Genomic DNA, 72089 nt, shown 5'->3' with positions numbered 1-72089 from the left:
CCAGATTTCACGTAATGATAAAATATTAAATTTGCAAATTTTCTAATTTTATGAATTTTTTAATTTAATTGATAAGGTATATTAATTTTAGAACTATTTCTTCAACTATTCATCTTTACTTCAATGAAAATAATTTAAACTGAGTCATGTTGTAATTGAAAAAAAAAAAAAAAAAGAATTGAGTCTATAATTTTGTCCACCACTGAATTGAAAGTCAATACTATTTATAAACCACCCAAAAGTATGCATCCACCTAATCTTTTAGCACATCCAGGACTTTGTTTGACTGATCAGCTCAGTTAGCGCCAAACATTGCGAGATATAGCCAGGATGTCTCTTAAACCATCGCCAAGTGCCAAGCAGCCACTGAAGGCTACCGGAGCTCACTTGTGGAACGGTTTAGTTCGGGAAGGAAGGAAGGGTGAAGATGTTCGAATCCCCTTAAGTTACAAATGAATGTTCTTTCTCTATCGGTGTCTTAGCAAAATGTATGAAATTAAATAAAAAACAAATGATCGATTTTTTTTCAATAGGATTCCATTAAACCTGATCCTGTCGTGGATGATGTAGGCAACTCTCCAGCAGATCCTGGTTCCTTGTTTAGACTTGAATTGAGAAAAAAATTGATGGACTTATCAAACAGTTTTGAGTATGATGCTGATCTCTCATTAGAAGAACGCCTTCATTTGAAAAATCTCAGAATTGATGGTCAATCTGATTCAGATGTTGAGAGGCAAATAAGTCCATTGGTGAGCGACGAAGAATTGGTCTAGTGATAAACATTCGAAACAGCTGCTTTATTTTGTTGTGAGTGCTTGACACGATCAAAATTACACATCAGTTACGAATCATTTTGAATTATTTTCCACAATCGTTGCACATATATTTAGTCAGTGTATTACCTTTTAAGCTTTTTTTTTTCTTTTTATAAATTTAAAAAGTAGTTTACTTTTCCTTTGTTTTTAAATGCATTTTTAAATTATTGATGAAAGCGAATTGGTCTGTTTATTCATTTAAAAAATTTCACATTTCATATACGTTGTCCTGTGCTTTTAGTTACTATTTAAGCTATGGTTCATTGCTATATCGGCAAAATATGTGAGTTGAAATGGACTTGCTACGGCTGTAAAACCAACAAAGAAATTTTATCTGCTCCAAAGGATGTGTCATTTCGCGATCAACAATTTGCGGATCTCCAGGGGAAAATAATTTTTTATAATGGATTAAAAAGGTTCAATTAAAAAAGCGATTTGGCTAGGGCAGAAATGGATGCAATATACTGACAGTCCGGTTACCCCATCCAGAAACTGTATAGTTTCGTCCTTGTTCGGTCTCATCATTCTGGAATAAGGAATAACCGAGCAGGGGGTAGATGTCATCACGCTGAAGCTGAGAGTGCCAACAAACTGGTGGATAAAGTAAGTTTATCCCACCCAGCGAGAATTTGCAGGCAACTCGGTTCAACTCGTAAATTGAAGGCAAAGCTTGGACATCCAGATACCAGACTGATCCAAACAAGGACGAAACTGAGCAGTTTCAGGGTGAGATAACCCAGCTGTCGGTATATTGCATGCATGAACTACAAACGGTTTTTGAAGGGGGGGAGGGAGAGGGGGAGACACTTTCAAAAAATGCTAATTAGTCAGCTTGGTTTCTGGAGCATTCAAATCCCACATTTCGCAATGTGGAGAATCATATAGGGACCTAAAACAAACAAAATTAATGCGGATAGGTTGGTTAATGAAAACTTTGTCACTTGGGGAATTCGAAAATGATTAACGGAGTTTTTAATATTTTTTAAAATTATTATTTTACATTTTAAATCAAGTTTTAACTTAACTGAGTGGCCTCTTTTATTACTTGATGGTTTATTTTCGAAGCCCAGTGGATCAGTGGTAGTGCTTCGCACTCCCACGACGCATGCCCGAGTTCTATTCCTGTGGGCATGATCGACTCAGCCGTTCATCCCTTCAGTGGCTCGATAAAATGTATACCAAGCGTGCTTGGGAACGAAACCCTGGGGTTTCCGCGTACGGCTGACCACTTAATCGGAATATCTGCCTAGCACCCCAGAGTTCTTGGCCAGGAAGACTGAGATGGACACAGTAATATAAGCCTTAGCCCCCATGCGCTGTTGTGTCACTGAGTTCGGTGCGGTTCGGTTAATTTCCAATTTTCGTATAACTTTTCGAGAAATTCTCTTATCTTTGGAATATGCTAAATGGGAGATAAAATTACTATATCACTTTTCATGAAGTTAGGCTTAGTACAAAGAAGAAAAAAAAAGTCCTGCCTTTTGGTAGCATGTATAGAAAAAAAGTTTCGGAAACCAGCCAATGTTCCCACGTTGATAATTAATCCGAAATTTTAAAAGGTTTTTTACTGCCTATAGTTGGAGCTAGAGCCGCTATATATACAGGCCGACGCATCAGCTTAAGTATAGCCATTTTGGATTGGATTTTACATTGTTGCGGAGCAGAGGTTACCAGAGCAAAGTTTCGGGTTTTGCCAAATTGTCCAAAAATAATATTTTTTTTAATAAACAATTCACGTGCCGCTAACAATTACTCGCAATGAGAAATTACCAAACGCGATAACTTTCCAGAAAAGACAACCACTCAAACACGCGCTCCGATCCAAAATGGCTGAACTTAAGCTGATACGTCGGCTCGTATTAATAGAGGCCTTAGTTGGAGCAAACCTAGCCTGGCAGTGACATAATGCTCCAATTAGGATCTGCGTAGCCTTCACAATGCTTCCAAGTTAGGCTTGCTTCAACTACACTTTACCTTATTTATTTAGCGGATTTCTTTACATTTTTATGGATTTTCACTTTAAAAGACCTAGCTTCAAAGTATGCTTCTTACTCTTAATCACAAGCTTTTTTCCTTGAAAAGTTTTTCCCCACATGTATATAAATTAATTGAAACGTGACCTTTTTACGTAAAAACCCAGCTATCCAAAATTTTGATTACCTGAGTGAGGTTTGCTCTCAATTGATTCGGATAATCGGACGTATACTGCAACTTCTATTGTTGTGAAATATAAATTATTTAGGAAAGCTGAACTAAAATGGTTCCAATCAAATTACCCCACAAATAAATCACAGAGAAGGGTTAGTGTTTAGTGCCAATCGCTTAAAATTTTAGAAGCGTTTATAATTTTTCTTTTTCTTGTCTTTTGAAATTTCGAGCATTTAAATGAGCAAATAAGGTGAAGTTTCATGATCGTAATATCAACTATTATTTCTGAATTACATTTACACTGAAAAAAATAAAAGAAAAATATTTTTGAAAAAGAAAATAAAAATGAACTGACTTCAAAAATTCATACGTAACTAGGGATTGCAATACCGGACCAAAAATTCAATACAGGTATTCGGTACTTTTAAAACGTGATACCAGTATTAATACCGGTATATGAAAATTCTCAAAAGATGCTTTAAAACATATTGTTTCGTTGCCACATTTCATAATTTTCTACAAAAATTGTATTATTTATGAAAACGTATTGTAAACAAATATAAAATGAAGGAAAAAATTTCATAATAAAAAATCAATAATACAAGAATTGTCTCTAATTCTGGAACTCCTCTTAGTGCTCAACTTTCCTGCAGTTGAATATGCTCTTTCTGATTTAATTGTCTAGAAATCCTACATTATCAAGTAATTCGGTCTCTTGCGTGTTATTTTTGGATAACTCCTTTTGTGTGTGTGTGTGTTTCTTTTGTATTGTGTATATTATTATTATTATTATTATTATTATTATTTAATTTATAGCTACGTAGTTGTTATTTCTTTCCAAGATGCAAAACTTTTCCAATATTAACTTAATTTTCTCTTGAACAGGAGATGATTGTGTTTGCTTTTTATTAGCCCTTTGGTTTCAAATTTACGATAAACTTGACTATATTTGATCTTGTTAGTTTCTCTTATTCGTTATAGCTTTCTTTTCAAAATGCTTTACAATTATAATTATGTAGATAACTGAAAATATATTTCAATTGATTATGCTTTACCTCTATGAAAATGTTCAAGGCACTACACAGTTTTTAAATATAACAAATCCGTACTTGTCAAAGTTTTATACAGTTAAGACAAATATTTAAAAAGAATCATATAGTTTTTCTGCAATGGGGTCGTTTCCAAAATTTTTAAAAGTATTTTTTTCTGAAAGAGCATGCTTAAAAACATAGGATCTGACCATTTTTTAAATAATTTGACTAAGTTTAATATTAAAAAAAAATATTTATATTTTAATCGGGGCATTTTCATTGTTTACGCTTCTGCCGATGACAGCACAAATGATGAAATGCCATTCACTGTTGCCATTCAAAAGAGCACAATATTTAATTCGCCTCTTTGCTCACGTGTACTGGCAACGATATAGTTGATAGCAAGAGTACAGCGCAATCATGGAGATGTTTAATTCGCTTCTTGAGTATCATAACGTGGAAACGTGATAGAAAGATGCGCCTAAGTGCATCGTTTGTGACGTCATCAAGACCACGCCCTATTTGAAAAATCAGACATTAAAAAAAAAAAAAAAAAAATAATAATAACTAAAAATAACTGTTGGGAAAATGAAAGTATTTTCTGGGTCCATGTTATTTTATTTATTTATTTATTATTATTATTATTATTTTTTTGCTTATTCTATCAATTTCTGTGACTAAAAGTAGTACTTTTGACTGAAGGGAAACAACCCCATTGTGGGCCAGAATAAATTGTTCATAGGAAAAATGCATTCAAAATTACACTTGAAATTAACTTTCACTAATGGGAAAGTGAATGTGGGAATGGAAAAAATAAATACATGGTGCACAAAAGTGCACGAAAATGCGATTCATCTCGCCATCTGGTAATGACAATAACAGTTTGTAATTTTTCTGTTATTTGTAATCTATACACCTAAATGGCTACTTCTGTATGTAAGGATGTCCGGGGTAATCTTCAAAACTACTGGACCGATTTTAACCATTTTTTCACCACAGATAGCTACATTATCAGGAAGCAACATAGGCTATAATTTATTTCTAAAAAACTTAGTTTAAAAAAGTTATGACGGAAAACAGTGAATTTCATGTAATTTCCCCATTGAATGATTAAATATAAAACCCATTGTTACCGAAATTCGTTGTCTTACAACAGCAATATGAATAGTAATCACTAGCAAAAATACCGGGCGTTGCCTGGGTTAGCAATAATTATCAGAAACAATCGTTACTTGCATTTGTTTTCTGTTTTAAGTGAAAGAACTTAAAACACACCTTTTTGACGTGACTAAAATTTAGCTTCTTCCTTACTCATAAAACTAAAGTAGCAGAAAGTAAAAAGAGCAAAATAGTATTCATTTAGAAACGAAAACACGAAGTTTAAGCGTATACAAATTTGAAGAATTTCCGAAATATGAAATTAAACTTCACATGTTTAAAAAGATTTATCAGTTAATACTTATTTTTTTTTTACATTGAGTCTTACCTTCTCTGTATGTCTATTGAAGAACGAACTGTTTAAAAAAATGTTGCCGCGCCCCCGTGATCCCCTTAAACTTGCTTTAGTTATTTTGGAAAGTCTTAATTATTGTGGATTCTAGGTGCGATTTAAAATATTACCGAATTTGCGGGAATCGTTTTGGGATACCTTGGATAATTCTCGCCCTCCTTACTTTGTAAAAAGGTATGTTACTAATTTTTGTTAAAGAGATATTGCGCCATATGCTAAGATACTTTTGGGCACCATAGAATGGCGCTAAACAATTTCATCCGTAATATTTCCAAAATAAGTAGTAAAATTTGGCGATGGTTTGAATTTGTGCACAAAGTCACAATGATGGAAGTTTTTGTGCTGTTTATGGATTTGCCTAATTTAGTTGCTGGATTATTTTACAGTAAAAAAAGTTTTTAAAGATTCTTTGATTGACGATATTTTGTTTACATGGTGAAAGATGACAAACATTATTACGTAGTCTTTGACTTCAAAAACCGTGACAGTTGAAAAAACTGCCAAATGCATCCGCTACTAAAATCTTTCTGCATAAATTTTGGCGAGGTTTCTGCTGTTAGATTGGATAATGATTAAAAAAATCCAATCAGCACAAATAATAAAAAAAAAACCCCATTAATTACACCAAAGTTCCGTTTAAATGGAAAATAATCAACCAAATCTATAGTTATTATTAGCCAATCTTGGGGAAAAAACGTTTCTTTAAGATTTGACTTGTGAAAAGCCTCAAACAGTCAGACGAAACACAAAAACATTCAACAATTCTAACAATGAAATGGGAGTTGAGATGATACACTAAATAATGAATTGGGTTGAGGAAAGCCTTCGAACATGGAACAAAAAAAGCCCATAACTCGTTTTCCATACAACTTAGAATTTTCTAACAGATGCCATCTTCAGCAGAAAAATAAGCGCTTTCGATGGACACATAATTTTAATATGTGCACGTATTTTTTAACCGTCATATTGGGGCATTTATGCGAAATTTTGGACAAATTAGAATAAAAAGGGAACTATCAATCGGATTTTTTTCGAACTGGTCTACAAACCTCCCCAGTACCAAAAAGAACAAACGGTGAAAGTTTCAGCCAAATCTGCCGGGTAGTTTCTGAGAGCTTAGGGAATAAATTTACCAAAGTCCATTTTTATATATATAGATAGATAATGAAAATTTTGAATCAAGGATTCTCAGGAGCAAACATAAATTTAAAGTTATTTAAATATTTGGAAACTCTATTTTTTGCACTCTTTGAGAAACATACTAGATACTTTTTTTTTTGTGTCTGTGTGTGTGTGTGTGTGTACTGTTTGATTAAATAAATAAAGCGCACGATTTTTTAGCGATCCTTGTTTTCGTTAGTTCATATTTTGGAAATTCTTCCAATTTTTATATACTCAAATGTCGTGCTTTCGTTTCTAACTGAATACTATTTCACTCTTTATACTTACTGCTATATGACTTTTATGGGTAAGGAAGAAGCTCGATTTTTAATCTCGTCAAAGTGGTGTATTTTGATTTCTTTCAGTTTAAACAGAAAATGAATGAAAGTAGCGATTGTTTCTTACTATTATTTCTGACCAAGGCAACGCCGGATATTTTTGTTAGTTTAATGATATTCTATTAGTTCGTGCTTTTGAAGTCAAATTTTTATATCAATAGATTGATTTTGGTTCCGTATCATGGCAAAAAAAAAAAAAAAAATGTACATTTAAAATATAAGTAGATATTTGGTAAGTTAAATTGAAAATCCTTTAATTGAAACTATTTGTGGTGTTCAGCTAATACCGAAACTACCGGAATTTTACCACAGCAAATACCGGTATTACGAAATTGCACGAAATACCGGTATTCGTTATACCGGTACTGCAGTCACATTATGTAACCAAAATTCAATTGCAAATATAAATTTTTATGTGGACCCAGATTCTTCTATAGCATTCACATGCATTAGATTGATGGCAACATATTTGTGTAACGTTACAAATGTTTTACTCTTAATTTTGTGCGTTTTTTCTGAAAAATGTTAACAAAACATTGTTACACGTCATGTTGTTTATCGGTTTTGCGCCGACTTAAGAAATTATGTTCAAGAGTAGTATGCATGGGTTTCAAAAAATAAAATTATTTTTTACTTTTTGGAGCAGTTTTGAAATTAGTTTTATTTCTCTATTTTTTTTCCTCAAAAATATTTCTTTTAACAGAGATTACTGATGGTAGTATTTATTTTTTATAGAAGCAGTACGCACGCAAGCCTTTTTAAATCTTACATTAGCAAAATATATTCATCAATATCGTCAACATGTACGTTTATTAACTAATTAGTTTTTAATTAATTAATTAATTACTGCTTCAGTAATTACAGTCAGATCCCGATTTAACGAATTCACCGGGACCAAAACTTTTTCACGTTAAATCGAGGTTATTCGTAACATCGGGGTGTGAAAAAAAATTAAAAAAAGAAGTACTTACCTTATCTACAATCCCAACTAAGCAACTCCGCAAAAATATCCATAACTAGAAAGTTTAAACTTTTTATTTAGCATTCCACGACTTATTACAACCTAGTTAGTTTGAAATTTTGAACTACTGAGTAATAGATGTTTGGACAATTTCCTTGTACTTGATTCGAAATAGTTCTCTTTCGACTTTATGGAGAGAACAAAATACTGTGTCTTTTGCAGCCTGCTGCATGAGATATGTTTTTAGTTTCCAGGTCATGTGAAGCATTTTGAAAAAAGTAACAGTTTTAAAGGGAGTTTCGCTATCGCTTTTAGCATCAGAATCACTATTCGTTGGTTGGCCTCTCGCACTCGCCCGGCAAAAATTGCTGATTGTAAGAAAAGTCTTTTTCTGCTTCTGGCAATATGGATGTAACATTTGGACAACAATCCAATATTTCCTAACTCAATTTAACAAAAAAAAAAAAAATTGTTTGGCTGTTAAAACTAAGTCATTATTTCTGGGTTTATTATTCGGTAACTAGGGGTTTTGTCTTCATTTTAGTCGAGGAAAAAGTAAAAATCGCTAAATCACCAAATTTGTCAAATAGAGGTTCGTTGAATCGGGGTCCGACTGTGTTTTATTTTCTTTACCATTCAAGTTAAGGTATTAATAGATATATTTTTAGCCCCCTGATTACTTTTCGAAACTCATTTTCTAAAAAAATTAAAGCTCATGTAGCTCGTTAAACGGCTGCTATCTTTTGCAGCACTTCTGATCTTATCTTCATTTTTTTCAGTTTTTGCAAAGAAATGCTTATCAGTAAGTACATTTTGTTGCTATTAATGTTAAAAATCCAACCGAGAACTAACAAAATTATCACTTAGTTGACATGACAATACAGTCATAGTCTACAAAGATTGTGGTGATTGTCAGAGAAAATTCGACTTCCCCTTCGTTTCGTTTTAAACTTAGCGAAACATGCTGTTTTCTGCTAATTTCGTTTTGAAGAACTTAACCTATATGGCGAGCGTTTTTCGGCGTCTGCATCAAAACTGGGAAATTTTTTTTGAAGGATACTAAGTTATTATGAGTGTTTTTTTTCCCTCTTTTTTGAAAAAGTTTCATCCAGTTTTCATCAGTAGCTTTAAAAGTATGGCTGCAGAGTCGGAGAGAAAAGGACCGACTTCGGTTCCGACTCCAACTCCAGAAATTTTTGAGCATTTGGCCCCGACTCTGACTCTTTTACCCCAAATCTGTTCGACTCCGACTCTGACTTCGACCCCGCAAGCACTGGCAGAGTTGCGGGCTTTGAGGGAAATTGTACCGACTCCGACTACCACTCTTGGATTTTTTAATCTTCGACTCCGGTCTCCGATTTCCTTTCCTCCAAATCAGCCCGACTTGGACGATGCAACCCTGTTTAAAAGTACTGGAGGAAAAGAGTAACTCTTTTTTCCAGAGGCAATTCTTTTTATACATTTCTTCTATACACAATTGGTAAGTTCCGTTTCATTTATAAATGCAAACATATGTTTCTTACTCTAATAGGTGTTAGTTTTCAGAAATTTCCAAAAAATTTCGTCAATTCAGCCTTACCAGATTATAAAATTCTTTTATTTATTCTATAAAGAAGGAAGAAGAGAGAGAGAGAGAGAGAAAACTTTTAAAAAGTGCAGACCTCAAAGTCAATTCTTTTTTCCTCTATTATTATTATTTGTTTGTCTCTCTTGTATTAGTATTAAAATGGAAAATATTTTGTCTCTTTTCTCGCCGTTTTCAGTTAAGAGGTTTCAACTTTTCATTTTTTATTTTTTTCTACTTCGTTTACTACTCCTATATATTGTCATGCACAATTTTTTTGCATTTTTAAGAATTGAAATTTTTGCCATCAAAGCGTTTAGCAATGTCCCTAAAAGGCTTAACAACTGTTTAGTGATGTTATTTATACTTAAATTTCAATATTGAATTTGACTATTGAAAACCAAATTTTACACTAAATATCAAATTGAAGAAAATTTCAATAGCATCCATTAACACAGCAGTCTAACGCTTGAGACTTACTCTATAATCCTTTTCATACGCATTTACTTGCTACTAATTTGTTACCCAACGTTGCCTGATGTTTTTTACAACCACATTTCTCCCAGAAAAGAAAAATAACAGAATTTTTTGAAAAATACTAAGCACTTTTCATAATGCACTCAAAAGGACAAAATAACTTTCCTGGGTCAGAAAGGGCAATATTTAAGCATTCCTGTAGTTTTCAATTATTCCTAGAAAAGGCTTCACAAACGAAGAAAAGTGCGGCTCAAGTCATATGGAGAATGTTTTATCGTTATCTAGCTTTCAATCATAAATTTGAGCGTTGAAACAGGTATATTTTTCTGGGAAAGTTTGGTTTGAAATGACTTGAGCGCACTTTTCTTCGTTTGTGAATACTTTTTCTTGGAATAATTGAGAACTACAGGAATACTTAAATTGTCCTTTCTGATCCAGAAAAGTTATTTTATCCTTTTGAGTGCATTATGATAAGTGCTTGGTATTTTTTAAAAAAATCTGTTATTTCAAAGTTTTCGTTTTCAAAGGGAAAAAAAATATTTTAGATTTTTTTTTTTTTTTTAAGCCTTAAGTTGTACCTTAAGATTAAACAAAACATTTAGTGAAATCCAGAAGTCTCTAAGTGATCTAGTTGCTGAAATGTAAGCAAAAGCAGGCCTCAGATTACTCCGTGACAATCGAGCCAAATATCATAAAAATGCTTAGTTAAAAAAAAAAAAAAAAAAAAAAAAAAAAAAAAAATGCGATAGGATCCTACTCGTTGGATTTCTTGTTTCTACTAATGGCTTTTTTTTTGCAATCATAATGGAGTTGTTTCCATCAGTCATAAGTACTACTTTTAGTCTCTTAAGTTGATAGAATGAACAAAATAAATAAATAAATTAAAAAATATCACGAGCGAGGAAAATCTTTAACTTTCAAAACGTTTAATTTTTAAATTAATTTTTTTAAATGTCCGAGGTTTCAAACAAGGCGTGTTCTTTATGACGTCAGAAGTGATGTACTTTGGCGCATCTCCACTGGTGTGCTAAATGCTTACGCTTCCTGTCTACCGCGTTTCCAGTTTATGATGATTCAGAAGCGAATTAAATATTGCACTCTACGCTTGCTATCAACCATAATATTGCCACTACATATGAGTAAAAAAACGAATTAAATATTGCGCTATGCGCTAATGGCATCAGTGTTGGCATTTCATCACTTGTGATGTCATGTGTAAAAAATAAAATTGAATCTGCGCACCGATTAAAATAATTTTTTGAAAAAAATTATACTTTGTCAAATTATTTAAAAAATGGTCGCATCCTATGTTTTTAAGCATGCTCTTTCAGAAAAAAAAATACTTTTGAAATTTCGGAAACGACCCGATTTGAACTCAAGGCGTCAAAATTCAAATGAATGCCAGTCATTTACCGTGATTGCTCAAAAAAAAAAAAAACAAAAAAAAAAAAAAACATACAGCACACACGGCACAGTCCCTGGCATACATTTGAATTACTGAAGTCTCAAATTCAAATTCTGTTTTCCGAAATTACGAATTGAGATGGTTCCCTACTAGTTGGATTTTTTGTTTCTACAATTCTACAAATGGAATGGAATGGAAATGGAGAAGAAGTTTGCTCCTGTCATATTATGACTGGCGATTTTTTAGATGAGAAAATACGAGGCATATCCATGGAAAAAAGAAATGGCTTTGAACGCAGAAGGCCAATAGTAGTCTATGGGCCGAGAGCAAATATCGTTCAGGTTCGTTTACCAATCTTAGGAACTACGTGAACTTGCTTGAAATCTATTATAAACGATGAACACAATAGAAAAATGCAATGTTCACAAGCTGGAACTGTCTCATTAAGTTTTAATATGTAATTGAAATAGGAACTATATTCCGTGGACTGTTAGCACTTACACAAATAAATTTGTCTCCAGATGGCGCTATTAGACGCAATATTTATAATCAAAAAATTAATTAAACAGTTTTTCAACCGTATATTTGCTTTTTTACTTGTTTTTTTGTTGCAAAATATATTAATACGTTTTAAATTATTTACTATATTTGTTTTGTGATTAAATACAAAAAGGAAACCGAAAATTGTATCCATCCGCAAGTCTGCGTGCTCTTCATCTCGGGGTTTCGGTTATTACTCTAGCGCAAGCATAGAAAAACATTGCAAAGTACAAAAACGTTACTGCACAAAAAACATATTTGTTGATCGCCGAATAGCAGAAACCGACGTACAAAATCTTTAGAATATAAACAACTCTAATCGATGCCAAGACATGTTTAGGAAATATAAAATTAAACATTAGCAGACGATAAAATTAAAAATTAAAAAGCATATTTCATTTTCTTATCAATTTGTTTTATACCTTTCTTTTCTAACAATATTGCTTTTTAGCAACAGACGATATTTCAATGTCATTTTTATGACTGTTTTACAAGTTCGCATACAATTCTATTTGACATTAACACCAAATACAATTCAATGGTTTTAGTTTACACCACTTTTGGTTGGATTTTAGCTTTTTGTTTCATTGGATTACAATCATGGATGATGAATTACCTTTATTTTGTTGTATTCATGTCACGGAAGACACAAATGAAGGTATGATTCTTATTTCAAAAAAAAAGTTTTGAGAAAATAAGAGAGTACATGCAGAAATGGATAGGTCTAAGTGAATGCAAAGAGAAAGATGCAGCAGAGCAGTTGAAGGAGTTGGAAGGATTTCGTGGAGATGCATGCTATGAAAAATGTTATGAAAATCGCTACTCTTACCACCGAAAATGTTACATGCGATTTACAGATAAAACTAGAATAAAAAGATTCGAAAAGAAAACCTGTGAAGGTGAAGTTCAACCACCAAAAATACCGGATCGTCCAAAACGGCTAAGAGTTAAGACTGCTGACCGAAGAGACATTTTCCCCGATAAATGCCTGATCTGCAGTAAAGAACAATATTTCTCTGAGAAATGTTCTGAGAAAAAATGCAAGGAAAAACTAAGTATGTGCCAGACATTCATTGCAAGTAAGTCTTTACTGGAAAATGCTTTGAAGAAAAATGATCAACGACTTCTTATTCAAATTCAAGATACTGATTTAATTGCAAAAGGAGCAAAATATCATAAGAGTTGCTATAGATCTTACACTAATGTGAGCGTTCAGACCACTTCTAAAATTGACCAGCCAGCAGCATATTCTGCTTTCTGTGACATAGTAGAGAAAAGAATCGTAAGAAATTCTGAAATTCTTTCTATAAACAAACTATCACAGATATATTTAAGCACTGCAGAAAGTTTAAATACAGAAGAGCAAAATATAAGTAACAGGCAGCTGAAAAGATGGTTACAGAGGGACTTTCCTCAACTAGTGTTTGTGAAGCCAAAGCAACGAAATCTTCCTGAATTAGTTTTGTGCAATAAATATGAGCAACCTGTACTAATTGAAAAAAGTTCATTCTCCAATGACTCAACAGATACCGATGAAGATATAATTGAACCATCAAATGATTTAACAAATGGTAACAGTACAGAAATTAATATTCTGTATAAAGCAGCATTAATTCTACATAATATAATAAAGAACTCACCGGCTCTTCAATGCACATGGCCTCCTACTGCCGAAGATTTAAATGAAGCTTCTGTTGAACGCATGATTCATCCAGTGTTACTTAATTTCTTAGCATGGTGTGTTGGTGAAAGCGAAGATTTGGAAATTATCGAATTTATTAGTGTATCAGAAAAGGTTAAACGTAAACTTTTTTCTATTTCTCAAGATTTGATATATGTTACATCAGCAGGAAGAAAACAGACTCCGAAGCACATATCACTGGCAATGGCAATGAGGCATATAACTGGATCAGCACGTGTAATCAACATTTTAAATGGGTTGGGCCACTGCATTTCACATTCAGCTGTACTTGAGTATGATACTCAACTAGCAGAAATGCAGTTAAACACAACAAATAGTCTTCCCATAGGTATTGTTCCAAAAATGTTTGCAACTCTGGTTTGGGATAATATTGACTTTTACGAAGAAACAGTAACTGGACACGGCACTACTTATAGCACTAATGGTATAATTGTACAAACAGAAGCACAAGATTCCTCCGAAAGTTCACAAATGTATATTAAAACTGGGAAAAAATCGAAGAAAAGGAAAATTGATCCACCTGTAATACATATATCTAACTATTCCATTGGACAACGTTGTTCTCCTCAAATCTCTCAAACCCTCTCTTGCAACAATAAAAGAGTAAAATTAGATAATGCAAGACTTGCAGATGCTGCTTACATTTTTTCGAAACTTCCTATGAAAGATAAGGAAATTTTACCGGCTTGGACTGGTTACAATTGCACATTGAATAAAGAAAATATACCTTCTCAATCAACAATACGATATCTCCCTGTGTTAGAAGCAAACCCAACAGAATTTTCTACAGTTAATGCAATTCTGGAAAAAAGCGCGTATTTGTGCCAAAAACTGGAATTACAATTGTTCTAGTATTTGATCAGGCAATTTATTCTAAGGCACAACAAATACGTTGGAAGGAGAAAAAGTTCAAACATTTAGTAATACGTCTTGGTGAATTTCATACTTCACTGTCCTTTCTCTCTGTGATAGGCAAACGCTTCAAGAATGGAGGACTTTGCAATATTATGATTGAGTCTGGAATCATTGCTGAAGGATCAATAAATGGTGTTCTGAGTGGTAAGCACTACAATCGTAGCATACGCTGCTACAAAATAATCTTTGAAGCATTAAGTAGACTTCTGTGGTCTGAATTTCTAAATTCATTACCAGTCAAAGAGCAACTTGATTGTTTGAAGATATATTTTCATCTCTATCAAAGTTTTAAACTGAAAATTTTAAAAGAAAATCAGTTTCCTGAAGATTTCCTTCTGACTATGAAGAAGTTTAATGAGTTTGTTGTTGAAAACTGTGAAAACAACATGACATTTGCATTTTGGATATCATACTTGGACATGGTTGGCTGTCTGTTGAGATTTTTACGAGCAACAAGAAACGCCGACTGGGATTTACATCTTGTTACTGTTGAAGAATTAATACCTTGGTTTTTCAGTTATGATCATATCAACTATGCTCGTTATTTACCTGTTTATTTACATGAGATGCTGAATTTGCCTGAGACACATCCATGTGCACACAATGAGCTAAGTGCTGGTAAATTTGTGGCTCAAAGACAAACAAGCTATGGATTTTGTGGCATAGCCATGGATCAAGTAATAGAGCAAACAGCTAACCGAGACTCAAAAACAAAAGGTGGGTTGACAGGATTTACCAGAAATCCAGCTGCTGTGCATCGTTGGATGCTATCGCACCATTTGAGGGCTGTCTCTTCATCTTGTGAGCAACTCGCTGGGAGAACAATAAAGGAGTTCATGAAAAAAGATTTGCAACCCACACAAATTCAAAAACATGAGGCGATGGTAAATAGTGCTATGAATACTATAACTTCGATGATAAATCCCTTTACGTGGAGCGAAGAAGCATTAGTGAATATTTCAAGTGGAGCATATGCATCTAACTCTGTACAATCTGATCTCACTAAAGCAAAGCTTATAGGAAAAGAAGCTTATGAAAAATACTGCAAAGAACGTCTTTTTGAAGAACGTGATCAGTCATATACTCTCCAATCAAGCTGCAAAAGCTGTTGACATTTTCAGATTCGAAAAAAAAAAAACATACATTAAAAGAGCAGTCTGAGAAGAAGTTTCTTAAAAGTTCCACAGATCTTTTAGCTCGCATAATTGTAATGGGACAATCCTCAGAGTTCGACATGAGAAGTATCATGAAGTATAACTTAACTCCACACCCACCTGCAATTGCAAATATTGACGGATGCCTTGTTAAAACAAACAAGGCATCCTTGGTCCAAACGGTACTGGATCTGGCTGACAGTAATGCCGACCTAAGTCAAATTCCAAGAAATGGAGTAATAATATTGGATGGGATGGCAGTGCTGCAGCAAATGAAAGATATACCAAATACAATGGGAGAAATAACAGTCACTCTTATCGAATATGTCCTCAATATAAGCATAAAATATAATTGTACAGCTGCACATTTTGTAACAGATACATACCCTCCAATTAGTATTAAAGCAAGTGAAAGAGAGAGAAGAAATTTTGGTAGCGAAATTTTTATTAACATCAGAAACCCTAATCAAAAAACATCGAAACAGTTTAAGAAGTTCCTTGCACATGGTCATAACAAAGAAGCCCTAGTGAATTTCCTTTTCAACCAATGGACATCCTACGATTCTGCTGTCCTTAAAGGCGTGTCCATTTTTCTTTCACATGGACAGGAATGTCACCGTCTAACTCCTACAGAAAGCAAACTAGATGTGGGAGAAGTTACAGAATTAAGGTCTGACCATGAAGAGGCTGACACCAGACTTCTTTTGCACGCTTTTTATGCATCGAAAAGCTCTGCTGCTACTGTTTTGATAAAGAGTTCAGACACAGATGTTTTCATTCTTTCCTTAGCAATGAATCAGTATTTTGCAACTGATACCTATTTACTAATGGGCACTTCATGCAGTTTAAAATTAAAGAACATCTCCGTCATTGCTAAGATGTTAGGTAACGATCTTTGCACAGCATTAATCGGGTTACATGTATTTACTGGCTGCGACACATGTAGTGCTTTCAAAGGCAAAGGCAAAAGCAAACCTTTTTCCTTAATGCAGTCTAAACTGAATAGCCTAAAAATGTTTCAAGAACTGGGTTCTTCATGGGAAGTGAATGAGTCGTTGGTTAAAGATCTTCAAGAATTTGTTTGTGCACTGTACGGATATCCTCATTTGAAGCACATTGATGAAGTTCGTTACCTGATATTTAAGTTAAAACTTAGACTAGATGTATCATTACCTCCAAATTTTGATTCTCTTCTGTTACACATCAAGAGAAGTAACTATCAAGCAAATATTCATCGCCGATGCTTGCAAAATTTAATTAATGCTCCTAGTCCATCAGAACATGGTTGGAGTGTAAATGCTGGCAACATCGAAATACAATGGAACACTATTCCAATTGCACCAGATATTATACAAAAACAAATCTCCTGCGCATGCCAGAAAACAAAGTGCTCCTCGAAGAGATGTACATGCAAAATGAAAAATTGTTCATGCACAGAGTTTTGCTCTTGTGACAGCAGCTGTGTTAACTCCCAAGAAGAAATCAGTTCTATGCATGAAGACTGGATGGATGAAATAAGTGATTCTGACGATGATACTCCAGAATAAAGGACGAAATTTTCTAGATATGATAATCCATTTAGAATTAGTTTTTGATAAATCTAGTATGTATAAAAAGTAGATTTAAATTATAAAATATATGCCTTTTTTGGTCAACTTGCTGGACTATTGGTTTGTTGCTCTCCTGCTGTATGTTCTAAAAGAAATTGTGAAAAATTAAATTTTTACTGAGGACGAGGGCAGGGGTGCCCACCCTAAAAGCAAGGGCATAACCCCTCCCCTTAAGTTTCACAAAGACCCCCGAAGAGCAAGAGCCCCCCCCCCCCAAGGAGAAAAATACCCCTTAAAACAACCCGCCTCCTAAAAATTTCAATGGCGCAGTCTGCGCCATGACCCCTCCCCTAGGTCCCTAGGTTGACACCCCTGATGAAGGAAATGTTTGGTTCTTGAAAAAAAAATATTTTAAATGTTGTACAAGCATAGTATTTTTATTGTAGTTGCATAATATTTTTGATGTATTTAAAATTTTCTCGCCTTTTTTCATTTTCACTCATTTTGTCTTGTATTTCTAATGGTCTGTAAAAAAATTATGAGACACTATTTTTTTGTGAACATTGGGTTTTTTTCATCTGTAGACACTAAGGATTCAGAAAAATATCACTTTTTGTAGTTCCCGAAGTTGGCAATCGAAACCATGTTTTTAAGCATCTTTTATGCTTTCGTCCCACAGCCTAATAGGTGGTACTTTTTTTCGCAAATCTGAACAAAGAGACCGGAAGCATCTATTATCATAGGGTTACTATAAATCAGCAGGCTTACCAAAATAAAATTATTTACGCCAAAAATGAGACGAACGCGCCAGATTCCCAAATCAAACTGAATAAATTAAAACAAAAAAGTAAAATATAAAACACACAAATGCCAGAAATAAACAATTTTTGCGGATCATAATCATCACGCCTCGTGTAAATCAAATCAGGTGTAAATAAATCCGTGATCAGTACTCGAAATAACGATTACCAGAGGTTGGCATAAATGCGGCGACGAGTTCGTTTTGGCGACTCTTTTGGCATGTTTCCTGTTCCTACTATCTGGAAGAATCGATTCCCAATGGGGTCGTTTCCAAAATTTTAAAAGTATTTTTTTCTGAAAGGGCATGCTTATAAAAACATAGGACTGCTCATTTTTTTAAATAATTTGTTTAAGTTTAATATTTTTAAAAAAATACTTTAATCGATGCGCTTTTATTGTTTACGCTTCTGCCGATGCCATCAAAAATGATGAAATGCCATTCATTGTTGCCATTCGCAGAGCAAAATATTCAATTCGCATCTTTACTCACGTGTATTGGCAACGATATGGTTGATAGAGCGCAATATTTAATTCGCTTCTTGATTATCATAACATGGAATCGCGGTAGAAAGATGCGGCAAAGTGCATCATTTGTGACGTCATAAAGACTACGTCTTGTTTGAAAAAATTTTCTTGAATTAAAAAATAACTGTTGGGGAAAATGATAGTATTATTTGGGTCCATGTATTTTTTTTTTGCTTATTCTATCAATTTCATTGACAAAAAGTAGTACTTTTGACTGAAGGAAACAACCCCATATTATCGAAATATCCCATCCTTTTTAAACGGCATGCGTTTGTTTTACCTTTTTCATCCGCCATTTGGAGCTTAAGTTTAGCTATTTTGGATCGGATATCTCTTTGTTGCGTTGCTCAGGGCCCGACTAACTAAAAGTGAGGCATTTTGCCCATAATGCTTTAGAGCCCCCCCCCCCCCTCTATCACATCTCTTCAAATCGGTGCAAAATAATGTTTAATATTTACTTAAAACAGGATTTTTTTTTTATTATTTTTACAAAAACACATGCTTTTTTAACGTTATGCATAAGTTGTTTTAAAATTCGGGGCCTCTTAGGAAGATGAGGCCAGAGGCCCAGTTGGCCTGCGCCTTAATTTGGGCCAAAATTGACATTTTATTTAATAAAGAATTCACGTATTGCTAATTAATTGCTTGCGCGTGTTTGAGTGGTAGTCTTTTCTGGCAAGTTTTCGCTTTTGTTGAGTTTTCACTGGGAACAATTATTAGCGGCACATGAATTATTTACTAACTAAAATATTATTTTTGGTTAATTTGACGAAACCCGAACTTTTCTCTGGTAACCCTAGCTCCGTAACAATGAGGAATCCAATCCAAAATGACTTAACTTAAGCTGATGCGGGCAGTAGCAGTCAGCTGCTTTTTGCATAGCAACGGAACCTGGCAACCGTTCCTGGTGGACAAGCAACCTCCAGTTCGCCGCATTAGCTGCATGTTATTGCGAGTGCGATGTTATTCTTTTATGCTTTTTCTTTGCTTAAAATGCATTCTGAATATTGTCAAAGCCATAATAATGAAGAAAAACGATGAAAAACTGAAAAAATCAAGATAATCAACAATAAGGACCAATATTTATTGAGTAAAAATGAGCTTTCAACAAAGCCATCTGACTTGACGGACTTGAATCCTGAATTATTCGATTTATGGCTTCAGTGCCAATGCATTAGAAGAATTTAAAGCGTACTGAAGTTTAAAAGCTTATTACCTTTTCTCTTGTGGATGTATTTCGGATTTTTATGTGTAAAATTTCGGCGATATATGTGCGGTGACTGAAACGATAAGTAAAAATCATGTTTAGCATACCGGCGTCTGTCCAAATATTTTTGCAATGACCTTGTTTTGTGCGCGTTTAATTATATAAATACAAAATTCGATTCATTTTCTAAAGGATTGATTTTTGTTTCGAATATCATATTTTCTATGAAATTGATCCCAGAATTTATGCTAAACTTGGTCTCCTAAGAAATACAAAATTTTTAGTGCAGTTTTTCAAGAGCAGATTAATTGTTGAATTGTTAGAACTTCATGAGCAAAAAAAGACAACACACCAGACACAGATTCAGTTTTCACACTTGCTAATAAAACTGAATTATTGGGGAACATTTTAAATAAATGGAAGAATAGAAGAAATTTTTGGCTCTCAAAAACTAAACATGCCTTGACATAAAAGTAGTAGAAAGCATAAATAATAAAATAATTAGTGTTTTTACTGTTTAGAATACATGCTGGATATTGAGTATGTGTATTATCTGCAAAGATAAATGATTATTCTGATTTTGAAATATTTAGAAAAACTTCCTTTGCAACTTTTTAATCTTCTGAATATTGATAAAAGTTATCCTTCTCGTACAACTCAGATTTATAACATGAATTGTGGAGTATATCTGCTAATTTGCATAGTAAGTTTTCAGTCATGGAAGTTTTTAGACAGACCTGTCATTTAAGGGTCAACTGCCCCCCCCCCCCTCAGGCTTGTCATTTCGAGTTTTCCACGGAGGAGCAAGCAATGCAAAACCCTTTTACATGTAAAAACATTAATTTTTCAATGGCCAGCTTTGAAAAATTAATGTTTTTTTCATAAAAGAGTGCAGGTTTTGTTATTATCCAATAAAAACTTGCATTAAATATAGCCCTTTGCCCCCTCCCCGAAAAATTCAAAACGACAGGCTTGTTTTTTGAATCTTTACAACAGTCCTAAATAAACTGTTATTTATTCTGGTAAATTAATTCCAATTCGTAAAGCAATATGTGATTCCATTTTGAGCAGGATTCTTTTTTGTAGTTATTGTAGAAAATTCGTTTTTGATCTCTTAAATACTTGGTTTTAACAAGGCGGGTAGGTTTGTGCCAAGCCTGATTGGTGCCCTTGTGCAAATGTCTTTTAGGCACCTTTATGCTGTGACGTTCAGGAAAATCTAGTTAACACCTGTAGTGAGGTTTTGTCGACAAATATAGAGAGGAAAAAAATACGGTTAAATTTAATTGTATGTTTTGGTTCATAGCTCGAAGTTCTCTCGAGTTCAGTAGCTCACCCGAAATGCTAATGCGTTTTCGGAAAATAAAATACAGTGCACCATTTATACTTATCTTTTTTATACGTTCTTATCAATTATAGGTTTTTTAAATTGGTCCCTGCAGAGTCTAATACACATTAACCTATACTTATAATACATATTTTTCATTTGTTTGCTTTTTTCATACAGTCCCTTCAAAAACGTATAAACGTGCTTTACTGTATTCTAATACTGAAGTTAACGCCACTCTAAATTTCTCTCTAATCTTTAACTGATGAATAATTAATCAAATCTTTATGAATATCAAAACATAACAGGGTACTGACTATATTTCAAAATTGAAGCATAATAACATAGAGGATATTTCACCTCAAAAACTGAAATTTAATTTTTTTCCTGCGAAATAATTCTTAGGTAACGGAATTGTTAAAAAGGCGTTGAATTTAATATCTAAAACAAATGCATTGTGCAAAGCTCTATTTTTTTAAATGCGATATCCAAATAGTTGAAGAAAATGGTGGTGGAGAGGGAGAATCGAGGTTTTTAATTTTTGGTCAAGTGGTCACTTGATGGAACTAAAAGGTTAACCAAATTATTGTCTACAGTATTACAATATATAAATATTACGCACAAGTAAATAATATGTAATGTGCTTATTTTGATGTATAACATGAAGCAGCCAAATTACCACAAATGATAGTTAAAAATCTGAAAAATACGTATTGCACAGATTATAATCCAACATTTTTACCACAAACAATGGCACGGCCAAAGGTAGATCCAGGGAGTTAGAACCCTCTCTGAAATGAGAAAGAAACTTCAAAAATGGAAAAGGTCCATTTTTTACACATTGTTTTCTTACATAGCACAAAAAAAACTAATTCGAGTGCGTAGAATTCCATATACAGTGAAATCCCATTACAACGAACAAAATGTGCGGTCCCATTTTAAAACGTATTAAGATGATGTATAAAACATCTCATTTTAACGAAGACATTTTTTTCAAAAATTTGTTCCACGAAATATTTTTTTCAACGTCAGTTCGAATATTTTGTACTTATGCTGTTTTCAGAAACTAAAAAACAACTTTCACAAGTCGCTATGTGAAAACTCCATTTGTACTTTCAAAACAGAGCCATTCAAGGTGGAAATGCACTCATACTGAAACATGGGTTTATGTGTGACAACAAAAGCTAGTGTCTATCCAAGCGCTGTCGATTTCTGCACACCAAACACAAGGCACCTTGCGAATTCGAAAAGGGTTCTTGTGGTCAGTATAATAACGGTTATCAATTAGAATCTTTTATAATGTCTACTGGGACCAAATGTCTCGCATAAAAGAAAATAGCAACACTTTTTGTGATGACGACCAGTGAATAAAAGTTCAGTGTTCAATATTTTAATTTTTTTTTCAGAATAATTAATGTGTTAATTATATTTTAGATTTTTTGTTACTGTAAAAGTTGCATATTTATGTATATTAGGGTGTAGGTTTGTAAAACTGACACTTTTATAAAAATAAAGTAAGTTTTTAGACGATTCCGTTACAATGAAATATTTTATCAGTCCCTTGGAGTTCGTTGTAATGGGATTTCACTGCATTTCTTTTACTTATGTAATGCAAGGATCGATTGAATTTAAAAACAAACTTTTTCCTCCTTTTTTCATTGAAAAGAAAAAAAACCTAAGGATTTCACAAAACAATGATGTTACGACTAAAGACAATTCGATAGCGATTATGGGAGGGAAGGAACTATAGATACGGGCCTAGGCCGGACATATAAAGGTGGGGTAGATTATTGCAAGGCCATAGCTAGGATTTTATTTCGTGGGGGGGGGAGGGATTTATAACGAAGAAAGTTTATAGATAAAAATGCAATGGGCAGAGGCCCGGTAGCAGATGTTAATTTATTCTGTTAAGTCCTCTCTCTCAATTGCCAGACTGTCATCAAACCCGTTAGAATTATAAAGGTAGGGTACTCTGTTTTAAGGAGAAGAGGTGGTTTCTGTGCCAACTCATTCTTTTTACCTACCCCAACAACTGTTTGATAATTTTTAGGTTATCATAGCTATGGGCTTAGAACCCATAAAATTTGACATAATCATGAATTTTTCATATGAGGGCTGATTTTCACTTATAAGATATACATGTCAGCAGTGCTGCAATTAAGAAAAAATGTTTGAGGGGACTCATTAAAAGAAAAGGTGGTTTCAAACCAATTGACATCACATTTGCATTTATTACAGTAAAAAAAAACAATTATACTACAACTACAGCATTGTGTGTAAGTATAAATATGTATGTATGTAAAAAGGAGCAATAGAAATTTTATTGGAAATAAAAGTTTTTATTTGAATGTGTTATTTTTGTGCCTTCCATTCAAAATTAAATTGATTTCGATGATTTTTGAATGATAAAGCATCAAAAAGTTTTTCTCCCACAATGGGCAGTTAAATTGCAGATACAGTGGAACTCCATTCTGATGGTCTCTGAAAAATACTGATACGATAAATATTCCGGATTTACTTTACCCTTTTTCAGAAAGTCCACATGATTGTTTTTCTACAAACAGATCAAAATAATTTTCCAGCTACAAGACTCACAGAATTTTTTTTAAAGATAAATGTTTTATAGCTGTTTGAAGCCGCTCTGGCATCCTTTTTGCACTGTCTAATTTTTCTTTGTCTGTGAGAAGGATTTCCTCTGACCGTCCAATATTCCTTCATGGCAGTTGAGGACTAGAGCTGCCGGTACCCTTCTTGAAATTATTCCAGCAGTTGGTGACACGTGACGTCTCATTAAATAACGAATTCCTTCAAGATCAGATTAACTGAACGCCTTTGATGATAATAACGAAAACAAAGAAGATATAATCGAGAATGTCCCTACAAGATGATTAAGCAATTTTAAGTACAAAAACTCTAAAGCTATTTACATTCGTAAATGCCAACCAAGAAGTGAATTTGTAAAAAAATGTTAACGAATCGTGCTATAAATGAAATTGTATCAAAAAACAAGTAAAAAGATTACACATTTCCCCCCTACTTCATTGGATAAGAGTCGATTTTTAAACAATGTGTTCAGATTTTGAACAAGGCCCTGATTTTAAGTATTCCACCTTGGAACGTTTTTCATCACTGGTTCTACAGAAAGCGTAAAATCAAGTTTTCACTAAACCATAATTTTCTATTCATTCTGAAAACTTAATACAGTTATCTCTGACTTATATATCAGCACCTGGGATCAAAATAAAAATAAGTGGCACATTCATTAATGGAATTCACATTTTAGATCAAATTAAATTTCAAACCAGTTAAAAAAGTTGACACAGATAAAGGAAAATGAACTTAAAATTTTAACACAAACCATGAACTATTACCTAAGTTTGAATTTATTTCTGTCCATGTGGTAAAAATACATTATGTGGTAATCATATGGTCTAATTTAGTGAGAAACTTTAGTCAAATTCAATGCATCCTTATGAAGTGCAAATAGTTCTTCCAAATTTTCATACCAACAAGATCATTCGCAGGGCAGAATTTTAAAGACTAACTCTGTCTCTGAACAAATGATCCAGCTAGTGAAAATATTCCTTGTGTTTCTGATACAACTTTTTTGGCACTTCTCATCCGTAGAGAATCATAAAAAGCTTATTAAGCTCGCAGTAGTGTTTGCAATCGGGTAATAAAAAAATTACCATCGTAATGAAAAAAATAAAAACTGGGAACACATAAAAAGACTCACATCAATGTAATTAAACAGGAAAGCTGTTCTGATCAACATAATAAACTATTAAATTTATAAATAGATAAAACATTTCAGTTAAGGAATTTTATTCATCTATTTTCAGTACTTATATCTGAGTAACATTAAAATATCAGTAGGGAAGTTACACTGAAAGTATTAAGTGCCTGAACATTAAACAGGACTAAAGCCCCCTATAAACGATCGCTTAAATTTTTATATTAAAAGCCACGTTTTTTAAGCGCTACAGGGGCGAAACTTTCGCGAGACTGTCCCCGGATTACATTCTTTTTCGATAGAACATGTATTAAGCATATATCCTTTGCCTCTTTTGGGAATTGCCATAACTATACAAACGTTCAAGAATAATAAATTTTTAATAAAGAACATTTAAGCATAAATCCAAGGGGAAATTTTTGACAACATGGTCTGTAGAGTTGGAGGGGAAATGAAAGAGTCCGGCAATTTAGAACCTTCGACTCCGACTCCTTTACCCCAAAATCAGTCCCACTCCGGCTCCGTAGTCTGATCAAAATTTATTGCTTAAGAAACACTGAAAAACTTAATAGCAGCAGAAAATAACACCTACACTGCACAGCAAAAGAAATAGTATAGAAGGCAACAAATGTCAAACAAACAATTCCCAAAAACAAAGGGAGGAGGGGGAGAGAGTTCATAAAATTTGTGGCAAACTGTTTATTTTGTGACTTTGACTTATCTAATCTCAATGTGATGAGTTTTACTGAGAGGAAAAAGTGCAACGAAGTTCGTTTAGCATGAAATTGAATAGCAACACAACGCGGAGCAAGTCGGTTCAGTGATTAGAAAAAAATTTTTTAGAATCTAAACATTGCGTATTGTGGTTAAACGTAACACGAAATGTATTGACAAAATTTATGACAAGGCAAAAAAGTTATATGATGAAAAAAAAAAGCAGAAATAACACCCACACTACAGGCAAACGAAGTTGTGACTTTGACTTGTCGAGAATGCAAATAATTTTTGATGCAACGCAAACGTAACAACAATAATAGCAACATAGCGTAAACATCGTGGATGGGTGAGTGAAGTAAACAAAAATTTAATCTCACTCTAAAAAAGAATCTGTACATAAAGTTAACAAAATACTGGTTGTATTAGTCACTTCAACTTATCTAGTATTAAAATAAATGCTCATCAATGCCAAGAAATTAGTTGAACAGTGCCTAATTCAACAAAAGTTAGATCACACGCAGCATTACGATGTAAAAACATGGAAGCGAACGAGATGCTTTGACAGCCGAGTGAACAGCACGTTTAGTTGTCAGCAGCACTTGGAGTTTGTTTGTCCACCAGGATGACGTCGTCTGCTACTGCCCTATATTATAGCGGCTCTAACTCAAATCACCTTCAAACACGCGCCTCGAACCAAAACTGATGACGTTATGATGGCAATTTTAGGACTTCGGTTGTGAGTAGCCGGTTAACCGATCTATCTACTCGCATATACCCAATACGAACAATTCTGCAGACGAGAGTAGAAAGGCGGCTGTGTTGTGATGGTGGACGTTGTCAAACAGAAAAATAAAAACAAAAGTACTGCGAAGTCTGTCAAAAATGAATTTAGGACCGAGTAATCCTTACGGAAATTCCTTATTATTTGCTGGGTTTAACCAGGATCAAGGTAAATCAGTTCAGAAGAATTTTTAATTGCGATATGTTTTGTATTTTTATGAAAAATTCTAATGCGGAAATTTTTTCGATCTGGATTGTGTCGTGCAAAATGCATTAATGCTTTGTTAAAGACGTTTTATCATTTATTTATGATATTCAATTTGATCAAAGTGATTGTGTGTTTGTAAACTACTGTAACACTTCTGCGTATGATTGTTTCTTTCTTTAAAATACATTTTAACATGTACTACGTATTTGATAGCACTTTGTTTAATACGCATGTTCAAACTTTTAGAATGAATTCTACTTGTGTCCTGCATTGCAAAAAGTGCGTACTTATTGTAATTTGTAAAAATGTTTATTTTTTTAGGATGTTTTGCTTGTGGAATGGAAAATGGATTTCGTGTCTATAATTGTGACCCATTGAAAGAAAAAGAGAAACGGGGTAAAATGTTATTAGCATTGTTAATCATATCTTGGCTTATGTAAAATGTAATTCAAATCACAATAACATCACTATGCTGGATTTTTTCGTAGGGACTTACATAATTGTAATGGTACAATTTTTATTTATTTCTAGATCACAGACACATTAATTGTTTTAAAGTTGAAATTCTCAAAACTTTAAGATTGTACTTTTGAATTTAGTGTATTAATCATTTTCTATCTGTTTTAAAGTGACGGTTTTAGATGTAATTAACATTTTTTAAACAAACTATTTTTTGTGAGCAACTTAACTTAGACAAAGGAAACTTTCTTGTGTTTATTTATTTATTACATAAGCATTATTTTTATTCTCTCATTATTTCTTTAATCTAATCATAGATTATATAGTGACTATTACCTTCAAAAACTTTTTGCTATGTGTTTTCATTTTTGAGATTTTTATTTCATGCAATTCCCATATTGAAAGCAAAAGAGGACAAACTTGGGAACACGCCAACACACCTATCATTTGATTTTACCTGTGGCACTTTTATGTTTAAATTGATTTTATTTTTGATACAAAAAATGAGCAATCCGTTTGTGAAGTTCGCCATTTTAAGGTTTAACATTTAAAACTTTCTTTTATAGTGTCAGACGGTGGAAATATGTTTCAAAAAACCATAACATCTTATTATTTTCTTACTTAAATAATTTAGAAATTATTCAAATAATCCCTTTACCTAAATTGCAAAATTTTTATTTTATTTAAATTAAATGAGTGACCAAGAATTATCCCGGATCGGGCAACTATGAGTCACACATGGGGTAAATACGGGTCACCCCCCTTTTTTAAAGTAATCCTTGTCAAAAGTAATTAACCATTCTAAATTATCGTTTCTTAGCCCATAAAGAGATTTTTTAATGATAAAAAATTTTGTATTTTAGAGAAACACCGCATTATAATTGAAATAATTTGATGTTACTCGTACTAGTCGCCTACAATTAGTTATTGCTCTTAGCCCACAATTCCGTGAAGAAATTTCTTAAAAATTTGTATGCTACTTTCAATAATCATGTTTCTGTCAACAATATGTCGCTATCATCATTCATTACAAAGTCTGTCTGATGTTCAAGTGCAGAATGAATGCAATTGAGTTATTGCAGATTCTTTCTGCTTTTTCTCGTTGTCATAAACAATTCTAAAATAATCTCATTTTGCAGTTATGGGCTGTCTATATCAGCTTGTTGAGGTATTTTTTTTTTTTTTGAAAGCAGGGTTTTTCTTGATGACTACATCTGTGCTTTGCATTTGTTTTCTCTTCTGCTTCTTTTTCTCTTGTAGTTCCAAGATACAAGATTTGTTATAACTACTGAATTTATCTCTTTATTTGGTACTCCAAGGATTCATTTTAATTTGTTTCTTAGTTTGGTACTTGATAAGTGTCATTATTGCATGCTGAAATAGTTTATCTTCAAAGTTGAAATTGATTTGCTAGCCAAAAAGGCATGCTTCAGCAGCAATTAAAGATGATATATCATCCAATGTTGCACTTGGAGCATTAAAATTTCTTTTTAAGAAAAAGTTAATCACAGAAAGGATAAGTTGAAGTTAATACTGATATTATTCATATAGAAATAAATAAGAAAAATATCTAAAATATCATAAAATATACTGATCAAGTATTATCCCAGTGACCCCAGATTTACCCCACTAAACTGGAGTATAAATCGGTATACTTTAAATACTAACTATTTTTAAAATTCTTTTTTGAAGATGTTTTTATAGAAGTGTGAAAACTATTTTTTTCCCATTATATACTTTACTGTTGCATTGTTTTTGACTTAGCTGTGATAAAATTGAATGTATAAGGATGACTTAGCATAATTTAGTTTTTTTGTAAAAACATTTTTTAACAGTAAACAATTGGTGACCATTATTTACCCCGGAAAGAGAGTGACTCATAATTCACCCGGCTGACCCTATTAACAGGGTTTTTCATTTTTAATAGCAATTATGAGAAATATTCAAAAATAAGTAATTTTGCAACTAGCCTTTTATTTCTTCAATGAAACAACAGAAATTTGCTGTGAACTTAATTATGAATTTTATAGAAGTTTTTACTTTGGATTTGGTGCACACTAATATTGCTCATGAATCATGACAGTTTAGTACCTGCAGATCACCAAGTCTGGATCTGATTTTATACGCTTTTTTTTTAATTTGTACATTGTTGAAATTTAATAAAAGAATAAACAAAAGTTACATTTTACAAACCTGAAATAAATTGCTTAAAAGGAGTGAATTTGCATGAGTCTGCTGACTCACACAGATCCACTCCTGCCAGTGGCAAATTCTGGGGCAGTTAGAAGCCTCTTTATCTATCACAGAACTATATAAAGCATTTATTATGTATGTATGTTTTTGAATCCCCTTCGTGCCCAGGGGCGCCGACTTGCAAAAATCATTGGGGGGGGGCTGGCCCAGTCATCACCAGGGGTTTAGGGGGTATGTAATCCCATGGAGGTTCCCCCCCCCAAATAAAGGTCGATTGTTGTACATTGAAAATGCCAATTTACATATTTTCTGGTGTGTATAATTTAAAAAACAAACAGTATGTGGCATGGCGTTTTCAAAGTAAAACAATCCAAAAATTGGTATACAAATTTTTCTGGTTCAACTAGATCATGTCACTTGTCTTAGTAAGAGACATTTTTTTTTGTTCTATTTTATGGGGAGTCATGCAGTGCCGTCAGGGGCGCGGACTTGCAAAAATCATTGGGGGGGGGGGGGCTGGCCCAGTCATCACCGGGGGTTTAGGGGGTATGTAATCCCATGGAGGTCCCCCCCCCAAATAAAGGTCGATTGTTGTGCCTTGAAAATGCCAATTTACATATTTTCTGGTGTGTATAATTTAAAAAACAAACAGTATGTGGCATGGCGTTTTAAGTAAAACAATCCAAAAATTGGTATACAAATTTTTCTGGTTCAACTAGATCATGTCACTTGTCTTAGTAAGAGACATTTTTTTTGTTCTATTTTATGGGGAGTCATGCAGTGCCGTAGCTAGGCATGGAAAATTTAGGGCGCTTGACTTGCATTGAAGAGCACTACCAGAGACGCCGACTTAAAAAATATCGGGGGAAAGGGGGCATGCCTCAGGATATTTTCTAAATTTGAGATGAAAAATAGTGAGTTTTAAAGTTTTCTTAAAATCATATAATCAACATTAGAACCTCGAAAACTCGACAAGCCCGACACATATTTTTTGGCTTCGAAAAACGGAAGAAATAAATACAAACACACACAGTATTTTTGTAAAAAGGAAATTTAATTTACGCATGCTTTTTAAGACCAGTTGTTTTTACATTAGTGACATCGGCTAACATATTCAAGTGTAAACGCAGTCTCTCAATGTCTAGGTCAGTTTTGAAAAACTCAGTTGATTTTTCAAAATGTTCTCTTCTCTTTCACCTCTGTTTAATAAAAGCAAGCACTCTTGTTTAACTGCAATGACCTGTGTGCGTCCAGTTGATGTAAATCGCCCAATAATGCAAAATTGCACCATTTTACAAACCTCAATGTATATTGCCTTGTAGTACAGTCAACTCCCGTCTTACACGAGGGATGCATTCCAAGACCTCTCGCGTAGGTCGAATTTTCGCGTTGTGGAAAAGGGTATGTGTAAAATTTTTATAAACGTACCCAATTATTTTAGACACTTGTAAACACCCTCTAAAACTGTTAAAAACCATCTCTTAACTAACTGTACATTACTGTCTCTTACATAAAGAACTGAATGTTTACTTGTATTTAAAAAAAAAAAAACGGTTTATTCAACATAAAATACTGCTACGATGTACAAAATCAATGATTAATGGGAAAGAAAGAAAAAATAAACCGGTATACGGTAGACACAGTATATAGTAAGAAAAGCAAATGCATCTTTAATTGTACTGTACAGTCGATCAATTAATGATATTCGTACACAATACATGAGCAGTTTCCATTTTCATAAATTTTTGCAAGACACTACTCGGTGAATTTTTACGGATTTCCTTTTCTTGACTTGTAATTGTATGTACGGAAGAATCACTCATACCTAATTCTCGTGTTACCTTCAACGCATTTTTTAGTTGACCATCAGCTTTTCAAGAAGCTCTAGCTTTTCTTTAATTGTCATGAAACTTTCTCTTTTTATCTTCACAAACTTTAGATGAAACAGCGCTCTTAGGTGTCATTATATTTCATTAACTTTCGCATTTAAAATGAAAAGGGAACTTCTACTCTCAGCGATGGTAAAAGGATAAAGATACATTCATGGGAAAAAAATTTTTAGTAGCCAATAACAAAGCTGATACGAACACACCACGATTCCCTTCCGAGAATTTTCGTGTTGCGGTGAGGAATTCGCGTTAGGTCTGAATACTGGAGAAAAAATCGTGTTATAGCTATTTCGCATAAGTAGCGCGAGTCAAATGTTTTCCTTTGGGATTTTGAAAGTGTGCGGTGAGCCTTCATTGTTTTCATACTTCTTTGGTACACGTCAATTCCGAGGAAGGGAAGGATCATCATTTTGTGAAGATTTTCTTTTAAACACGATTCCCAAAAGTATTCAAAACTATCACGCCTCCCATTTTATATACAAATCAAACTCTCATATATATATTTTCCAGATCAGCAACACTTAGGTGAGCGCGCCGCAGCGCTGCCCACCGGCAACAGACTTGACCCGTAAGTTCGTGCACTGGGACAAATTTTTACAGTACTCGCAGCACTGTAACACTATCATCATTCGCACCACTCGTTTTCAGTTAACCTGCTTACACAACCATAATAATTATTTGTTTTAACTCATTACTGAATATATTTTGCAAGGTAAACTATCTTCAAACAAGGAAAATAAAAGATAAATTTATGAGTTTAGAAAGCATAATGTAACTTATAATTTTCTTGATTTATTGGGGGGGGGGGGGGGGCTCTACCCCCTCAAAAATATTTTTGAGGGGGCTCGGGCCCCCTCAAGCCCTATGGAGTCGGCGCCACTGTTCGTGCCCCTATGGTTGTGGGGCCCCATGCAATTGTGACATGGTTAATCAAAACCGCATAAATTAAGGCCTAATAGTAGTGTTAAAATAGGGGTTAAGTAATCTGGATGGAAAAAAAAAACCCCTTCATTCCAGGGATAGATAAATATATATAAGTTTAATGTGTGCTTACTCCAATACATATGTACAACATGCATAAAAAACATGGTTTAACTTAGTGTTTGTAAAAAGAAGCTGGTTATGATATTCTTTTGGCAGTCATTAATTATTTTTCTCTTGTTCTTTGTGGGGCATTAAGACTCCATACTCACTCATCTCATTTCTATCATGATGGGACCTTTCAAGGGCGCCCATATGCAAAACTTTAAGGGGGGCTCAGATATTTTCCCCATGGTTTAGTAGGATATTTCCCCAATAGAAACCGATTTCAGTACAGATTAGAGTTATTAAAGTTTGACATTTTTAATGAATTATTCATTAATTGCTGAAGAAGAAATGTTTTTACATTTTTGCAAAGAAAAAAGTACTTAAAGCAAAGAAGTTCCAATTTCTAAGGGGAGGCTTGAGCCCCCTATATGGGCACCCTTGGGACCTTTCTTAACTAACAAATCAGAAAGATCATTTTTCACTGTCAAGGAATGCTCAAAAGTTTCAGTGTGCAAGCTTTTGGTTGTGTGTCATTGATGTCGGTATCCTCATTGGATTTATTCTCTTTTGTCACTTGTAAATGTGTTGTGTAAGTTCTTCTTTCTGTCAGCTCTAAATGTTGTAACTTTTAATACTTAACTTCTCAAATGAGTTCTGGAACCAAAAGAAAAAAATGTCTCCAGTGGCCCAATCTCACTTATTAGCATACCAAAATGAAATTTATTTCCCTTTATCTGCAATCCAGTAGTTTGGATTTTGGTAGAGAGGGGAAAGTTTTATTTCTTTGCAATGCCTCACCTGCATAAAATCAAAACTTATAGGTATAAAATAAAATTAAGGCGTCAAATCTTAAACCACATGTGATAAAATCCCCATAAAATAAACCCTGTTAAAACCTGGGTCTGCTGTACCTTATTATGATTAGCAGCAATATGTGTTGAAACCAAGGTCTGGAGGGGGGGAGGGGTTAACCTCCAACTATTCTCATTGCATTCCTGGAAGCAAATAACATTTTGGCATCTGATACAGATGCAACATCAATGTCAGCCTTTTGCACATATTGCTGTTTCTATAACATTTTTGTGGTTTTATTCAAATTTATTCAGTTTTTTGTACAATGCCGGTGACATTTAGCTTCTTTTAAGTATTAAAATTTATTTTGTTATAGTGTTTATATTTTGTAGTTTTTGTATCTACTTAACACCAAAATATATTTTATAATGATATTTTTTTTGCTTTTTATCAGATTTCTCTGATGGTGGTATTGGTTATGTTGAAATGTTATTTAGGTGTAACTACTTGGCTTTAGTTGGCGGAGGAAAAACACCAAGATATCCACCCAACAAAGGTAAAAAAAAAAACTTTCTAAATAATTAAGCTTTTTAATATTTTTACCTAATTACATTGGAGGAGTATTTTACATATGTATATACAGTAGAGTCCTAAAAATCTAAGGTAATTCCGGCTCACATCATCTCAGATTCCTGTAAACTCGGATTTTCTGACAAATTCTTAACAGTTGAATACTATTCAGATGACATAAAAATGCGCACCTTTTAATTTCTTGTACTAGGGGTCTCCAACCTACTGCATGTGAACAGACATTTCTCTGACCCTAAAAAAGCTGAGAAAACCTATAAATTTAATAATATATTTCCTTTAAAGCATTTTTAAAGAAAACTAAGCAGAGAAAATAACAAAAGCTCCCTTCAATACTTAATGAAAAAAAAAAAAAAAGTGAATACAAAAATGGTTAGTCATTGAAGGCTGAAATTTCGTGTGTACCATTCGTGTGGCATCAAGTTGTGCACTTTTTTTATTAATTGGAATCCATTATTCCAAAAGGGCTGTTTATTCATTCTTTGAGAAAAAATTGTTAATTTTTAGTCCTTTTTCCTATCAAGTTATTATCTTAGAGGCATCTATTTTTTAATCTCTAGTAGTCAATGAATATTTTGTACCACTTGGCAGATCTTGTTGACACTGATTTCTCAATACCTTTTTATTATTTTATTGTGTGTAGCTAATAAGGTTTTAGAATAACAGAAGTTCTCAAATTTTAATGCAAGTAATTGTTTAGCAATTAAAAATATACTTTAAGAAATGAAGCAATCGCTTCAAATTAAACAGAACCTTGGGTACTTTTGAGAAACAGATTTTCAAGACTACATACTTATAATGTTTGTTTGCTTTTTATTATTATTTTAAAGGGTTTCATTTTGCTCTCTATTACCATGCAGAGGAATTTTACTATTATTATTTCAGTAATCAATATTGTCCTTACACTTCAAATCTAACTGTAATTTTACTCATTTTTTGTCATTTTGTATGCTCTTTTAATTTAGATACCCCTTCCCCCTTACTGTATGTCTGGTGGCCTCCTATGTACTATTATTATTATTATTCCTCTTTACTAATGAATAACATTGCATATGTGAAACGTGAGTGTTTAAAAAAGGTAATTCAATTTTTAAAATTGATTAAATGCACCTTTACCACTTATTTGAGAGTATGTTAAACTTTTATTAAAAATTTTTTGTTTAATTGATGGATAGGTGTTTTTGATGAATTTAGTATCAAAGTTGAAATTTCAAATGGAGAATAAAATATGAATAAAAGAATAGACATTTAATGAGTTATAAAATTTTACAGCAATCAATTTACACTTACCGTATTTTCCTACATATAATCTGGATTATCTGCTAAAAAAGGCAAAGTTTATGAGGTACGGATTATATGTAGCCGCGGATTATCTGTGATTTTTTTCCCCTTAACAACAACTCATTGAACCTCACGCCAACTGAATGTTGTTTATTTTACAAAGCATGCTTGTTCTTCCGCGCTACCTGCCTGTATGTTGGTTATTTTACGTTGCTTGAATGTTCCTCTTGGTGATTCAGGTCATATAAAATAAGCAAGATTACAGTGAAATAGATAGCCATTTGCACAAAATTAGACCGTATGCTCCTTTGTCTTGACTTTTTGTTTGTCAAGTAATTAGCTTACTATAATCAAGATTTCAAGAAGAAATCATTATATTTTAGATTATATTTCAGATTAATTTTGATTATGCCTTCAAAGTTACTTTTTCACGTTTTTAGTTTAGTTGCTCAAATGGTATGTTAAATTCAAACTTTATTTTTTTACATCGTGTTATCCGAGGATTATACGAGGCTTTTTTTTTCTTCATGCCGATTTTTGGACCTGCGAATTCTAGACCGCCCATGGATAATGCGCAAGAAAATACGGTAGTTTTATTCTTCTATGTTTATAAGACTAATGTCTGTTAGTCTAACAATGTGCAATAACTAAATTAATGAAAAGTTGCAATTATAAAAGTTAATCAGGGTAAAAATTAATGAAAACCTGGAAACAAAAAACAGCAGTGTTTGGAAAATGCCATTGTCTTACAAGAAGTTGTCATCTTTTGACTTTTTTGCTCTTTGTGAAATAAAACTTTCAATAGAAAGAAAATATATTTAATGCACCCCCCCCCCCCAGCATGGTCTCCACATTTGTTCAGGGCCCCCGTTACCACATCATAACAAGATCCATCAACAGGCCTTTTCATTTTTGCCAATCTTAGAAAGTGATATAAAAATATAAATTTTATCATTTTTTCATTCCTGGCTCTGTTGGTGTGGGGGCCATGCAGTGTATACAAATACAAATACAAAAGCGACGACCAGCAACAGGCTCTGGGCCCAGCTAGACTGGTCCTAGTCAATTTACAATCCCCAGTGAAGATCAATGGCCCTCTTAAAACTATCTACTCCCTTGCTCATTACCACCTCTTCCGGTAAACTGTTCCAAGGTTCCACTACCCTGCTATAATAATAATTTTTCCTAATATCCATGTTAACCTGAGATTTAAATAGCTTAAAACAATGACCCCTTGTCCTGTTTTCAGTGCTTAACTTCAGTCCCGTAAGCTTGATTTTTTTTTTCAAAACTATCCAATTTTTCAATTTGTTCTATTATTTTTCTAACTGAGAAAAGTATAAAATTTTGAATCTATATGATCATTTTCATGATAAATCTTATTTCTGGCACTTATGAGCAGGGTTCAGTGATTTGATTCAGCTTGATTTAAATCATAATTAAAATCATGATTTAAATCAAATGATTTTTTAAAAAAAATCATTGATTTAAATCAATTGATTTGAATTAAGTGATTTTTTTAACAAAATCATTAATTAAAATTAGTTGATTTTATTTTTATGATTTAATTTTGCCTTTTGATAATATGTTGCGTTAAATTTTACTTATTTGCATTACAATCTTAACTTTAATAGGAAAAAATACTTAGATCCCTATTTTTGTGTGTGAAACAAATTTTCTCTCTTGCAATATTTCTTTTACTCCAAATGTACAGTCATTTCAGTACAGAACCAAATAAAAATTTATACTGTTTCTTATACACCATCACTTATGTAGTTAATAAATAGTTGCTCAACATATATTCTTTTACACTAAAACCTACATGATGATGGAAACCTTATTTTTAAGTAAAGCACAAAGCAAAACGATTTCTTATCTAAGTAATATAACATATTTATAAATTTTAAAAATGTGTTGAGTAGTTTCAGAATTTATCTTAGTTTTAAAAGTAAACTGAATGGATTTATCTACTGTATGAAATATATTATGCTTATAAATGGTAAAGTAATTAATAACTACAAACTTTTGAAGATTAGGAAAAAAAAATGATTTAAGTAAAAAAAAATCCAATTTAAGTATCCCCCCCAGACTTTTTTGTGATAAAAAAAAATCATGAACCCTGCTTATGAGTAACATTTGTTTTCTTTTTTCTGGTACTTTTTTGTAGTTATGAATTTTTATTTTTAGTAATTGTTTGGGACGACTCTCAAGAGAAAAATGTCATTGAACTAGATTTTACTTCAGATGTCAAAGCTGTGAAACTGAGAAGAGATAGGTAATTAATGAAAAAAAAAAAATCTGTCAAGGTTGAGTTTTATTATACTTGGTATTTTTTTAGACTGTCAATAATGTATCTTAATCTTTTACTGAACCTATAAATATTTCTGTGATCATTGATTTATATTTCTAACGACCAAGTTTTGAACATTTATTAAAAGCAGATAAAAGGGTTGTCCATAAAATGAAGTTTCCCTATTTTTTTTTCACAATGAAAATTTTTTTTTTACTTGCATCGAGTAATACATCATTAGAAAGCTTGAACATTAAAGTTGCATCGAAGTCCCCATTGACTTCGATGCACTTTTTCATCCGGGTAACCATCTTTTTTATGCCTTGGTTGTAGAAGTTTCCTGCCGCACTACGAAGGTAACTCAGAACCTTTTCTTTTAGCTCTTCTCCGATTGCGAAATTCGTACCACCAAGATGTTTTTTCAAACCAGGGAAGAGATGATAATCGCTTGGGGTGAGATGAAATGCACAAATTTTGTGGCATAGCATAGCCAGAAAAAAGAAAAAAAAAAAAAAAAAAAATCAGAGGGGATATGATTAAATTTCGAAGGAGAATGTAGTCAGTTATAGTCTTTTTTATGGTCAAAAAAGGGAACATTTATGGGTTTCAGAAAGGTATGTATCCCTAACTATCTCCTTGTATAAACTCTGCACAAATTGAAATATGTATGGCTTTCAATTAACTTGAAAAATGTAGTAAATGCTACAAAAACAGGAATTTGAATATGCTTTTAAACAAGTTACATAAAATGGCTTTAAGTTCTGTTTTGCACAACCTGATATTAGTAATATAATTCAAATCATTTGATGCTAAATGCGAATACATAAGGTATAGATGTTATATAAAAATGGTGGGCATCATTTGGTCATCAGTGTTAAACATCTTTCCCCTCCTTGAAATGACTCAAATAATTTGAACAGTTAAAATGTAATCAGTGCCAAGTTCGAGTTTATGAACTTTGATAATCAGCCAGAATAACATTGCTAAATTTGATAAATTTTTTAATGAAATTCAATCATTTTTGATTTTTTAGAGTTATTTGTATGTTATTTGTCTCTCTGTCGTTGGACAAGATTTTACTTGTTTGTCATTTTATTTTAAGAAAATTCATGTTATTTAGTAGTTTTATTTACTGTAGTGTTGAAGTTTCTTGCTTTGATAAGCTTTTCGTTTCTTGCTTAGTCATTAAATCTCGAGGATAAATCTGATTTCATTAATGCAAATTTTTATTATAATTTACTATTTTGACATGAATTGCGGCATGTTTTTACTAGTAAAAGGGATAAAGAATATGTACTCAGAATTTCTCTTTCTTTTAATTAAAGATTAACTTAATCACTTTTTAGAAATGTTTATGAGATATTAACAGCTAATCTGCCTTTTACTTAAACAAAGTAGTAGTGTAAGTTTCATTAATTGAAGAACGGCCATAAAGCATTTTCTTTTCCCAGAACAATGTTGTTCAATGTTTTGCTTGTTTTAAAATTTATTATGGTAGATATCTTTTAAAAAATATATTTGAGGAAAGGAAGAATAGTTTGGATCAGGAGTGTTTACCTTTGTTTCTGAAGGAATTTACTTCAAAAATAATTGAAAACAAGAAAAGCCAGCCTGGGTGGCTGAAATTGAGGCTAAATTTAAGAGTTGAAGAAACAAGTTTTCTTGAAGAGACATCATTATTCAAATACAATTTTGTGAGCAATATGTATATAAAGTAATTGATTTTTTGTAATTTGCCAAGCGCCAAAACTAGTGAGGGAGGACAATATATATATAAAAAAAAGAAAAGAAAATGAGTAGGATTATTTCTTTAATGTTCTCAGTGGAAGAAATATTTTAGACATAATAATTTTAATTACTGCCTTCAGAATGCATATTACTTCAATTTTATTCTTAAACTTAAAAATATTAATTTTAAAAGAGAAACGCCTCTGCCCCTGCAACATAGGGTGTTTCTATCATGCCATTTGTTTACGTATGATGGAAGTTATTGCATAATTTAGATGGTTTTACCTATTGCTTGCGCTTGCTTGTGGAAAAGGAAAAACTGTCATTAGGATTTGTCTGCCTTCTTTTTCCTGGATCTAATGTATATTTGATTCTGGGTAGTAAAAATCTATTGAGAAACAATAGTCTCTTCTGTAATATTAAATTTAGTTTATAATCAGATTCTCTGAGATGAAATGCACAAATTTTGTGGCATAGCATAGCCAGAAAAAAGAAAAAAATAAAAAATCAGAGGGGATATGATTAAATTTCGAAGGAGAATGTAGTCACTTATAGTCTTTTTTATGGTCAAAAAAGGGAACATTTATGGGTTTCAGAAAGGTATGTATCCTAACTATCTCCTTGTATAAACTCTGCACAAATTGAAATATGTATGGCTTTCAATTAACTTGAAAAATGTAGTAAATGCTGCAAAAACAGGAATTTGAATATGCTTTTAAACAAGTTACATAAAATGGCTTTAAGTTCTGTTTTACACAACCTGATATTAGTAATATAATTCAAATCATTTGATGCTAAATGCGAATACATAAGGTATAGATGTTATATAAAAATGGTGGGCATCATTTGGTCATCAGTGTTAAACATCTTTCCCCTCCTTGAAATGACTCAAATAATTTGAACAGTTAAAATGTAATCAGTGCCAAGTTCGAGTTTATGAACTTTGATAATCAGCCAGAATAACATTGCTAAATTTGATAAATTTTTTAATGAAATTCAATCATTTTTGATTTTTTAGAGTTATTTGTATGTTATTTGTCTCTCTGTCGTTGGACAAGATTTTACTTGTTTGTCATTTTATTTTAAGAAAATTCACGTTATTTAGTAGTTTTATTTACTGTAGTGTTGAAGTTTCTTGCTTTGATAATAGAGAAAACCTCTTATTTCAGTGGTTCATTCATTATTCTTTCTTTTCAGAATTGTAGTTGTCCTAGAGACAATGATTAAAGTTTATACTTTCACACAAAATGCACAGTTACTTCACATATTCGAAACATGCTCAAATTCAAAAGGTATGATTATATTTCTATGCAAAACGATTTTTTTTAGTGAGTGTATTGATTGCTACTTCAGTTATTTGGCAACATTGATTCATATGCAAGATGCAGATAGTCTATGTACCATTGATATGTGTTGTGCTCTGAAATGATATTGATGTAGTAAAAAGGAAGTCAAACCGAATGTAGGAAACAAATAGGAGAGTGTTAAAGGGAGCATCTTGTTTTTTTTAAAAGCAAATACTGTACCCAGGTCTCATCTATGATTTTTGAAGACACTGGGTATGAAATTTATTTGGTGCCCCAGCTTCCCTGCTTATTCTATATAGTTTAATTATTATATTTTGATAAAGTAGCCCTCGTTATATCGTACTTGTCGGGAGACAATAAAAAATACGATATAACCGAGGTCATTAAAAGCAGCGATTCTTCTAACTGAAAAAACTTTCAAGTAACTGAGCATGTGTATCTAAAATTATTCTAGCTTATTCCTATATTAAGTTGAATTTCTGAGCAAAAACAACATAAAATTGTCTTACCATATGCTTAGAAAACAAAATGAAAATAATTAAATAATTTCTTAAAATGTAGTGAGCTTAAAAAGGAATATTTCTGGGGAATACAATGATTTTACTACTTAAGTGGTCATTTAAAACTAAGTTTTATTTTCTTTATTTTTTCTGAAGACAGATGAAAAGTGTGATATATCCGAATGTGTGGTATAACGAGGCGGGATATAAAGAGGGATTACTGTACTTGTGTTAACACAGCAATGCTAAATTTGGCGGTAATTTATATTACAATATAATGTTAAGATCTTGCTATTTTGGAAAATAAAATGAGTCCAAGTAAAAGTTATCCTACAGAATTGATGCCCCCCCCCCCAAATGTTTGTGTCCTGGGCCCGTGCTCCATGTGCCCTTGCCTTAATCTGGCCCTGACTTTTGATGTTACAACCAAGGTTACATTTCAAGAACATTGCTATAAGAAGTCTAATGGACCAACAAAGTTGCCTGACTCTATAACCAAGCCCTCACTGTAAATTAAGTCACTATAATCAAGTTCATTATTTTATGCTCTTCCAAAGAAAAAAGACAAGTCTAAAAGCAGCATGATTAAAAAGCATGAGTGCTAGACTTCAAAAACCCCGTAACTGTGCTGTACTGTAAATGTTAAAGTAATTTCACGAGTACATGAAATACACCGCCAGCTCAGTCAATTCCAGCCGAGGACTGCAGTTTTGTGCTTATTAGCACTCATCAGCCCGGCATAGGACTAACTGAGCTGAAGGTGTGAAAACCTCTTAAGGAAGCCAAGAGTGCCAAACAAACTGGTAGCTAATATAGAATTAGCATATTCGAGTTGAACCGAACCATTGTTTCGGTCACTCGTCTGGTCTGTGCTAATTCTATATTAGCTACCAGTTTGTTTGACACTCTTGGCTTCCTTAAGAGGTTTTCACACCTTCAGCTCAGTTAGTCCTATGCCGGGCTGATGAGTGCTAATAAGCACGAAACTGCAGTCCTCGGCTGGAATTGACCGAGTTGGCGGTGTATTTCATGTATTTCTACCTTAGCCCTGGCTATAGGGCGGTAACTTACTGAATAATTTCACTAGTGCTTATTAAAAATGGTCTAACTTTTCAGCTTTTAGGAATAAAAGTTTTTTTTTTTTTTTGCTATGCTGCATTTAATAACTAAATTAAATGTCTGAGTATGCTTTAATTGTCTGTAAAATATATTGTACAAATTTTCAATATGATTTTTAGAAATAAATTGTATAATGTTCAACTTGCCAGATCTGCCATGAAAAATACAGTTTCTATATTTAAATTAAATATATGTGAAATGCATTGATGGAAACTAAACAATTTTTTCGGATAAAATTTATGTGACTGTTAAATATTCTTACTTGTAAGGCATACAGACTTGGTGAAGAAAATAACGCTTCTTTCTTTCATGTTTACTTTCTCTAAATGAAATTGGTGTTTCTTAACATCTCCAATAAGTGCTATTATTTTTGATATCCCCTTTTTGTGAAACCCTTGGTTTTTGTTTGGTAGTGTAGTTTAAATGTAATACTCTAAAAGTGATTTTCTTGCTATATTTATTATTTTTTCAAATAACTGTTAACATTAGCCTTTATGTATGAAAGTTAAATTCTCATGCCAGGTTTAGAATTAAATCTTTTGCTGTGATTCTTTTTTTTTTTTTTGACTCAAAGTTTGGAACTAAATTTCACTCATGCTTTATAAGTACCAACATCGCCTTTCATAACAAGTGGAGGGGGGAGGGGGTTAAATATTCATCGATTCATCTTTCAAACTGCTCAGGAATTCTAATAATAGCATTACTTTAAATTTATGTTGCAAAGAGGAAATCATTTCAATAAAACTTACATATTCTTGTACTGCCATTGTCAGAGGTGGTGTTCAATTCACAATTTATTTTAATATTTCCTCTGCTGTTCATTCGGAAAATACTGATTCAAAGCTTCACTCAAACCTTTTTCTAATAAATAGTTTGAATTAAGAAAAAAATATAAATTTTGCAGATCCCTTGGAGAGATCTCCATGGAAGCCTAATGTTCCGAAGAACACAATTTAAAAATGCTGCTCTATATGATTCTTTATTTTCAATGATTCTTGCTTTCTTAATATTTAATGTACACCTGGAAGTTAAGAATATTATCTTATGGCTAATACAAACTTTTATAAGAATTCTGTAATCTTAATAATTTTTCGGTAAAACTTGATTGTTTAGGTCTTTGTGTCCTGTGCCCGAATAGCAATAACTCTCTTCTTGCTTTTCCTGGATGCAAGACTGGCCATGTTCACATTGTAGATCTTGCTAATACAGAGAAAGCACCTCTCGACATTGCAGCTCATGAGGCATCACTTAGTTGTATTGCTCTGAATTTAGTTGGAACAAAGATAGCTACTGCTTCTGAAAAGGTTAGTTCATTTGCTGGCTTCACTATTTTTGTGATAACTGTTTTTTAGTTAGCTAAATGAACCTACATGCATGTTATTCAACATGTGATTTCAAACAACCGGGGGAGGGGGGAGGGGATATCGAGTTTATAGGAGACCTGGTAGAAGAAAGGTTCAAAAAAGGCCAATTTTAGAAAACCTAAAAAGAGTGATGATTACTTCAGTAGATATGTTGTAGCCAGTTCAGTAGTTAACTTAAACACCTTTCACATGGAAATACTTTGTGGACTGACTTTACTTAAAAGTTTTTGACTTTTTGCAAAATAAAAGAGTAATAAAACAAAACTTTAGCAGTTACATGTAACTTTATGACAAAAAATGGACAGGTATTTAACAGCTTGAGTATCATTGCAATTAAATTCTATACTTATATTTTACTATCTCATTTTTAATAGTTTTATGAAATAATTGTTTTTTTTTTGCACCTTACTCATATAAGCAACCTATGCTGTTTCTCTCACTGGATACGATAAAATGAAGATTAAAGTAATATTTAAAGCAGAGGTTAGAGTTCTGCCGTGCTAAGCACAAAAGTCGCATCTGCATTTTTTATCAAAATAGAGTAACGCTCACCAGGTGGTTCTTTGTTACATATTTCACCTAAAGACAATGTTTTATGGTCAATTATGGTGGGAAATATTTGTAAAAAAAGTCTGAAAAAGTTGTGTCTAAGTGAAATTCGTGGAGGCACACAATTTTAGCGACGATTTCACAGTTTAAATTCGACTGCAGAAACAAATTTAGAGCTTAGCACAGCAAATTGTTCTAATTCTCCTTACATTCAATTACTTTTAATGTCCTAAAACTCCTAAAGTTTTTTACTTTGTTCTTAGTTTCGCAAAATTTTTGTTATTTTACTTCACATTTTTTTGCAGAAATAGAGAAAGTTCTGCTTAAATTGTAGTGATATTGTCCTTGCACAGTTGTGTGTGGTAGAAATCACTTGTCTGTCAAGAAACTGCTCATGGTAGGATGCAGCAGAGCTGAAAAATTCAAATTTTTATATAGTAGCCAGTGACCAATTGATACCTTTTTCAGGAACTTTATTATGATTATTAATATTAACAGTCACTTTACCTAGAAGTTTTTAAATAAAAACAATAATGCAATTTTAAGACGCCAGTAAAAAAGCATGATGTGGTGACACTATTGACATATGAGACCAGTTGCAACATATTATGCATACTATAAAATGGAAAAAGAAAATGAAAATTAATAATTTTGCTTTGTGAATTAATAATAATAAAGTATGAGCGCTTGCATTTAAAAGTAAACAATATTTTTAAAAATATTAATTAGTGTAAAGTTTAAGTTTAAGTTATAAAATGTATACTGAAAAATAACCCCGCAGTGAATACATGGAAACAGTAAAAACGAAAAAGTGTTTGGTTTTATTTTAAGTGTTCTCTCAAAAATTATTTTGAGGACAGCCAGGCACATTTCCCCACCTCACGGCAACTTGAAAAATATTTATATTTTTTAATTGAAACAATTGAATACATTAAAAAAATAATAAAAATCCATAAAGTAGAGAAATAATTAAAAAAAAAAAAAAAAAAAAAACTCAAAGAATTCCATGACAGGAAGAAAAGGTTATTCAAAAATGGGACATTTTTGCTAATATTTTTTGAAACATAAAGAAATGAAAAAAATTGTTCACATATGCTCCTCTTTCTCCTACTTTTTTACTTCTCCTGATTGTTCAGCAGGCAAATTGGGTATGTTTATGTTATGCCAGTATGGTTTTGTCAATACGTAACTCAAATTGTTACTTGATATGTTTTTTGTAATCATAGTCAGCATGTATTCTGCACAGTTGGATTACGACTTTTGTTTGATGAACTTTGCATATGTGCTCTGTGGGAAAAATTTGATAGGTGAAGGTCATACTGACGCATTATAGCTAGCAACATTTAGGTCCTGTCAATGGCAGAAATTCTTATGCTGCTCATTTTTTAGAAGTCCTCTTTCAAGCGAAACAATTTACATATTTGATTTCTAAAACGTTTTTTTTTTTGAATGTATTTTTGTAGTTTTTTAAAGTATGACAAATTGGTGCTGAGCTGAAAAGAAGATTTTTGTTTTATCTATCTATCTATCTATATATATATATATATATATATAAGCATCTCCCCCCTTATTATACTGTATTTTTAAAGTGGCTTTATTGTGAATTAAGTGATTAAATATTCTTCACTTAGGGAACTCTAATTCGAATATTTGACACATCTTCTGGAAGTTTATTGAATGAATTAAGGAGAGGAGCTAATCAAGCAAATATTTATTGGTAAGTAATTTATTCTTTCTTGAAATTATTTTTTTCAGTCATGATTCTTTAACCTTATTTTTATGGAACATTAAAAATATTATTCTGCCACACATACTGTTTTTTCAGCTGTTTCCACAAATCTTCTTTTTGTATAAAAAATAAATAAAAAATAATTGCTATTTATTCTTTTTCCAGTATTAATTTCAACTTTGATTCATCCCTCATTTGTGTCTCAAGTGATCATGGTACTGTTCATATTTTTGCTGTTGAAGACAGTAAAAGAAATAAACAATCCAGGTAATAATAATAATAAAAGAAACTATTAACTGTAATTAACTTTTTTTTGTTTTCATGTCAAATACATTTAAGATTTTTTTCAACTAATTTCTGTAATATCGGTGTGCTTGTGAGGTGAAATGTTTAATTGAAACTTATGAATAAATTTCTCATTTAGTGTATTGACTTTTCTCTTAATGTGGAAAATGTTGCATTTGTGCCAAGAAGTAGGGAACAAAAATTATTTTGAATGCTCTCTATTATTAGTAAAACATTTAAAAACATTCCTGGAAATTAATGTTATCTAAATCTGCTGCATTCTAGTTCATTATATAGAAAATCACATTTTTGCCTGCATATTCATGTGACAAAGATCAAAGCTTTTTTGTTTGTATTCATTCTTACCAAATCCCAAAAATTGTTTGTAAAGATGGAAAATGACATTTTTTTATCTTAACTCAAATGCTCATCCTACTCAAGAGTGATTATGTACCCCCTCAAATGCTATGGAGTGCTCCTTAAAATGTGATCAAAATCCATCTACCCCCCTTCCACTCTATAAAATCTCAATTGTCCAGCCTGCACCATGAACCCCTCCCTCGTGGGCATCCCTGCTTAACTTACCTGTTATAGTTTTATGACAATAATTTATTCAATGGTATGTATGTGAAATTTATTTCTGAGCAAGGCTTGTTTCAGTAAATTTTAAAATTCTGCATGCAGGGCTCCGGACTGGTCTCTCTTTTAGTTTCAAGTCCTTAAACGCCCATTTTTTCAAAATTTGATCCATTTTCCCTTTGAAATTTCAGTTTAATTTTGAATTTTCCCAGTAACCTCTTTTATTAATTTGTATAAATATTGATGTCACTTGCATCCCCATCCTAGTATAATTTGTAAATTTTGAATCAAGTGTGGGCTTTAGCTACAGCAATGAGGGATAGAGTTAGTGTTCTGAACTGCTGTTTAAGTGTAATAAATTCACCCGACATAGTTTCTTGTTCTAGGCAAAAGTAGTTTTATTTAAAAACAAACTTAATTTATTAAAATTTATTTATTTAGTGCAGGGTTTGCGGATATATATCGGTCGATATACATCATGATATGTATCACGATATATATCAGATATTTATTTTGAAAATATCATGATATTTTGATGTTTTCAATATTTATTTTTTCAAAGTACGACATTTGCAATATAAAAATTAAATATATTAATATTCTTTTATTATTAAAAATATCAAAAGTTATATGCTATATTTATGTAACATATTAATGTATTATTAATATAATGTAAATCATATTATATTCCTTTTTTATTTTCTATTCATACAAGTATTAGTAATGTAACACTTTTAATTGGCCCGAAGAAATAAAATGTCTTATGGATGCGTACTGACTACCGTATATACTCGCGTATAAGTCGAGAAATTTTGTCCAAAAAATGAGATCAAAGAAAGGGGGGTCGACTTATACGCGAGTCAAATTTTCCGAAATTTTTTTTCCGATCAACGAGAGCTGGGAAGCTACGAGAAATTCCGGTGTGCGGTTACAGGTAGTTGCTTATAAGTTGATCGTGTGAAAAAGTAAACTTATTCAAAAATTATAAATAAAAAAACCTAAATAATACACATAAATAAAGATAATTTTATTCCTCTTTATTAAGGATCAAATCAGCGATTAACAAATATCGTGAAACGTATGAAAATACTTATCGTCAACAGTCACGCCATTCAAATAATTAACTGCTATACTTTGTTTTAAGAGTGGCAACATACTTGCTTATTCATATCTTTTCAAAGCACGTGCGCACTTCTGCCTCCTGGTTGTGATCATTGAGGTTGTGATTGTTGACATAAAAAAATTCCTTTAATGAACTTTCCCAACGTTCTAAGCCCATGTAGCAGTTGTTTTTGAAAGGAAAACTAATGTTTAAAAACTCGTCGTTTATTTGAACACTTAATCATAACTATTTACAGGAAAATAAAATAAAAACAGAATCGCTTAAAAACAAAAACGATCTCCATCTATCAACTTGATAGTCACCCTCACTCACTCATTCCAAACACCACCTCATTCCATATCAATGCACGTGTCTTATGCACGTCGACTCGGCACGTGCCGATCGCCGATTGGTGATGACGTCAATCGCGTCAGCCCGCACCCAACCGACGTGCAAGAACGAATTTGCATGGGAATCAATAATGTTTTCAATAGCCAACATCGGCCCCCTTCCCGTGCAAATCACTCTTCAAACATACTATCACTTTCACAACATCAAAAACATCAATTGCAAATGTAACTAACATTTCAAAAACACAATACATAAATATCACCAGTATTAAATCAAAAAAATTTGAAATTTGAAGAAAATCTAATAAGTAAAAAGTTTAGCATAACTAAAGCTCAATAAGTTCACTTTGAAATAAAGTCAAAAAGTTCAAAGTCAATGAATCTCAAAAAATCACACAGCATCTCGCTGGTCAAAACGTAAAGTCCGGAAAAGTCATTCTTTCCAAAAGAAAGCACATTCAAACAAACACTTTATCACAAAATTTCTTCAACTCCAATCTAGTAGGTGGCTTCGTAAACAAATCTGCAACATTTTCTTTCCCAGAAACAAATTTCAAACTAAAAATTTCATCATTTACTAAATTGCGAATAAAATGGTATCTAACGTCTATATGTTTCGTTCGCGCATTTTCTACACTTGATTTCGTGAAATCAATTGCCGATTTGTTGTCGCAAAATAAAGTACAATCTCCAAGACTGAAGTTCAAATTTTTATCCGCTAGTACATTTTTCAGCCACACAGACTCTTTCGCCGCGTCAGCTAGTGCGATATATTCAGATTCCATCGAGGACAGACTCACACATTTTTGCTTCGTTGTTTTCCACACAATAGGAACTTCGTCGATAAAAATTATCATTCCTCCCAATGAAACTCTGTCGTCCCTACTTGCAGCGTAGTCGGCATCTGAAAAACTTTTCATTTCAATGTTTCGCACTTTGGACAAGTTCAGCTTATATTCTTTGGTAGACCTAACGTAACCTAGAAGCTTAAGTAGTATTTCCCAGTGTTTGATTCCGGGATTTTCCTGCACTTGCGATAAAACATTTACCGCGTAGGTTATGTCGGGGCGAGTGCGGTTTGCTAAAAATGCTAAACTACCGAGCAAACTTCGATAGGGAATTCTTTCCATTTCTTCTATTTCACACTTCGAACTTGGGCAATCTAATTTTGAAATAACAGTTCCTTTTACTATGGGTAAAGAAGCTATCGGGATTTTATATTCTTTAAATTTTTCACAAATTTCTTCTATGTAACTTTGTTGATGCAAATACAAATTTTTATGATCTTGACAAAATTCGATCCCTAACAATTTTCTCGTTTCTCCGAGGACTTTCAGATCGAAAATTTTTCGCAGACTTTTTATGACTTCATCTATATACTGGTTTTCCTTTCCGAATATTACGATATCATCTACGTAGAGTAATAGGATGGTATTTCGTCCTTTAAAAACGCAATTACACCATTCTACTTTAATGAAATTAATATTTTTTAATGCTTTCTCGATTTCTATATACCAGTTTCTTCCGCTTTGATGTAGTCCGTAGATTGACTTTTTCAGAAGACAAACTTTATTTTTATCTTTACAAACACCTACGGGTTGCTGCATATATATACTTTCCTTTAATTCGGCATATAAATAAGCGTTTTTTATGTCTACTTGACAATTTTTCCAACTATAAAAACAAACCAAAATACAAAAAAATAGTCTAATAATTGAAAAATTGACTACTGGGCAAAAAATAGCGTCAAAATCTTCTCTCCTTTGTTGACAACCTAAAATTACCAATCTCGATTTGAATCTTGAAATTCGATTATTTACATCCCTTTTTACGCTGTACACCCATCTATTTCCTAGTATAGTTTTGTTCGGCGGTCTTTCAACTAACTCAAAAACTTTTCTTTCTTTCATCGTATTTAACTCGTCGTTCATGGATTCGATCCAATCTTGAGCATTTTTTGATTCTATAGCGTCCTTGAAACTTGTCGGAATTTTCACCTCAACAATGTTCGCTTCATTTTTTTCAGTTTCGCATTCCGTATCATTTGCAAATTTAATCTTTCCTGAAAAAACATTCTTTCCGCTAAAATCAAACAGCTGTTTTTCGAATTTTAAATTTTTACTTTTGCAATATTTTTCTATATCATTACATGATCTAAATCTTTGTTTCGTTCCCTCTAAGAAATAATAAATGTCATTTCGCGTCCCGTCTGGTCTCGGCACTGCATTTCTAACCCAATTCAATTCTGACGCGCTTTTCGCAAATTCAGATCCGTTTTCTTCGGAAACTTTCTCAGTTGAATCTTCACTAGATGTTCCACCTTCATCGCGATTTTGCGCGCTTTCTTCCTCATCTAACTCATAATGGAATTCCGAGTATTGAGTTCGTTTTTTAGGTTTTTCTATTGGGTCCAGGACTTCTTCCACTGCATTCTTATTTTCATTAAACTTAACATTACAAGTTTCAATTACTTTTTGCTCGTTATTTAACCAAATTCTATATCCTCTGGTATTTATCGCATATCCTATCATTATTCCCTCAATTGCACGCATTTCAAATTTATTTCTCCGTTGTTTTGGAACATTAACGAAAGCTTTACTTCCGAAAGCTTTTAGGAATACTACCGAGGGTTTTCTGCCGAAAAACATTTCAAAAGGAGTTTTGGTTGTTTTATGACAAATTCGATTCCAAGTGAAAGTGAAACAATATAATGCTTCCGCCCACCATTCATTGTTCATTTTCGCGTCTTTTAGCATTGCTTTTATCCCGTCTAAAGCTGTCTTGTTGAAACGTTCGCAAATCCCGTTTTCCTCTGGCGTATAAGCATTTGTTCTTTGGGCTTGAATACCGTAAGAACTTAAATACCGTTCAAACTCTTCATTGCAAAATTCGCCCCCGTTGTCTGTACGAATGCTAACAAGTTTCTTTCCCGTTATTCTTTCCATTTTCTTATGATAGTGGATGAATTTGCTTAAAACTTCATCTTTTCGTTTTAAAGTGTAAACACTCACGAAACGACTAAAATCATCAATTATCGAAAGAAAATATCTACTCCCACTTTTTGATGGCGTTGGTAGAGGACCACAAACGTCCATAAAAACTAACTGTAGTGCAGAATTTGAGGTCTTAGGATTTGATTTAAAAGAAATTCTAGTTGACTTAGCTAGAATACAAACTTCACATTTTTCGTCTGGTTTTTCTATTTTTGGAAGACCATTCACGCTTTGATTTTTACTAGTATCTCGGATGTAATCATAATTTATGTGACAAAATCTCCTATGCCAAAGGTTAGAGAGTTGATTTTGTTTAACAGTTCCAGCATTTACGTTAAATCCGACTTCCGTTTGTTTATTTTCTACAATTTGCGTTTGTTTAACAGTACCGGCATTTACGTTGAATCCGCTTTCTACTTGTTTATTTTCTGCAGTATCGTACGCAAACGGTTCTACATAGTATAAACCCTCTTCTCTCCGTGCATAAAATAGCTTTCGCCAATTATTAAAGAACACGCAAATTTTTCCTTTACTTCCAACAAAATGTGCACCGGCTGCTTCTAAACGTGCACCGGAGATTAAATTTCTTCTCATGTTTGGGTTGTATAAAACGTTAGTTAACTCTATCCAATTAACTTTCCCGTTCATTTTTACAGCAAATCTCACAGTTCCTCTTCCCAAAACTTTACTATTAGCATTTCCCACTGCCAAAGCCATATTTACATCGGAAATTTCTTCAAAATTTTTCATTAAGTTCTTGTTATTACAAAAATGCGTTGTTGCCGCACAATCAAAAATCCAGTGAAACTGATTTCTATTACAATCTTTACCAGCTCCTGATTCAGAGGTCGAAATGTAACTCTCAACTAACATCGAATATTTATCATTGAAGTTCGAAAAATTATTACGATTTACGTTACTTTTACATTGCGCGATCAAATGTCCGTATTGATGACATCTGTGACACGGTCCTATTAACTTTCTATCCTTCGTATTTTTAACAAATTTAGCATTTCCTTTGTTTTCTACTACTTTTCCTGTCTTCTTGCTTCTATTAGTAATATTGAAAGCACTCACCTCAGGTTTTTCATTGTCGGCTTTTACCTGTTTCAGTCTACTTTCTTCTTTCACCAGCTCCTCAGCAATCTTGTTGATGTCAAAATCTTCATCACTCCAACGGTAAATTAGTTGGATTATACCGGTATATTCCGGCGGTAGATGCCTAATAACTTGGAAACCTTGAAAAAGCGAATCTAAACTATGGCCCGCGTCATACAATTTCTTCACAGCTAATTTAACTCTAGCTATAAAAAGACCCATTTCTTCGTTATCTTTATAACGGATGTTAAAGAATTCATCCAAAAGTTGTATAACTCTCGCTCGCGTTTTTGGTTCAAACTGAGCTTGTAGAATCTCCCATGCTTTTTTGCCATCTGCAGTGTCTTGAATAAGTGGTCTGAACTCAGGCTTTATAGCATAATAAAGTGTGGTGTAAGCTCGATCCTGCAACAGGAGAAATTCGCTACGCTCACGACTAGTTGCTTTTTCATCTAAAGCGACTACTTTCCCTTCAATAAATTTCCAACATCCTTTATCGAGAAGTAATACCTTAACATCTATTTTCCATCTATCCCAGTTCTTTTTGCTGAGCAGTTCAAAACCTTCGGGGAGCAAAGCCATGGCTGTAAAGCAATGTTCAAAATTTCTAACTTAAACTTGAAAATCTTCAGACTTTAAAAAGCTCATAAGATTTTTCAGTCCTTATGGCCCCCGAAGCCGATATATCTCTCAAAATGAAATATTGCAACATGGGCACGGCCCATAACCTGTTGACATAAAAAAATTCCTTTAATGAACTTTCCCAACGTTCTAAGCCCATGTAGCAGTTGTTTTTGAAAGGAAAACTAATGTTTAAAAACTCGTCGTTTATTTGAACACTTAATCATAACTATTTACAGGAAAATAAAATAAAAACAGAATCGCTTAAAAACAAAAACGATCTCCATCTATCAACTTGATAGTCACCCTCACTCACTCATTCCAAACACCACCTCATTCCATATCAATGCACGTGTCTTATGCACGTCGACTCGGCACGTGCCGATCGCCGATTGGTGATGACGTCAATCGCGTCAGCCCGCACCCAACCGACGTGCAAGAACGAATTTGCATGGGAATCAATAATGTTTTCAATAGCCAACAGTGATATCATTGACGATTCTGCAGCCGCCGATGTATACGATGACGCGGTGATGACGGAAGCGGACTTTAATGAACTTTTTTTTTGCGTCCAACTCGGAATCCGAGTTCGAAGGCTTTTAGAAATGTTTTCCTATTTAATTCCTATTTTATTTGTAAATAAATGTGTTCATTATTTTGAAATTTCTTTGAAAATAATTCGCGATGTTTTTGGAAAGTATGGGGGTCGACTTATACGCGGGTTTTAGATTTTTTCTGGATTTTTTCTCTGAAAAAGGGGGGGTCGACTTATATGCGAGATCGACCTATACACGAGTATATACGGTAATGCATATTTTTTATTTTTAAAATATATAAAATTCGGAAAAGTAGTTAACCAAAGAAAAATGAGTAGAGCAGCTAATTCTTAAGTTTTTCAATTAAAATTAATAGAAATGTATCAGTTATGCTATATTTTATTTCTATTAGATTAAATTATCACATTTTACAAGTGACTTGTAAATATCACTTATTCTTAACTGCCCCATTCAAAGTATATAAATTTTTATATAACATGAAAATTTACGAAAGAAACATTAATTTTAAAATTGATGCATTATAATAGTAACATAAAAAAAACAACAACATTGATTTGAAGAAGTAGTTACTATTTAATGACTTAAGTTTGCACTGATTGAAAATATTGGATATATATCAAAATATCCAATATATATCAAAATATGGGATATTTTCGATATTTTCGAAAATATGATATTTTCAAGCCCTGATTTAGAGGCAAACTAAAAATTTATTTGGAACTCTGTTAATGGCAAAATGGTAATTCTGTTTGTATTCATTAACTCAATGTGGCCCATATTTTTTATGTATTATGTTCAGCATAATGGATATAATTGAACTAATTAGTGAGATAAATAAGAATACCATGAAAGGCTGCAAAAAACTATTTACCTGCTAGCCAGAAAGTGATATGAATATTTTTTATGATTTAAAGTTGGTCAAAGTTACTTTTCTCCATCTCACCCTACCTTTTATCCTGTAGCCTTAGGTTGAGGTCAAGCTTACTGGTAGAATTTTTGCGGGGAACTCTCATTCTAGTCTCGTAATTGCTAGTAGCTGCCTGTGATAAGAATACAAATAAATACTGTATTTACACTAGCAGGTACTCCTATCTCTAATAAGACAGACATGATGGTCATGGGTCGATAATGCTTTCTAAAACAGTTATGGACACTTTTAAAAGAAGTAAATATTTAGAGACAAAATGTATCAACTAACATTCAATGTAACAGGAGAAAAATAATAATATGTTTATTTCAATGGTAGAGGCTTTTTGCCATTTCAGTATTTGCCTTTTCAATGCCTCAATATTGATTTTTTTTCGTAAAAGGGACACTTAGTACGTAAGTCACGATTGTCTTAAGCACAAATCCTATGATGATTGGCTTAATCATCGAGAGATGAGGTATTCATAAATAAATACATGTAACATATGTTTGCGTTATTGGGAAAATAATTTTTCAAAACCTTGATACTCGAAAACTTGACATCTTGAATTTTTTCTCTTCCCAAGAGATTCGAACAATTGACGTTCTACTGTATATAAAATGTGAAAATAGTCATTTGAAAAGGAAATACTGTAGCCCCTTGGTAATATTGTGCAAGACAGGAGGTAGCAAAAAAGTACAATACATCTAAAAATGCAATGTAACCGAAGTCACTAAAAGTAGTGATTCAAGTAAGCGTTGTATGCTTAGATAATAAATATAATTTATTCTTAAATAAGGACAAGCTTTTAAATAAAAACATTAAAAGAAAATTATCTTACCTTTTTTTAAAAAAAATATAATAAAGGACTTTAGAGTACACACAATGAAACCTGGAGTAAATTGACCCCTTGCATTGCAGTATTTTGTGATCAACATAGATAAAACAATTTATAGGGGTTACGGTATAGGATCAATTCTGTACCTGATAAAAGCAATCAAACTTGACAAGTGGTTAGTTTACAAGAGTGGTCAACTTTACTGTATTATTATTATTATTATTATTATTATTTTTTTGATGAAAAAAGAAGCCATATAATTATGCTTAAAATGCAGTGAATTTAGAATTAAATGTGTCCCCTTTTTGATTTATTGACTTGAGAAGATAAAGAAATATAATTTATTTTCTTCTGAAGTGATCTCATATTTAAAGCAAAGTCCTACTGCCTGAAAGTTTTTGCAAGACAGAAGAAAAATACAGTATGAGCAATGTAATGAGGCACAGTATAAGTGATTACTTTAGTAAAATATTGCAATTATCAGGCTTCTGAGTTTTATAGCAGTTGTATTTTAGTAAGTTCAGTTCTGTTATTTATTTAACTTGACATACCACATGTACATCTCTAGTGCTGAAGGGGTTATTTTGTTTTAAAGTGTTCATAAGTAAGAAATTTTTATTTAAAAATAATAATAATAATAATAATAATAATAATAAAAAAAAATAGAAAGAGGTATTAGCGTAAAATCTTAGAAGTTCACCTGTTAATGTGATAGAATAACAGAAAGAAAGATGATATCTTTAACGTCAAATTGAGAATAATTAGTTGCTGCAAAATTTAATAAACCTGTAGCTTCAAAAATGCTTAAAAATTCAATTTTGTCATGAGAACTTCCACCATTTGTAATATTGAAAACTTTGTTCTTGTTTTAAGAATATTTGTTTCCTGTTTAGGTATGTGTTTTTGAAACATAACTTGAGTTTTAATCATTTTACATTTACTTTTTAGCTTAGCATCTGCTTCTTTTCTACCTAAATACTTTAGCTCAGTATGGAGTTTTTCTCGGTTTCAAGTGCCTGGGGGATCACACTGTATCTGTGCTTTTGGAACTGAACCAAATTCTGTGATTGGTAAGAACAAGCTAATAATCTTTTTAACTTTAAATTTCTTACTCTGCTATTATGTTTTATAGATATTTGATATAGTTTTTAAATTGCTAATTTGGAAAAACTTAAGCCAATTACAAAATCCAAATTCTTGTGAAGTTTCGCACTCTCCTTGTGTGCAGAAACCAAATTTACCATTTGATTAATATAAATATATATTATGTTAGGATTTTATCTTTGTTTTATGTATTTACTAAAATTGTTGTACAAAAATGTTGTGATGTTGCATTTATACACACTCACATACTCACAACCCAAAAATATAATTAATGTTAAAGAAATTAGTGAAAATATGACTGTTTCAAAATTTAATTATGAGTTAACAGCTGTAGAACTAAATTTGTATCCAGCTGAATTTAACCTAATGTATCTCAGTGATATCAGCAGAAGTTTGTTTTATATTAATAAAGTGTCAGCAATTTTTCTAAATGAAAATTTTTAGTGAGAAATTATATGGATAAATATTACATGTACTAAAGTTTTTTTTTGTTGTTGTTTATTTATTTTTTAATTTTTTTCGTGGTCCCTTATTTAATTGTTTTTTAATTGAGAAAGATATCAGTGTGGCGATTCCCCACCCCAGTCCCACCTAAATCATCCTCTAATAATAAACTGTATTGCTTTGGACAAACTTACTGAGGAAGAACTTTAACTTGGATGTGTATAAAAAATTTTAGATTCGATTATTTTCAAATTCTTTTTAAACAGTTCAAAAATATTCAACATTCGTGCCTACAAAAGAAATTTAACCCTTTTTATTTGAAGCATCGACTTCATTAGAAATTACACATGTTCTACAAAAAGTCAGAGAAATTGCAGAAATTGAAAATGTGGATTTTTTTCATTTTTCTTTAAAATGTAAAGTTAATTTCTTGGTGAGTAACATTGATGAACATTTAGCTGTAAGTTACCTTTCTTAGCCAAAGCTTAAGCATAACTATTAGCTAATGTTTACCAGCTTGTTATGGAATCCAGAGACTGAAGTTTTACACTTACTTAGGGGGACTGGGTTCATCAATCTGGAATAGTCTCTAAATGTTGTAACAATAAATATATTTGATTGCATGGATCATCTAATTCATTTTACGCATTCTAAAAAGTTAATTTTAACTATTTTACATTTCAGACAAAAGAAAAACCTCAAAACTAGCCAAAAAATAATAATTTGAGACATGCTCCTTCACTTCTAGTATTTTTTAAAGATATTTCATATTTTAATGTCATTTTTGTTTATATTTCCTTATAGTTGCTTATTTTTTTGCAATTTTTTTTTGTTGTGAATTTTTTTTTTTGAACCTTACACTAACTAGACTTAACTTTAATTATTATGAGAGGAATTGCACTCATCTTGACAATGCAGTTAAGCTTTCATACTTTGATGAGCATTATACCTTTTATCAATCAATCGCTTGAATTCTATTGCTCTGTACAAGATTTGAATCAAGACTGCATTGTATTAAACAGTCATAATCATAATATCTGCATCTCTGTCAACGTGAATAGACTTTTGTTTTGGGGAAGGTTTTACCAACACGATTTTTCATGAAATGTATCTGACTATTAAAATTTGTTTTCATTCGTATATTGTACAGATTTTTATTGTAATACGTTATTTAAATTACTGAAGGCTACTTTACAGGATTCGAGATGAGTAAATGTAAAAGGTGACATATCTATACAACGAAGAAAAAAAAATTTAATGTCTACATTACATAACTTCAGCCTTGTTAAAAATATTGAATGTCTTTTTAATTAACTCAAAAAAATAGATGTGTGTACTCATACACGCATATTTGAAGCAATACTTCTTAAATTCATATTTTTTGAGACTTTCTAAATGTGTTAAGTATAGCATTTGACTCTTTTAAATTTAAAGAACTTTGATGTTATTGTTCTCAGGTATTCAAAATTGGAACGAATACACTGTATTGTTTTGTACGAAATGATTTTCGTAACAACAATAAAAATAAATGCTCGAGATAAAGCAATGAATTTATACAATTTGTCAAAATTAATGATTTCATTTATTAAATGAAATTGAAAAAAATAAATAAATGAAAAATAATTCAGTAAAAATAAGTTTTTCAGCATAAAAGTAGAATAAAATATAATTTTGAATACTTTTGAAAAATTTTGGAGAGAGTTTGAACCCTAAAAACCCATCCCTTAAATACTGCCATGACCAATTTATACTTTAATGCTCTTCCAATTTTTTTAAATGTCTTTTCAATATAACTTTTAGCAATATGTGCCGATGGTAGCTATTACAAATTCCTCTTCAATGCCAAAGGAGATTGCAGCCGAGACATCTATGCACAGTTTCTTGAGCTTGGGGATGACCACACTTCCATCATGGATCTCTATGGACAAAACAGACTTGGTCTTTAAGTAAATTATATTCCTGTTTCTTTCATCCCATTGACATAAAAGTACATTGTGCCTTTTCATTTTGCAAAAGAAAGTGGTCATATTTTCGGGATTTGGATGTTGATTTGGCTTTTGATATGCACCTTGTAAAATATGTAATGCATTATGTTCTTTCTTTCTTGTTTGCTTTTGGAATATTTATGTTAAAAATTGCATCAAAAATTTCACATCATTTAAACTATGGTTTTTGTGCATCACATGAAAGGAAATCTATTGAGCCATATGAAATTTTTTTTTATATTTTGTCGAGGCCTTTTACATATATATTACCTAGAGCTATTTTTAGTTTTACACTATTTTAAAATAGTTAAGATTTCTTAAATCCTGACTAGGGATGCTCCAAATAATCAGAAGTAATTGGTAACCATAATCAACTACATTGCCAATTATTCATGATCAGTTAATATTTGCATATTAATTGGGGGGAAAATATTTTTTGATTGAAATTCTTTTCAGTATGCTTAGAGCGAGCAATTATGCTGAATAAATTTATAAACAAGTAAATGCGATTTTTCTTCTGTTTAAAAAGAAAAGCAGGTGATGTGAGATCGTAATATGCATGTCTGTCTCAGTTTCCCACACATTCTTCCAAACTTATGGGTTCTCCCCATAAGTTGGGTCCCCCCCCCCCCCTCCATGGGTTCCCAACCTCTGTTGGAACAAAAAAAGAAGTTTATTTTTCCTTAGTAATTATGTTGACTGTTCATAGGTGCCACATACATTTTGTAACTTGTTTTAAAAATTGCTCCTTTTTCATTCAACAATTTTTTTTATTGTTGTTTACTATGTTTAATTTTTTAAAACATGCTTTGATTTTTTTTAAAAACAAAAATAGATGATTGAAACAACGTTATTTTTAAAATTTGATCCTACTAGTTTATTTAGCTGCTGATTAACCAGTAATCAGCTGATTATCTTCTGCCAATTGGTTGGTAATCTGCCAATTTGCTTATTGATGCATCCCTAATCTTGATTTACATATTAGTAATATTTTAACTTCTATAGTGCTTTGTTGTTTTGTATCAACCTGCACTGCATACTATTGTTCAATGAATATTATGTGTGTGTGTATTTTATTTGGTTTTTGTTCTCAACTTAAAATCTGCAATGTTTTAAGAATGAAAGAAAATGAAATGTCATGAAATATAATTTCTTAAATGCATATGTACAGATGGTAATCAATTTATTTTAATTATCTAGTATTCAGAATATTTCATTCAAAAAACTGCAATTTTTTTGTGAAATAAGGAATTTTAAAATTTATTTCTCAAAAAAAAAAAAAAAAAAAAAAAAAAAAATTGAAGTTAAAGTTGAGTTGAGTTTTTATTTATTTATGTGACACTTTAAAAGTTCCTCAATTATGCCATTTTCCTTTGCATATGAATAGGCATAACTCAACTGTAAGAAATGTAAATTTACATAATGCCTATCTGTGTTAAAGCATGTTGTTTTCAACTGAGCTATTTTGAAAAAGAATGTTGACATTTTATGAGAGTTTGAAAACCTGTATCATGTTTATCAGTGTTCTTATATGTGGAGGAAAATGAAAAATTCAGGGCAATTAAGAGAACTTATTTTAATTTCTTCCATTAATTTATAGATTCTGTTTTACACATAGTAAAACAAGTTTCAAAGTAAAAATAATAGACTGAATTTTATTGTGTACAGAATGTAATGTATTTCTGTTATAAAGCTGTGTTATATAATGGAGTAAAAACTTGATTTTAAATTGGCAGCACCCTGAAAAATCAAAATTTTTGTTTTTTAGTACGTTTACTTTTATGTTAGATTGCTTTTTTTTAGATCTTTTGAAAATATATATTAATTTATAATGTTTTTGAATTATTTTATTATTGAGAAAGAAGCTTCAAATACCATCTTATTACATTACCTTGACAACTTATGAGTTTGTTATGTTAATGATTAAATGTATATTGAATTTGTTAAACGTTTTAAATTCCTTTCTTATCCTAAAGTGTTGTGTGAACCATTTTTAAATGTACTGTATTTTATTCATATTGCTTAAGTTGTTAGAATTAGAGGACTTTTGGCATGCTTCTGAAACATATAATAGTGTATAAACACGTAATACCTTAAATCTTCCAAAAAAAAAAAAAAAAAAAAAAAATAGTGTATCTGTTTTTTAAAATTAAATTCAGAGATTCAAAAATTTCTGAAAGAGATGTAAAGGAAGAGAAGAAAAGTTATTTTTCTCCAATGTAACGTTTTTGTAGTCCGTCATGTATGTCAAATAGCAATTAAATGTCAATCTATGTTAAGGCTGTATTCTGGAAGGGATATTATTTTCCATTGTCAGATCAGTCGGAAAAGGAAAATCACAGTGAAAATGAAAACTGTTTTATTTGAAATATTTTGAGACGTCATAAAGTTCCTTTTCTACCTAGTCACCATTCCAATTGAGACATTTATCATAGCATGGCACCAACTTTCCCAACTCGTCATAGAAGGCAGCTGCCTGGTCTTACAGCCCTGGTCTGAGCCAAACTTATGTCCCTGAGCCAACTTTTCATGCTAGCAAAAAGATTTAAATCAGAATGAGTCGAGTTTGAACTGTGATTGTCAGACACAATGCATCATGAGCATTTGTATGACTTCTTTAAAGTTTCAACCCTATTTTTGCATGTTGCTGTGTTACTCAAGGAAGTTTTTCCATGCCGATTACTTATTTGTCAAAGCATTTCTTCTGCTTTGCATCCTCCAGCAGACACCAAATGACCACATACTGCATGAAATTCACTTTTCTTGGGAGATTCTGTTATTCAACACATGTTTATGTGCTCACAGGGCACTCAAAAGTTACAGCCGTGAGCTGGTGTAATAGATACACTGGTAAAACTGGAACACATGTGCCAGCAGTGCCATCAGATTTTCACAGTAGTTTTTATTTTATGACAATTCGGACCTTGAAGAAAAGTAGCCCTTGTGTGTATATATAGAGATATGCACAATATTATTAAAAATATTGGGAAACTTTAAAAAGCTCCTTTTTTATAGATTTCTCAAGAAATAAGAGAACAATTGTTCTGTAACTTTTGTCACATAAAACGTTTTCTCCAGCAGTCATTTTCCAATACAAATTAAGTAACTCATGTATTTAGGGGACCAGCAGCAAATTGAGAAACAAATAATTTTTTATTTTCTTTTATTATTTATGTAAGTTTTAACAAGAAGCTATTTGTACCATATTTATTTAAATTCACATCTTTGCTCAAAATGTGCACAGTAATTTATTTTACTGCTTCAAGTGTTACTCAAAAAATATTCAACATTATAGTCGTTTAGAAAAGACGTAAGAAGTTTTTAAAAATAATTTACCACATTTTTTTGGCGGTGAAGCCTGTGGTTTAGCATAGCCCAAAATTAGATGGCAACTTATTGACACTCAACTAATGGACATAAATTTTAAATATTGATGTTTATCTGAAACATTTTGTATTGAGCATTACCTTTTAATTTGGAAACACATTTTTAGAGTAAAATATTTCAGCTGAATTTTTAGTCATTTAAGCAAACTTAAAAATGTAACAAAGTTGTATTGTTTTCGCTATGTTGAAAAGAAAAAGAACTGATTTGTTTAGAGTATTCATGAGCTACTTTGTTACAAAAACAATATTTACTCATTTTGCATACTTTTGAATGTACAATATGAGACCCCAATTTCGGAATTCCAAAATCCAAAAGGCCGAAAGCCAGAACGTTTTATCTCAAATATGTATTTTTTTAAATTAAAAATGTGTTTTTAAATTTTTTTTAAAACTTTTGTCTTAGAAGTTTAAAATGGTTAATGTTCGGAAATTACTTGTTGAAAGCACAGTGCTTTAAGTTGAGCTTTTTATTAACGTTTTGTCAATGCCACTTGTTATGCATAAATAAGCTGTAAATAAGCGTTACGCTGTAATTGTGCAGCAATCTTTTAATGTCCACTTTAAGTTGATATTAATTCTTTTTTTCTCATAAGGTTGCAATTCAAATTCAAAGCCTATTGAACAAAAGTGCAAAATTATTTTTATTAAAAATATGATCTACTTATAGAATCAATCGGCACATTGCATAATAAAAAACTACATCAGCCTGTTAAACGCCGTTGCAAATTATCTTCGACTTTTGTTTTAGCATAATGAAGTATACTTTCATTCAGATTGATCAAAAAATTAAAGAAATTTAGCGGTAACATTAGTGAAACCAGGAAAAACCTGACATTTACTGCATGACAGGAAAGTTCTCACTTTTTTTTTGAACCAGAATCTAAAATCCAGAAAATTCCGAAATCTGGAAAGGTTGCGATCCTGAGCATTCCAGATTTGGGGTCCCATACTGTATTTAAGTGAAAAAAATGGCCACATCTATTCTTACTGTATTTGAATATGAACCATGCCACAGTATTAGAATTCAGGCATATGAGCTTTAAAACCGGTTCTAGGAGAGCAATATTTCTATACAATGTTAAGCCTGAAATTAGATAAACACTTTGCATGACTACCATCTTTGTTACCTTTACTTGTCTTTTTTGAAAAAAGAAATGAATTCTAACTATAAATTTTTCTTTCTTCATTTGAAATATTTTATCAGGTGCTGGCGTTGTTGAAGTTGATTTGTCCGAATGAGTTTTCAGTTCTTATAGTGCATTTTTTAAATTTTTTCCCTTGTTAGCACTCAATGCATTTTTAAATTTATTTTCCTTGTTAGCACACAGAGTTCATGGTATAAAATCGATTCAAAAACTGATATTTGACGCCATTTGTATAAATTCAAACTATTTGTTCTTGAATTGCTGTTGTATTTATTCAAGCCGAAGGCTGATTGTTGAGAATATCACAAGGTTCTTTGTGTGAAGTAAAATATTTCACTGTAAAAATTGTATGTTATGAAATACATTGTGTTGTTTAAAGTAATTATATTAGTTTAAAAATTGTAGAATACTTGTATGGTAAATATTTTGTGATACATGTAACATATTTTGTTAAGAAAATGTGTACAGTTGGAAAACATTTTTTGATTATTAAAAATTGTTCTTGGTTAATTATTTTTGTTTCAGAATGTTTCTATTTCATTTTTAAGATTTACACACTTGAGCAACTTTATTACGAATACAATTTATTTTCTGGGAGGTGGGTTTTTCCTCCGATGAAGTACTGAGTGTCATGGGGGTTTTGAAAATCAGTGGAGGCGCTCCAACCAAGTCTGTGTGTGTGCGTGGGGGGGGGGGGGGGGGGTCTATCATGGTAAATTTTCAAATTGTAACTTTCAAGAAAATGTGCTTCATTTTTTCCAAGAGAAACACTTGATGGAAAGTATCAACTTTTACTTTTGGTTTTCACCACAGTATAACTCCACAATTACAAAAATTACATAAATATGTAAGCAATATTTTAGCAGAGAAAATGTTAGTGAGAATCACAAGTTATAGGCACATAACAGGCACAAATTTGTACCTTTTGTTATGCTTAACTGAATATTAACAAAAAAAGTAAATAAATGTACAAAAACCAAACAAAGACAAATTTGTAGTAATATTTTTTGAGAGAAAATGAATGCTTTTTAACATAAAGTACTTTAATATTTTCGTAGTGTAAAAAAAAAGAAAACTTTGGATAAAAATTTTAAAATCATAATGCATCTCCTACTAAACAAAGGATTCATAATAAATATATACACTGAACTTAACTGAATGACCACCCAAGTTTCATTGTCTTTTGATATATCTGTTTTTCTATTATAGAGCGCATGCTGCCAGTGGCGTAGCCAGGATTTCATTTCGGAGGAGGTCCAATCAGTGGTGTAGTCTGGAAGTTTTTTTTTTTGGGGGGGGGGGGGGGCGACTAAGGAAATTAGATAATTTGATATGGAGATCTTAAAAATAAGCAAAATAGATGTTACACATGAAAGTTTTATTTAACTGTTATTAATGACAAGTAATAATTTATCCTGAATGCATTTGAATTTAAAACAAGCAGCAAAATTTAAATCAAAATAGATTCCCCACTTCCCCTGGAAGCCCACACAGGTACAAAATTCCAAGAATTTTGGAGGGAACGAGACAAAGGAGAAGTGCCTTTTGTTAGATTCTAAACTGTTATATTCTCAGAATCAGCATCTATACTTCAATGATACAAGGGACACCAATGTTTTGGAAACTGCAGAGAGGAAAATTTTTGCACATTAGGGGAAGAATTGAGAATCATTGCAATAAAGCTCTTCATCTTACAGCGCCCCCTCATTTCGTCCCCCTTCCCCTGCCGTATAGTTCATTTTACTTTATTAATTTTCCTTTCAAAATTTTTTTCGTATGTTATATATTGTACAAGAGAAATATATATGCATATTTTTTCTTGTTACATTTTTTTAAGTAAGTGCGAGCTTTTGAGTAAAATGCTTGTTTTCAACACAAGGCATTTTTTTCTTCAATCATATATTTACACTTAGTCATTTCGGAGAGGGTTCGGACCCCCTCTCTTGGCTATACCACTGCATGCTGCACCCATTAGGGTTGATCCAAGATTCTTTTTTTATTTTGTAGTATTTTCCTCTCTCCCCCCCCACGTTCCCCATGGTATCAAAAATTGAGACTACCTTGCCATAATATTCTGTGAAAAAGTCTTCCACCCTTTTTGTTTTTTAGGAATTTAAAGTTAGCGAGTAAAACAGGCTTAATGATTGCAAGTTAGGATATTTTTGTTATTTCTTTGTAGATTCTTTTGAAACTATTAAATTTTTTTACTATAGAATAGAATTACATGATATTCTGAAATAATTTCAAGCCATGGTAGTGGATAAAAAGTTTGCAGTCAGAAGAAAAACTTGTGTAATTTATCAAAAAGTAAGGATCATAAAAAAAATGTTATTGGTTATTGGCTGTGCTTTGAAGTGTTTTGAAACCGAGTTAAGTATTAAGGGAGGCCTCCGTGGCTCAGTGCTAGAAAGCTTCTCCTTCTGTACCGTTTCCACCTCTTGTGTAAAGACGACAAGAGATTGCATGGTCTTTTAGAGACGTTTAATCAACATATCAATATGTACAGCTATATTACAAATTACAGATTTATTTAATGTTACAAAGATATTTTGAACCTGCGAGAGCCACACTCCGCGACTCATCTGCCCTTTGCATCACAAGAGTCTCCCCCAGTTGACCCTCTTTACTTTCTCTTATATACGGGGATTCGTTTGGGGATTCGTTTGGCGGGGAATGCACCCCTGTTTACAAAATGCGTTAAGATCTTTTCCTCCTGCTGTCTGTGGTTTTCAACCGCGTTGACAAGATGGCTGAAAAATGTTCCCTATAGTGTCACAGACATCATATCACACCAAGCGGAGAAAGTTTATGTGCACAACAAATGTCCAGCTTCGGATAGAATTCAGCTATTCTGAAGATCTAATTTCGAACATTTCTCAGAAAAGGGGAGCAAAAACCGTATTTACGTGTGGTCTTATACTTATCCAGCTCCCATACTGGTGACAGATATAAAACACCTCGCGTTACATGTTTTTCTCACGATGAGTGTGGTCTGGAAAAGAATTTCTAGACCGACCCCACACATTGAATCACAACAGCAAACAATCTGGAGAAATCGCATCGGTATAGCTCCTTCCCCCTTAGAAGAACTTTTCGATTAAGAGAAAAGTTTCATTTTTCTGGTGATGACACTCAAGTACAGTTGATTACAAAAATAGCACTTCTATAGGCAGTACTATGCTAATTCTGGAGTTGTAATTGACTCAATAACTCAATTTCCATTTTAAAACAAATAAACTACTTTACAAATTTACTTCTACAATGTAAACACAGTGCGAAACTTGTAAGGGTCATATAATTAAAATAGAAAAATCATATATGAATTACAAAAAAAAAACAACAACAAAATTAATCATAAAAATAACGCGTTCATAAATAACATAATTAAAAGTAAGCACATCCAACTACTTTAATTATTCATGAACATTGTTAACGTGCTATTCATTAGAACGCAGTACGAGTACACACAATTAACCAAACCATGCAATGAAATTTAAAATTATATAATTGGTTATAATTAAGATTAACAACATTTAACAAAAATATTCAGCATATTTTCCCGACATCCTGACATATCCTAGTCTTTCCCCCAAGTTAGCAAAACAAACTAGGTCACTCGTTTCTTTCGTTCCAAAAGGAATCCTTCCCGCTCGCGACACTTCGTATAATGCGCAAAACACAGTAACTTGAGAAGTATTCTAAGTTGAGCCCGCGTAAGGGGATTCCGAAAAACGAAGAAGCGATTATCTTTTACTTGCAGAGCTACTGCGTTCCCTCTTTCTCGCCCCGGAGAAACTCGACACTTGGACGTGCTGATAGCAGTTAGTTTTGCTTTCGGGATCCTATAAAGAAACTTCCCTATGCTCGAAGATGCCTCTGTATTATCCGAACAAAGTACTACCGAATTTCCAAAACTCTTAATTAAATCATTTACTAATTCTGTAACGAGAACCGGCACAATTTCCTTTCCTAATTCAATAAAATGCGTACATTTTAATGGAATGTTTTCCTGAGGATTGCACGGCATTACGTTATCGAATGAATCTGTTTGATTCGTATTTTCGGCTTCGGAGCCGTCCCTCTTTCTAATTTTCAGATCACGATTTGAACCCCTGTTGCGAGCTGCGGTCAACTCATTTCTATTATTATCAAAAAGGACCACTTGCGAGGAGTTTTCCTCTGTTCCGGAAACCAAAACCTACCCCTCAACATAAAGACCAGTTTTTTTCTTGTCATCAAGGATATCCTTCCGATCTGAATTTATATCAACTACTGCCCCATTCCCATATCTGGTCAGTGAGAAATTCATATCAGAACCCGGGGGGCTCCCGCTCATCGAATCTACCAGGGAAAATTCATAGCCGGTCCTTTCTTTGATCAACGCGGCCGTCCGATTTCCCAACAGGTACCGATTTCGATCAAACACATCTCCGCAAACTGCGGCTTTTGTTTTCACTGTACCGAAAGGTCCTGAAATTTCGATTTGAGCTAACGGTAATGTTACTAAATCCAGACTTAATGGTTGCCTTATCCTTACCTTTTGATCGCACCAACTCGATTGTTTTACATATTTAGCGTTGACTAAATCAATGGTCGATCCTGTATCCCGATATAAATATATCGGATTCCCATCCACGGTACCCTCGGTGTAAGAAATCAAGCCCTCTGTGAGTTCTGTCGTCTCTATAAAATTTATAGTTTCTATTTCAGAATAGATACAATTGACAGACTCCACTCCGGCTCCCTTTCCCAGTTTTGGACAGGCAGGCTTAATGTGACCTACCTCATGGCAGTAGTAACACCGTGGAGCCGCGCGTTTTTCGAAATCTTTCCGAATTTGCACGTTAGAAGAATTTGCCGACTTAGATGTCCGATTTAATTCTCCCGTCTTATTTCCTGTTTCTTTAAAACCAGTACCCTCCGCAGAAAATTTAAAATTTCTCTTAGAATTTTCCTCAGATTTTGAATTATGTTTTCGGGCTTCGTCGTAATTATCAAATTGTTCTGAAAGTTTGGCGGATGATTTGTAACTAGTCCAGTCGTCTAGAAAATGACTTTTCATTTCTGGACCGGCACGTTTTTTTAACTGATCCACTACCATGAGCTCTTTCAATTGGTCAAAACTTTCTATCTCCAGCCCCGCTAACCATTCATTTAAATAATTTGTGATTTCAAAAGTAAAATCTTTCCAGGAATTCTCGGGTTTCTTTTGATGTTGAGTGAACTTTTGTCGAAAGACTTCTGAACTTAATTTATATCTTTTTACTTGTTTTACATGATGGTAATCCGATGCTACTTCTTCGGGTTCCCTGGCGATCAGCTGCACTATATCCAGTGGCAACAAGCTAAGCAAATGAGCGACCCAATTTTCCTAGGGAATTTCAGCTCTCTTTGCTTGTCTCTCAAAAATCACCAGATATAGGCTGATGTCCGATTGTTTCGCATCAAATTCAGGAATTAGTTTCCTAATGTTTAAGCGCGACACGATAGATGATGGAGGTACTCCATTATTATTTTCAAAAATAGAAGGGTTTTCACATTTTAATTTTATTATTTCCAGTTCGTGTTTTCTTTGTATTTCATTTTCTTTTAATTCGAGTTCTCTTTGTTTCTCCTGTTCAGCCCTTTCCTCCTCTAATTTCCTAGTAGAAATTATGTTTTCGAAGAGAGTCCTAACAAATTCCTCTTCGTAATCGTCGGAAATTGTAATTGCCTTTTTAAGTTCTACAATTTTCATTTCTGAGTTAACGGTTACCCCTAAATTTTCCGCCAGGATTATCAAATCCCGCTTCTTTCCCTTTCCGAGGAACGCCATTTCAAGGAATACAAAAATTACAACAAGAAATTACTTAATTAGCTAATTAGAAAGCAAAGAAAGTTAATGTACTCGTACTTGAGTTCTTACAGTTAACTTTTAAATGACTTAAAATGTACACAATTTTCCCGTACAAGATTTGCACTGTCATACATTTAACTAATTAGAATTAAGCTAATTCCAAACCTTAGAACTTAATATAGCAACAAGTCAATGACAACTCAAGAAAAAGCAAAGGTACATACCCCAGATTTTCCTGCGCGCTTTTCTTCTTTTCGTAATCCACAATTGGCACGTGCACAATAGATTTTCTTCGGCAAGATTTGCCCACTAACACACACACACACACTTTTGAAGGTCAGCTTGACCTTTTCACAGTATGGTCAGTTTGACCATTTATCGGTTGATCAATATGATCACAAAAGCAGAACGTTGACGGCGTTTCTGCTCTTAAACAGGTCCGGTTGACCCTCTCTTCAGCGCGAACACAAGCCTCCGTGACTGGATTCCGCTACAGCAACTTGCGGCCAGTTTGACCGTTTCCAACGTTGCACAGATCAAGGTGATCTCTTCAGCATATGGTCAGTTTGACCCTTCCAGCGCAAACAGCGAGATCCTGGAGAACTCAGAAACCTTCGGTCAGTTTGACCGTTTCCAACGCTGCAATCCTAAGATCAGGGTGATCTCACAATCTTGTGGTCAGGTTGACCACTCACAAAGCGAACAGCAAATCTTTAAGAGACGCGAAAGTTTCAGTTTCGTTCGTCATTTCTCTTTTTCTCCGCGTTGCAAGCAGACGAAAACGAAAAGCCCCCTTTTCGGAAGAACGGAAACAAACCCCGCTTCAAATAGCTGTTCGGGAATTCTTCGAGGAGCGGGAGAAAGCATCGACTTTTCTTTTCCCCTCGTTTTCTTTATGAGCAAAGAGTCAGTTCAGGGTTATCTTTAGCATCCCACTTCTGACACCATTTTAAGCTGTACCGTTTCCACCTCTTGTGTAAAGACGACAAGAGATTGCATGGTCTTTTAGAGACGTTTAATCAACATATCAATATGTACAGCTATATTACAAATTACAGATTTATTTAATGTTACAAAGATATTTTGAACTGCGAGAGCCACACTCCGCGACTCATCTGCCCTTTGCATCACAAGAGTCTCCCCCAGTTGACCTCTTTACTTTCTCTTATATACGGGGATTCGTTTGGCGGGGAATTCACCCCTGTTTACAAAATGCGTTAAGATCTTTTCCTCCTGCTGTCTGTGGTTTTCAACCGCGTTGACAAGATGGCTGAAAAATGTTCCCTATAGTGTCACAGACATCATATCACACCAAACGGAGAAAGTTTATGTGCACAACAAATGTCCAGCTTCGGATAGAATTCAGCTATTCTGAAGATCTAATTTCGAACATTTCTCAGAAAAGGGGAGCAAAAACCGTATTTACGTGTGGTCTTATACTTATCCAGCTCCCATACTGGTGACAGATATAAAACACTCGCGTTACATGTTTTTCTCACGATGAGTGTGGTCTGGAAAAGAATTTCTAGACCGACCCCACACATTGAATCACAACAGCAAACAATCTGGAGAAATCGCATCGGTATACTTCTAAGCCACAGGTCGTGCATTTCATTGGGTGATGATTCCTTCTCTTTTGTTGTAAATCTTTCCTGTGTGTGTCCGGAGGCAAGGCACTTTGTACGCAGACCTCTATGTATGTGTGAAGCTGCTTACTTTCTGTATAAATAAATAAAAACATAAATAAAAATCTTTGCTATACAGATGAAAGTTTCTGATAAAATAATCAACAATGACTAAGATGTTCTATTACTGGTCTGCCGACAATTGCCTGAGTGACTATCAAAGTCATTTCAAGAGTTAAGTGGTAAAACAAAAGAACTAGGAGTGCAAGTACCTGTTGACGAGACAGCAAGTGTAGTTAGCTTGAACCAAAGAGCTACAGAAAACAGTGATACATCCAAAAAATAGATGGACTAGTTTCCTCATGAACCAAAGCACTGGAACTTCGAAAAAAAATATTTCTTCCAAAAATGATGTAACTGTTACTGTGAAACATACAACAGGCTTTCGTGATCTTTGTAACTAGTCATTAGTCATTAAAACTTGACTAGAACCTTTAGTTTGAGAAGTTTAGCAACAATTTTAGTTTCTTGATTATTTTTTTTTCTTTGAATGTCTCTCCCCCCCCCCCCCCACCGGCAACAGACACTAGCAATTACGGTCTGAGTTCTCACCAGTTACCAATAACAGATAATGTGTAATTGATGCATAATTTTTACAACTCGTACATTCTAGTTGGATTATTACTAACAAAATGCTAATTTGAATGCAATGGAATTTTGAAAATCTGAATACAAATTTTCAAGATAAGGTCCTGAAAACGCATTTGTGTTCCATCTTTGATGACATTAAGAGAAATGTTTAAGTATGCAGACTATCCTGAGTTTTTTTTTTTTTTTTTTTGAAATTAAAGGTCGAAGAATAAAAATTTAGATGATGTTACGGAGAAGTGAATTCATCTCTTCCTTGCAGAAATAGTAGAAATTGAAATTCATAAACCGAATTTCTAGACAATCTTTAAGGACGCTGGGGGTCAGGGGTTCTCTAATGAGGGGGCAGTGGCGTGCATAGACTTAAAGCGCACACCCTGTATAATTTATAAGAACACTCTATTTTGAACTTGCCACAAAATATTTAAAATTATGATTTGAAAAAAATTGTTTTCTAGATGGAACGGGGGGGGGGGAGGAGAGGATCTTCCTATCCCATCCAGTGGACAATAAAGACTTTAAGGGCAAGTTTATTGTGTAAATTTTCGCGTTTCAAGAAATTAGATTTGCTATCATAATCCAGTGTTGATAAACTTGAAAGAGGCACTGAGACATACAAAAAAGAAGACAGGGCCCAGCGTCCTCCTAAAAATACTTCAGAAAAACAATAAATATGTGGAAACAGGAGAGGGAAAGGGTGGGTGAAAAAGTTAAATGTTCATGTAACGTGTTAGAAATTTTAATTAGAAAGCGCGAGAGGAGGATTTAGGAGAAATTATGAAACTAATGGAAAAATGTGTTCCCCATTTTAACTCATTGTATCATTTTTCTGGATAACACCCTCAATCCTCGTGCACGCCCTGTCGCCATGGGAGGGCTATTTACGCCACTAGAAGGGGGGGGGGGGGTAATCTGCAGCCCCATATCAATTCCCTCAGATTCGTCACTGCATAAACAACATTAATTTACTTCCGACGAACAAGAAGGGTGAACCAAAATAGATCTAAATATAGGAGTTTGTGTTTTGTAAATCAATTACATATTGTTTAAATTAATTAATCTGTTAAAATGTGCAAATTCAAATAACATCTTTCTTTATGGGGGGTAATATTTTTTTGTTTTGCGACTTCTCTAGTTATGCTTTTGATAACAGTGTTTCTCCCCTCAACCCCTTTAGATATATATCTATAACTATTTCAC

The 72089-nt window shown here is 32.8% G+C and overlaps 1 protein-coding gene across 1 annotated transcript; it reads left to right on the top strand.

Annotated features, from left to right (window-relative positions):
• The first annotated feature begins 26394 nt into the window (after positions 1-26394).
• LOC129220003 (WD repeat domain phosphoinositide-interacting protein 3-like) lies at positions 26395-63290 on the top strand. The gene is made up of 10 exons (XM_054854329.1): positions 26395-26530; positions 26891-26965; positions 33386-33487; positions 36988-37075; positions 40016-40110; positions 42858-43048; positions 45289-45374; positions 45552-45653; positions 55665-55786; positions 58065-63290. Exons 1-10 carry the CDS (start codon positions 26464-26466, stop codon positions 58208-58210), a joined length of 1074 nt encoding a protein of 357 aa, XP_054710304.1. The 5' UTR covers positions 26395-26463; the 3' UTR covers positions 58211-63290.
• The last annotated feature ends 8799 nt before the right edge of the window (positions 63291-72089 follow it).

This window comes from Uloborus diversus, chromosome 4 (assembly GCF_026930045.1).
Source record: "Uloborus diversus isolate 005 chromosome 4, Udiv.v.3.1, whole genome shotgun sequence".
Taxonomy (NCBI): domain Eukaryota; kingdom Metazoa; phylum Arthropoda; class Arachnida; order Araneae; family Uloboridae; genus Uloborus; species Uloborus diversus.
This window is presented reverse-complemented; position numbering and strand designations above follow the sequence as displayed.

Coding starts and splice junctions, on each gene's coding strand:
- LOC129220003 (XM_054854329.1), top strand. CDS start 26,464: ATGAATTTAGGACCGAGTAATCCTTACGGAAATTCCTTATTATTTGCT. Junction 40,111..42,857: donor AACATGCTCAAATTCAAAAG/GTATGATTATAT, acceptor TTGATTGTTTAG/GTCTTTGTGTCCTGTGCCCG. Junction 55,787..58,064: donor TGAACCAAATTCTGTGATTG/GTAAGAACAAGC, acceptor TATAACTTTTAG/CAATATGTGCCGATGGTAGC.